Source organism: Panicum virgatum, chromosome 5N, assembly GCF_016808335.1.
Source record: "Panicum virgatum strain AP13 chromosome 5N, P.virgatum_v5, whole genome shotgun sequence".
NCBI lineage: Eukaryota > Viridiplantae > Streptophyta > Magnoliopsida > Poales > Poaceae > Panicum > Panicum virgatum.
The window spans coordinates 54,191,235-54,262,235 of NC_053149.1; the positions used below are offsets into that span (position 1 = coordinate 54,191,235).

The following is a 71,001-nucleotide window of genomic DNA, read 5'->3' on the forward strand; positions in this document are numbered from 1 at the left end:
CAACTCCACGTGTTTGTCCTACCGAAGCCATATGTTGACCTTCATGACACAAATCTTACACATATGTGTCTTGTTGTTGCATTGAGCTTTTTCAAACTTTGTGACCCAAGTGAGATGTCTTTCATACTTGCTTGATCAAGATCATGTGCACTCCACAAGCTAAACTTCTACATGGGAAGTTAGCTACCACATTCCATCCATCCACAAAATAAAACTCCATGTTTAATGATCTCTCTCTCTCTCTCTCTCTCTCTCTCTCTCTCTCTCGTATCTTTCAATTGAGGCATAGGCTATAGAAAATAAAAAGAGAGAAAAGATGGCATGCCCAAGAAGCATGACCAAAAAAAACTTTGGATACATAAGGTCCAAGAAAAAAAAATATATAGTCATATTGCCATGTCCTCATGTTATCCAAATAAAATGGAGAGAGATTCATAAAAAGAAGTATTCCATTTCCACCATCCACCTTCCACACATGTGCACAATCTTGATCAAAATGTTTGATTTGTCATCTCCATGGATCCATTGTTTGATTTTGTGATATATGTGACACAAGTGCATGCTTCCATTTCCCTACCATGAGCTCCACATAAGCCATATTTGGAAGTAGGATGAAAACAAGCAATGCCTTGGTGAGGATATATATACACAGTGAGCGACATGAGAGATCCTATGGAGAAGTAAAAGCTATGGTTGGTCTTTGCAAAAATATTTTCAAAACCCCAGACATATGGCAGGAAAGTGGAGGAGACTAAAGTCAATACTGTTTCGCTCTTCAACTTCCCAAGCAATTCATGGTAGACTCATCAAAATTCACAGGCAAAGGTAAGGCCTAGAATAATCAGTATGCAGGTGTCATATCATGTGAAGTCGGGTCCGCCTTAGTTCTAGCCTTTACTTGAGGATGAGCAAAGAACTAAGTGTGGGGGATCTTGTTGACAGTCTCTATCGATCCATTTTGACCGTCAACTATCGTGCAAAAGTTGAGCATCAGAAGGAATAAATGTTAGCATAGGATGATTATTTGACGAATTCCACAGATGCTGGTCTAAGAATGTGTGCAGGTGAAATTGGGCAAAAACTCCATCTAACAAGCATATTATCCAAGGAACAAATCCCTAGTCAACACAAGCAAGCCCAAGGGCCAAAAAGGCCCCCTTGTCAGCCACACAAGAGAAGGAGACACCGCCCATGAGAATGAGACATCATCAATCCGAGGTGAAACCTTCTCGATTCCCGGGCAAGAGGCTGGTGGTTCCCTCCTATAAATACAAGGGGAGGGGGTGAGAATACAACACAACACACTCACACATCACTCACCACCAAGAGTAGAGCCTCTCTAGCTTGTGTTTAGTGTAGGAGAGAGGAGTAGAGGTACTCAGGAGGGGCGCCGGTAACGACGCTCTTCTCCAAATTGTACCTTTACTAGAGTAAGGGAGATAGTCGGGGGATGTGCCAGGCTTGTCGGCGCTCTTCTCCGCTTGTACCTTGACGGATGCTTATTCAGTTGTAAGTGTTCGAGACATTCTTTGTTTATTTAGAATTAGAGTCTAGATTGTAAGTTATCATCTTTGCCTTATATTAGATGATGTGTATGCTAGCGAGTAGCATTTGACTCTAGAGTGGGCTCCGGATAGAAAAGGATAACCCTGTACGCCTCTAGAGTTAGTAGGGAAAGGCGTAGACGTGGTGTCTTGGCTGGACTATACCACTCAATTGTCTGATAGTCCCATGGTTTGTAGAGGTAGCCGGCAGGTGGTGACAGCCCTGTTCGAGCCTTTTAGTAATCCTCCACATTTGGATATTGGATAGAGCACATATTGGAGCTATCGGCTTGTATAAGCCGGTCAATACCTTTAGCTCGAAGTATAACGGCGACGTGATCTCTTCTTCTAAACATAGATTCTAGATCTTAAAAAGTCCTCTCTTTCCTATCCTCCTACACCAGTGTGTGTGTCCTTGGACAGCCTGAACCTGTTGGTAGTGTACTCACGTTCCCTAGTGGAAACGATACCCTGGAATACTCTTGTGTGAAAGTTACAGCGGTATCCGTGCGTTTGCGGATTTTATTCGTGACGTTACAAAATACCAACAGTGACTCCACTATTGTCAGACTTGGGGCCACGGGATACCTGACGTGGCACAGGTCAGTGCCGTGTACGGGATGGACATGTCACATACCCATGTGTTGTGTAACTAGTCATGTAGCCTTAAAACTAGTCGGTATAGAAGGAAACAGCCTAAGTAGTACTTAGGGTAAACTCCTAGGCTCATATTGTAACATCCCGAAAAATTCACCCAAATAAATTACTCGCTAAAAATATTTTTTCAAAATCTTTTCGACGCTGAGCTCAAATCATTCTAAATCATTTCTGTCCGAGATCCTAATTCCCCGAAAATTTTCCCGGCCATCCACCGTCCCGACACCAGTACCAATCGCCATCCTATCCTCTTTCCCTTTCCCTCGATCTGCGTGCTCGTCGCTGACCGGCCGAACGCCGCAGCACGCGCGTGGCCAACCGCCGACGCAAATCGCGCCGACGCCTATCCCTCTTCTCTTTTTCTTTTTCCCCTCCTCCTTTCTTCTTTCTCCCTTCTTTCTCCACGCACTACACGCCTCCCCCGCTTGCGGCCACCCCTGCCTACCCTGCCCCATCCCCGCCTGCACCGCCGTGCCCCCTTGCCTGCCTCGGCGCTCGCGCCCGCTCCGGCGAGCCACACCGGAGCAGAGACGGCCGTGCACACGGTGCCCGCCATTGGCCGCCGCCTCCTCCCACTTGCGCCGCCCCTCGGCCCACCTGTCCTCTCGCCGTCGCCTCCGAGCACCACTGCGCCGCTCCACAACACCGAAGCCGCCCCCACAGCATTAATGGCCGCCGAACCCGTCGTCCGGCCGGCCACTGCGCGCGCCCTTTCCCCTAGCCTCGCCGGCCTATAAATAGGCCCTCCACCGAGCTCCCACCCCTACGACCACCACCGCCGCCGCCGTAGCACCGCCCCAGCCCGGCAGCGCCGCCTCCACGCCTGCCTCTGCCCGCCGCCGCCGGCCCTCGTGGAGGCGCCTCCTCGAGCTGCTTCCGCCCGAGGTGGGCAGGGGAATCGATCCCCCTCGCCCTCCTCTCCATTTTCCCCGTCTCCCCGGCCGCCGCCGTGTCCCCAGGGCCGCCGGCCAGGGCGCCGCCGCCCCTGCACCCCCCTCCTCTGTTTCGGTCACGAGGAAGAGGAAGGGCAATTTGCCTTGAGCCCCCTCCTTCTTTTCCTTTTTATTTAAGAACCCCCCCCCCCCTCTCACTAGTTCTTTTCCAAAGAAGCCCTCCCTGTTTTCCCTATTTAGGAAATAACCCTCCCCCACATAGAATTAATTCTAAATACCTATCCACTTCCAGAATAGCCCGGACATTTTCTAAAATTCCAATCAAGTCCTTTTTCTTTCCAGAAGTACTTGCAAATAGGCCCCTGAACCCCGGATTAACCCCTAAACCTATCTTTAACTCATCATTCCATGCGCCAAAAATCCTCTATCTTTTACTTCTTGTTATTGTCTATCTCGAGTGTCCACCTCCTCGGAGGATTGTATGGTGATGTACCATCTGATTTAATAAATGTGTATCAGCCTCCTGGGACTGATATTTGTATCACATTTAAGTCACCTTTTATGAGGGGACGCTTCAGGTGGTATCAGAGCCGCAGGTTGGCCGTAGGACATGACCCCTAGGATCGAGACCCTTTTTCCAAGCCTTTCCACAGTAGGACTTTTCTTGCTTTACCCGTTGACTCTTGCCCTGTTCCAGATGGCTGAGGAAGGATGGACCCAGGGCATTTGCCAAGCTGCACCTGGCCTTCCCAGCCTTTTGATCAATGCCTTAGAGAGTCTTGGTGTTTCGGAACGCCCCAGGGTACTATAGCAGGGAGTACGAGCACCATGGTACCCTCCGCTGTAGGGTGATCCTGGTCATTGTCAAAAGTGACCGCTACCCCGACATCCAGCCATGGCGAGTGACCACCACGGGGTTTAGGTACCAAGACACCTATCCCTTGGTCGTCAGGAAGGCGATCCGTTATCTGTGCCGGATTTTTGAGGGACACCTCGCCCCCACCCCAATGAGATTCTTTCCTTCGGCCGTCAGAACCCCAATTTGGGAGGCTCGCATGAGAAGCTTGGAATGGCGCCGCCATGAAGAGGACCCCCTGTACCAAGTGGCTACCTACCTAGCCTCCTTGGATCAGCTCTTTGACGAGCAAGCCAGCAATCTAGGTGGCTCAAGCCGAGGCAAGCAGAGCTCGCGGTAAGAATGCATCAGATCCAGGTGGCTCAAGCCGAGGCAAGAGCTGCAGCCGTGGTCAGTAGGGAAGCGGTTGCCTAGGAGAGCCTCAGGCAGGCCCGGAACCGGCGTATGCAAGAATGGGCCAGAAGTGGAACGTCAGTCCCGGCAATTGGGGAAAACCATGTCCTACTGGGGACGCCCACCCGAGAACCCTGAAGGGCCTGCTGCCGCCATTGAAGGAGAAGCTGCTGAGCAACCCCTGGAAGAGGGAAACCTAGAGGACGGTGAGCAAGGACAACTCATTCCCCTGGAAGCGCACTCCGTCCCAGAAGAAGACTCGCCCTGCTAGAAAAAGCCACCCTAGAAAAAGCCCTCCTAGCCCCTTTGACTTAAGTTGTACCCTTAATTGTGGCCTTTGTACCCGGTCGTGTAGTACGCGTTTTGGCCTTGCCCCAGTGTTGTACCCCCCCTGCAGTATTGAAGTTGCTTGTGCTTGTTGTTTGCTAGTCTGTGTGCTTGTGTGTGCTTATCGACAGGAGGTGGATTCTGCCTTTTTAAAAATACGAGCTAAATAACTTAAATATCACTTAATCCTAATCCCAGTCTCATAAAGACTCTACCCAATCAATAGATGTCTTCCCGACATGGTTCAAGAGCCTCCCACAGTCGGACCCCTGCAGCCTCTGGCGCGGGAGTACCGCCTAACGGGAAGGACCCTCTTAGAGAACAGGAAGTGAGTCAGAACGGAGGAGGAAGCAGAGGAGAAGCACCACTTCCCCCACCTCCACCTTTCGGGGACCTGGCACAGGCGATAAACAATCAGACCCTCATGCTGGAAGCCCTGGCTTATGCCCTCATCAATAAGCGGCCACGAGAATGGATCATGAATGACAAGCTGACAGCTTTCCTGAGAACCAAGCCACCCACCTTTGCTGGATCCAGCAACCCCTTGGAGGCAGATGACTGGCTGCGTGTGATCGAAAGGAAGCTCGAGCCATTCGAATGCCAAGACCGAGACAAAGTTCTTCTAGCAGCTCACCAACTCACCGAAACTGCCTTAGCTTGATGGGAGAATTACCGTGCCGCTGCCGAAGATGCCACCACCATCACTTGGAACAAATTTGTGAAAGAGTTCCACCGCTACCATATCCCCGCAGCCACCATGAAGCGCAAGGCGGATGAGTTCCACGCACTGCAGCAAGAGAGGATGTCTATGGAAGAATACACCTACCAGTTCATGGAACTTGCCCGCTATGCACCAGAGGAAGTGGATAAGGATGAAAAGAAGCAGGACATGTTCAAGAAGGGATTAAGCCCAGAACTCCGGACCTTGCTTACCCCTCAGATATATACGAACTTTGATGAACATGACCATTCTCACAGAAAGGGCCAAAGCTGAAGAAAGGAAAGAAAACAAGTGTAAGTTTCTGGAAAGCAAGGCCCGCTAGCAGGACCACTTCTAGAAACAAAGAAGCTCCAGCTACATTACATCAAGATCCCAGGCCCCAATGTAGTATAGGACCCTATCCCAAGTGACAAGTTCCCAGGCTCCTAACACACAGTTCCGGAGCCAGAACACCATGAAAACCCCACAGAATAATGCCAGCCAAGTCACCACCACCAACAACAATGTTTGGTCCTGTTTCAGCGGTCATGAGATAGGGCATTACATTGCCAACTGCCCATATGCCAAAAACAAGCCTGCTGCATTAGCCTTCTCCAATTCGGTGAATGGGCCTAGGCCACAGGTGCCCGGAGCCAACCATGTCCCCGTCGGCAACAACAACCAGGGCAACAACAACAGCCAGCAGCCTTATGGACAAGTCCGCGTCAACCACATCAACGCACAGGAGGTTCAGGGTGCACAAGGGGTAGTACTTGGTGAGTTCCTAGTTAGCTCAACTCTGGCAACAGTGTTATTTGATTTTGGAGCATCACACTCAATCATATCATCAGGTTTCGTGGATAAGCATAAAATACCTATGGTACTACTAAAAACACCCCTATTAACCCGAACGCCTGGAGGTGACATCAAGTATCAACTAGGTTGTTTACGGGTAAGGATCAATTTAAGTGGGGTAGAATTCCTAGCAGACCTAGTAGTACTTAAGTCTAAAAGAATAGACGTGATCCTTGGAATGGATTGGTTAAGCCGACACAATGGCCTCATAGGTTGTGCTGACAAGATAGTACACCTAACCAACTCAGATGGGATGCAAGTGACCTGCCACACTCGGGGAAGTGGACCAGACCCAATGGTTTTCAGCATGGATGCAAAATCCTTAGAAGGAGTTCCAGTTGTGAATGAGTACCCTAATGTTTTTCCAGAAGAACTCCCCGGAATGCCACCTGACAGAAATATAGAGTTTGTCATTGAACTTATCCCCGGAACTTCTCCTATTGCCAAGAGACCCTATAGGATGGCAGCCTCAGAACTAGTAGAGTTGAAGAAACAATTAGAAGAGTTTCAACAAAGTGGTTTTATCAGGCCTAGTTCATCCCCATGGGGAGCCCCAGTCCTATTTGTCAAGAAGAAGGATGGGAGTATGAGGATGTGTGTAGATTACCGTGCCCTGAATGAGGTTACCATCAAGAATAAGTACCCTCTCCCCAGAATTGATGATCTCTTCGATCAGCTAAAAGGAGCCAAGTACTTCTCCAAGATTGATTTGAGATCAGGATATCACCAGCTCAAGATTAAGAAAAGTGACATTCTGAAGACAGCCTTTGTCACCTGTTATGGGCAGTTTGAGTTTACGGTGATGTCTTTTGGACTCACCAATGCACCTGTTTATTTCATGAATCTCATGAACAAGGTGTTTATGAATGAGTTAGATAAGTTGTCGTAGTCTTCATTAACGACATACTCATCTACTCCAAAAGTGCTCAAGAGCATGAACAACACCTTAGAGTGGTTCTGAAAAAGCTAAGAGCACATAAGCTATATGCCAAATTCAGCAAATGTGAATTCTGGCTTGAGAAAGTAGCTTTCCTTGGTCATATTTTGACCGCAGAAGGAGTAACAGTTGACCCCGAGAAAGTTGAGCCAGTTTCCAATTGGCAGCAGCCAACCAATGTTAGCGAAATCAGAAGCTTTCTTGGATTAGCTGGGTATTATCGGAGGTTCATCGAAGGATTTTTCAAGATAGCCTGGCCCATGATAGAACTGCTCAAGAAGGATAAGAACTTCACCTGGACAGAGTCATGTGAAAGAAGTTTTCAAGAATTAAAGAGTAGATTGACGACCGCCCCAGTGCTAACCCTACCGGATATTCATCGGGACTTTGTCATCTATTGTGATGCATCCCAACAAGGATAAGGGTGTGTCCTTATGGAAGATGGGAAAGTAGTTGCGTATGCTTTCCGCCAGCTCAAGCCTCATGAGCAGAATTTCCCAACACATGATTTGGAGTTGGCAGCCGTAGTGCATGCCCTCAAAATTTGGAGACACTACCTGATTGGAAACAATTGTGAGATATACACAGATCATAAGAGCCTGAAGTATATCTTCACCCAACCAGATCTGAACCTCCAGCAGAGAAGATGGTTAGAACTAGTCAAGAATTATAATGTGGAAATTCATTACCACCCCGGTAAAGCTAACGTGGTAGCAGATGCATTAAGTCGGAAACCTTATGGAGGCAAAGATGCCCACCTGCAAGAGGAAATGGCACGATTGAATGTGCACATTGTCCCTCGAGGCTCCAGCCACAAGCTGAGCGTTGAACCTACCTTGGAAGAAGAAATTAGAAAGGTCCAAGGTTCAGACCAGGATTTAATGAAAATCCGTAAGTAAACAGGAGAAAATAAGACCCCAAATTTTAGGGTGGATGACAAAGAAACCTTATGGTATAAGAACAGGATTTGTGTGCCTAAGGAAGGAAAATTCCGGAACATTATCATGGACGAAGCCCATAATTTGGCATATTCCATCCACCCCGGAGCTACCAAGATGTATATGGATTTGAGGCAAAAATATTGGTGGAATGGAATGAAGGCGGACATCGCCCAGTTTGTCGCCCATTGTGATATTTGCCAAAGGTTCAAAGTCGAGCATCAGAAGCCGGCTGGGTTATTTCAACCATTACCCATTCCAGTTTGGAAATGGGATGAGATCGGCCTGGATTTTGTGGTTGGTTTACCCAGGACCCAGAAAGGAAATGACTCTATATGGGTGATAGTGGATCGACTTACCAAGGTCGCACACTACTTATCCGTACAGACCAAATATGGTGGAGAAAAATTGGCCCGACTCTATATAGACCACATAGTAAAATTGCATGGTGTGCCCAGCAAAATCATTTCGGATAGAGGGACCCAATTTACCTCTAAGTTTTGGAAAAGCCTACATAAAGCCATGGGCACAAAGTTGGATTTTAGTTCGGCTTACCACCCCCAGACTGATGGTCAGACAGAAAGAGCAAATCAGATTATGGAGGATATGCTAAGGGCTTGTGTCCTTACCTATGGTAAGGATTGGGAACAGAGTTTGCCCTATGCTGAGTTTTCATACAACAACAGCTATCAAGTAAGCTTAGGCATGTTGCCTTTTGAGGCTCTTTATGGAAGAAAGTGTAGAACCCCTTTGATGTGGTCAGAAGTAGGAGAGCGTACACTAACCAGACCAGCTCTCATAAAAAAGGCAGAAGACCGTATGGCTGAGATTAGAGAGAAGCTAAAAGCAGCCCAATCACGGTAGAAGAGTTATGCAGACAAACGAAGAAGAGAATTATATTTTGAGCTTGGAGATTTCGTATACCTTAAGGTCTCTCCGATTCGGGGGACTCGAAGGTTTCAAGTTCAAGGAAAATTAGCTCCTCAGTATATTGGACCATACCAAGTAGTGAAAAGAGTTGGAGCGGTAGCATACCGTATTCAATTGCCTGAGGAAATGTCGGATATACATACGGTATTTCATGTCTCTCAGCTCAGAAAGTGCTTGAGAGTACCGGAAGAATAAATAGTACTAGTGAAAACAATTGATCTGCAAAAGGATCTTCGGTATCAAGAAGTGCCTGTCAAGATCTTAGACACTATCACTAAGAGTACAAGGAATTCAGTGGTACGGATTTGCAGAGTCCAATGGAGTAGACATGGGGTAGAAGAAGCTACTTGAGAGCGCGAAGATACGTTAAAGAAGGAATTTCCCCATCTGTTTAGAACTTAGTCGAATCTCGAGGACGAGATTCATTTTAAGTGGGGTAAGTTTGTAACATCCCGAAAAATTCACCCAAATAAATTACTCACTAAAAATATTTTTTCAAAATCTTTTCGACGCTAAGCTCAAATCATTCTAAATCCTTTCTGTCCGAGATCCTGATTCCCCGAAAATTTTACAGGCGATCCGCCATCCCGACACCAGTACCAATCGCCGTCCTATCCTCTTTCCCTTTCTCTCGATCTATGTGCTCATCGCTGACCGGCCGAACGCCGCAGCACGCGCGTGGCCGACCGCAGCCGCAAATCGCGCCGATGTCTCTCCCTCTTCTCTTTTTCTTTTTCCCCACCTCCTTTCTTCTTTCTCCCTTCTTCCTCCACGCGCTGCAACCCGAGCTCTCTGCTCGACGCCGTGCGCCCCCACGCCGGCCCCCCCTTTCCCAGAGCCAAGCCTCCCCTGGACGCGCCTCCCCTGCTTGCGGCCGCCCCTGCCTACCCCGCCCCATCCCCGCCTACATCGCTGTGCACCCTTGCCCTGCCTCGGCGCTCGCGCCCGCCCCGGCGAGCCACGGCGGAGCAGAGCCGGCCGCGCACACGGCGCCCCGCCATTGGCCGCCGCCCCCTCCCACTTGCGCCGCCCCTCGGCCCACCTGTCCTCTCGCCGTCGCCTCCGAGCGCCACCGCGCCGCTCCACGACACCGAAGCCACCCCCACAGCATTAATGGCCGCCGAACCCGTCGTCCGGCCGGCCACCGCGCGCGCCATTTCCCCTCGCCTCACCGGCCTATAAATAGGCCCTCCACCGAGCTCCCACCCCCACGACCATCACCACCACCGCCGTAGCTCCGCCCCAGCCCGGCAGCGCCGCCTCCACGCCTGCCTCTACCCGCCGTCGCTGGCCCTCGTGGAGGTGCCTCCTCGAGCTGCCTCCGCCCGAGGTGAGAAGGGGAATTGATCCCCCTCGGCCTCCTCTCCATTTTCCCCCTCTCCCCGGCCGCCGCCGTGTCCCCAGGGCCGTCGGCCAGGGCACCGCCGCCCCTGCACCCCCCTCCTCTGTTTCGGTCACGAGGAAGAAGAACGGCAATTTGCCCTGAGCCCCCTTCTTCTTTTCCTTTTTATTTAAGAACCCCCTCCCCTCTCACTAGTTCTTTTCCAAAGAAGCCCTCTTTGTTTTCCCTATTTAGGAAATAACCCTCCCCCACATAGAATTAATTCTAAATATACCCCTATCCACTTCTAGAATAGCCTAGACATTTTCTGAAATTCCAATCAAGTCCTTTTTCTTTCCAGAAGTACTTGCAAATAGGCCCCTGAACCCTAGATTAGCCCCTAAACCTATCTTTAACTCATCATTCCATGCGCCAAAAATCCTCTGTTTGCCCCGAAACTTTACCATGCCATTTCTAACATGATTTCGGCCGCGCAATTAGAAAATCTCCTGAAAATATTCTTCCCATATCCATATCTTAATTTTCCCTGATTCGAGCTCAACGATAAAACATTTATTTCTTTTTCTTTATTGTGTGCTTTTTTGTGTGCGCCGTAGATCACGGTGTGAACGAGGGAGAACCTGTCGATGAGCAGTACCGTGAGCAAGTGTGTGAGGACCAGTACCTGTTGGTGCTCCTTAATTACCCATTTTACTATATGATTAGGAGTTGTTTTGGTAAATTCTTCGGGATGATTCATGTACTAACCCGCCACTTGGCACCCGAACTTGACCGTTTTCGATTTTGTCCTGGATTTTGGAGTATGCTGGATTTTGATAGGAAATTGGATATTTTTGGAGATGTTTTGACGCATGGTTATAACTGGGCTAAGATGAGGAATAAGAGGAAGAGGCCACATGCGAAAGATGGGACCGAAAGGGGCCAGAAAGGGCCCAGGCCGGCCGGCCTGGAGCCCTAGGGCCGGCCAGCCTAGCCCATTTTGGAGCCCAATTGGTCTCAGTTTTCTTTAGCACGAAGTATGCGTCAACCCTAATCTATGTTTTACCAAAACCACCGACCATATCTGCCTATAAATACCTCGAAGCCGCCGTCAAAGAGGGAGGATCGCAGAAGGGCAGATCTAGAGCATCCAGAGAAGAGCATCCAGAGATACATTCGAGTTAGACATAAGAGAAAGGCGACACCGGAGGCCTCATCATCCCTCGGCGCCGCTGCAAGTTGGAGGACAGCAAGGGATCCATCCCTTGCCAGAGATTTCGTCACCATGATCGACTACGCTTCGCTTAGCTTCATGTGGTAAAGTCCTCGTTTGTTCATGGGGTTGTAAGGAGATCTTGAGTTGTAATTGCCGAATCCTTTATGAGATTGATCTATCACGATTCTTGTTGATGATACTTTGATGCAAAATAGTTCGCGACTTGGCTTTGGGTTTGCTTTGCTCTTGCATGGTTTACTTAGATTACATCAACTATCGTGTTCTTGTTGATTCGTTACCGATTATCCTCGTGTAGTGACAGTATGCGGGAGGGAAAGGTTTTGATCTTGGAACACACCTTTGGTAGATTAGATCCATTCTTCGTTGCTTGGCGATTACATCTCTAGTGATCCTAGACCCTATGGACAAATGCTCTTCATATCTTGTGCACACATCTATCATTGCTCACTAGTCTAGATTAGATTAGATTGGTTAGATTAGATCTATTTCACACTCATACACCCAATATAGATCTTTTACCAATATCATTAGTGCTTAGTTAAGCATAGTAATACACTTGTTCCGTGGATTGATAAATCTTGGGGGAATACTCTAAGAGAAAAGCTACACGATCCGTGCGCTTGCGGTACGTAAATTGGCGCTTTAAGAAGCGTCAACAGTACCGCGACCCCGAACCCGAAGGACAGTACCTTAATCAGGACTTCCCGGAAGGCTTTGTGAATGGCAAGTTCAATCTCATCCTTTGATGCATATTTGGTCCCAGTTTTATAAACACAACCTATTGGCCTGTTTTCAAAACTGCATATTGTTTTGTTGCTAAAACCCAGTTGGATAGCCACTCCTTGATTGCTTTGACCATTCCTTAATAACCTAGGTTTGTCTCTGAATGTGATTTACTCTATTTGGATGACAAACCCTGCTAGAATGCTTAGGACCCGGTTACTCATTGCACTTCAAATATTGATACAAAATGTTTTCAAAACAAAGAAAAGCGTGAGTACCAAAATGGGAAGAATGGGATTTTTGGAAAATAAACGAAAGATATGTTTAGATGAGATGGATGGTGATTCCTGTGTGGGACGCCAAATAGTGTGCTCGTACCTGTGTGGTTGAGCAAGGTTGGGAGATATCCATCTTGTCACAATTAAGGACCGAGTTGATGTGTCATCTTGGCTAACTCAACTATCGTGCAAACCACTCGACCGTTGTATGGGCAACGGCTTAGTATAAACCCCACTAGTTAGTCTGATAGCCATCAGGAGAGCTGAGAGCAACGGGTGATCAAGGAAAAGGGATAAATTCTGTGTGACTTATGCCCCGGTTAAACCTCGGTGATAAGTCAATGGCCCCTTGGTGGATCCCGTGTTGGCTAGTCAGGTCTAGCTAAGGTGGGTAACGGCTTTGTTGGGATCTGCACCGACACTAAGGTGATTGTGCTGTGGTACCCCGCTTCTGGGTAAAGTTTCACACCTCTGCAGAGTTAAAACCTATTTGAATAGCCGTGCCCATGGTACTGGGCGAGTTACGGTTTGGCCACATGACTAGATTTTCTTTGGAGGGATGGTGTTGGTGTGCGTTGTTTTGGAAAGTGTCCGGCAGTTGTGCCGTGTGCTATGGTGGATGAGGAGTCCGGTAGCAACTTAAAACTTGGATCCTGTGTGGATCAACCCCACTCAGTTACAAAAGAATTGTTTTAAGAAAAACTATTTTCAAAAATAAACCCATGCATAAAAATTAGCTTGCGCTTGAGTGCCTGCCTCTCCCGGGACACGTGGCGTCTCTGGACCTTCCCCAGCCGTGGAACGGGTCCGGACCATTGTCGGGAGAACAGGACTTCGGACCGCAGGGGTCCGGCTGTTTGGATGTAGTCAAGGATAACTACAAAGGCCCTTGCCTAGACATAGCAAGAGAGGGTACCCCAGTCCTGGGGTACCGACAGTGGCCCCCGGGCCCACCTCGGGTGAGGTACGAACCCGCTGGTGGGGCCACCACCGTGATGATTTCCTACGCAACTTGATTGCGTCGGTGCGCTCATGCAAAGAACGGGTGCCCCGGACCCCTGGGGCCGGTACACTAGTTGCCAGGTTCAGGCTCTAGAGCGCTCTCCACAGGGCGACGAAGGTGTAGGCTTAGGGTGCGGAACCAAGCTAAGCGGCTACACAGACCTCGGACGCTCAGGGAGTAAACACCACTTCCTGGACCTGGCTCTTGGCGACCGTGGCGAGCGGTCTCCGCCGGAGCGGGCCACCGGAGTGGACTTGAGTCGACCGTGGCGAGCGGTCTCCGTCGGAGCGGGCCACCGGAGTGGACTTGAGTCGACCGTGGCGAGCGGTCTCCGCCGGAGCGGGCCACCGGAGTGGACTTGAGTCGACCGTGGCGAGCGGTCTCCGCCGGAGCGGGCCACCGGAGTGGACTTGAGTCGACCGTGGCAAGCGGTCTCCGCCGGAGCGGGCCACCGGAGTGGACTTGAGTCGACCGTGGCGAGCGGTCTCCGCCGGAGCGGGCCACCGGAGTGGACTTGAGTCGACCGTGGCGAGCGGTCTCCGCCGGAGCGGGCCACCGGAGTGGACCTGAGTCGTTGCTGACGATCCGATGAAGCATGTTACCGGACCTCATAGTAAGGTGCAAAGAATCCAAGCCTTATACTAGAAGGGAGCCCGGGATCTCTAAAGACAGCAGACTCGGATACTAGAGCACTTGTAACAGGGTAGTGAAGTACGTAAACTTAGGGTACATTACCAGGCTAAGCCACGCAGAGCTTCTCTACCCCAGGATACGAGTACCACTTTTCCAGAGCAGATCCTTAGGGGTCCGGACTGCCTTCCAGCTACAAGGGGTGTTCCCACCTGACCATAAGCTAGCAACTTAACTTGGATTGTTAGCAATAAGGAAAACTCCGTTCAAGAGGAAAGAATAGTTAAACCGAGGCGAATAAATGTAATCAGGGTGGAGCCTAGGTAAAACTGAGAAAGAAAATCTCCTTTATTATTGTGGTTGTCACGATATACATCAGAGGTTGGGATTACGAGGTCGGACCTCCACCGCTCCGGACCGCTTTTTACCTGTTTGTGTGATAGGGCCAGAGGTCGGGTTTACAAGGTCGGACCTTAACTGCTCTGGACACACACGTAGGCGCCACGTTATTACAAAGGAGGAACTCTCTTAATCTTTTCTCAGGAGTAACCTACGGCTGCATGCTATACAGCGTGTTCTTCTCCGGTTGGAAGTGGTACGGCCACTCCTGAATTCTTCATAGTCGTCGGAGGCGAAGGCGCCCTAGATGTGCCTGAACTGCATCATCTAGCATCACCTCGGGAGCTCGGGGGGCCACTCCTTGCCTAAGAGCTGTCATATGCTTAGGTAGCATGAGACAAATTCTTTAGCTTTGAATGGAAAAGGCCCCCTGCCGCCACCGTTCGCCACCGGGAGCCAGCCGCCCGCCCCCCGCTGCGGCAGGAGCTAGCTTTCCGCCCTGGCGCAGCGGGAAAATGTGTGCTCGTATGGACGAGCACGGAGTGTGGAGAAGGGCGGTCGTTCGCCGGCTTGTCCTTGGTGCTCGCGCCAGAGGCCCCCGCGCCTAGCGGCGAGGTCCTGTCTGTAGCAGCACCAAGCACCTCGGGTGGCGCCGGAGACGACACGACGACTCGGCCAACTTCCTCCGGGAAGGCCGTCGGCTCTAGGCTCCATGTTGAGAGAAAGCCTTGAGCTGATGCCATGCCGCCGCAGAGGAAGCGTGGCCGTTGCTTGAGAGAAAACCTTGAGCCGATGTAGGGGCGGCAGCGCCCAGCGGCGCCTCCGCTGTGCGTTGCCGCGCCGGCTCTGAGGTGTCGCAGTGGCGACGCACAACAAACGCCGCTGCCGTGCACCGCCGTGCTGCGGGCGTTGGCGCCCCAGTGCCACGGCATGTGGCGTGGGTGACGCCCTGCCTTCCTTCATCTTCTCGTTCACCGTTGCAGAGGATGAACACAGCCCCCAGAAGGCTGAAGATCCAGCCCGCGCCCGATATCCCCACGGACGGCGCCAAATGTCGTGGGATTTCTAGGGTACCCACAGCCGGGTGGCGGAATGCACCCGCCTATTCCCAGTGAGGAAGAACTCGGGGAGGATACTAGGCGATTGGGCTAATCTAGCTCTGAGTCAGGCGCACAAGAACACACGATCTAGAGTGGTTCGGGCCGCCGGAGCGTAATACCCTACATCCACTGGGTGTAGTATTGTTCTTGGTTGGGGATGATCCTATCCTCTGCCGGGTCTTAGCTTTCACCCAGCTTGAGGTTTTCTTCTAGCAGCGCCCCCCTTTTATAGACCAAGGGGGTGCGGATACATTGGATGTTGGGGCCCCGACAAGTGGGCCCAATGTGCTATGCAGCATACTGCGCAGAGTACTCAAATGACTACAGTGGTTACGAATCTTTCCTCTGATATGCTTCCATGCCCTGCTGGCTCTCTGACGAAAGGAGGTCTTCTCTTGTCCCGTCAGCAAGGTGACCGTTGGGGGAACATAGCTTGCAGCGTGAGCTGCTGAGGCTATTATATAGGCGTCATAATGGGTGGAGCCGAGGCGTCGTATCCACCTGTTATGGCAGACTGACAGGCGCGGCGTGGGCGGTGCCAGCGGTTCCATTATGCACCTTGGTAATACGCGATCAATAGTGTCCCCTGGTCAATGAATCGCCTCGGCTTCTGCTACATTAATGTGGACGTCCTCCTATCGCAATGAATGCAGTGGCGGGTAAGGCTTAGTATGGAGACCAAGCGACCTTTTATACGTGTCTGTGCTTGTAAACACGTGTCGGTTCCGGACCCCCTCGAGACGGGGTGTCGATTTCTTCCCTTAGCGAGGGGTCCGGTTACCATACAGGGGGTCCGGGACTCTGCGGGGGTCCGGACTCCTCAGGAGGTCCGGAGCTCCGGCTGCTTGCACTTGAGTGCCTGCCTCTCCCGGGACACGTGGCGTCTCTGGACCTTCCCCAGCCGTGGAACGGGTCCGGACCATTGTCGGGAGAACAGGACTTCGGACCGCAGGGGTCCGGCTGTTTGGATGTAGTCAAGGATAACTACAAAGGCCCTTGCCTAGACATAGCAAGAGAGGGTACCCCAGTCCTGGGGTACCGACAACCGTAGCCTTTTTACTTCTTGTTATTGTCTGTCTCGAGTGTCCACCTCCTCGGAGGATTGTACGGTGATGTACCATCTGATGTAATAAATGTGTATCCGCCTCCTGGGACTGATATTTGTATCACATTTAAGTCTCCTCTTATGAGAGGAAGCTTCACATATTGATCTAGGTTACCAAATAACCTTGCTCCCTCGGCCCATATAAGGGTAGCAGGGACCCCTCCAAACCATCTACGCACACATCTACTCCCAAGGCATTACAAACCATCCAAAAGACGTAGGGTATTACGCAACTCATGGCCCGAACTTGTCTAAACCCTTGTGTTGCTTACACCATCGTGTTCTTGATCTCGACGACTTCCCACGAACATCCATATACCTAAGGGTATCCCTAGATAGACGTGATAGTAAAACACTGACAGTTGATGCCCACCATGGGGCCGATCTCCGATGATCCTCCGATAAACTCGATGGCTTCCTCCAACTTCGACAACGCCCTGGAGAAGGGCACAACCCTCACCTTTGGGTCATGGACCTGCGTCACAGATGGTTCAGGTGGTTTCACTAACCACCTTGCCAATCAAGAGGAGATGGAATCCAGCTCCACCAATCAGATTCCTCTCCCAAACAACTTGGCAGCTCAAGCTGCCACCATAGATAACCCTCCTGAGGATCCCTAGGAGTAAGAAACTTTTGATCTGATCAAATATGTGACAACCTAGGTTTTTAAGTGCTAAACAAAGACTCACAAACATAGCATCATGCATCATTAACCAAGAAAAATTGAAACGGTTGCATGTGTGTATATGCATTTACTTGAGAGTAAATACATCTTTTATAAAGTGTTAGTATATTTTCCTACTCACCATGAAATGACACATGAAATGGATCTATATACATCCTAGGTGATGTTTTATAATTTTGCAAGAAGAATCAAATTCAAACTAAATGAGGTTACATGAAATGATGAATTAATTCAAATATCAATTAACATGCTTTGAAAATAGCTTATAAATCTTTGCTCACATGAACTTTTGCCTAAAATCAAAGTGGTAGAGTTTAAAATAAGGAACAACTTTCATGTTTAAAGTCTATCAAGTTGCTATACAAAAGTTGAAGGAAAAATTGAATTCAAACTTGAATAGGGCAATAATGCACATTCATCAAAAACTTAAATTTAACACTTGATCCGGTCTTCAAATGAGTTTATGCTTGAAACGAAAGTTGTAGTATTTTAAATCTCGAACAACTTTTGTATTCAAAAATTTTAAAGTTTCATTTGAAAATTTTGAGAAAAATTACAGTCAAAGTTGTTGACTCTCTCTTCCTTCCCTCCCTCCCCTGTTCACTGGCAGGACGAGCAGAGCTCGACGGCCACGCGTCTGGTGATGCCTGACACCGCGCCTGTCCAAGGGCAAGCCTTGGCAGGGGGCCGACCAGCCGCTGGCAAACCGCTACCCTCGCTCGTCGACGCGGCTGCATGGGCGCCACACGACCGACGCCGCCTTCCTACACGCCACTGGTGACGACTGAGCGCGCCGAGCCGTCCACCACCCTCGCTCCTCCCTATCCCAGCTCTCTGTTGGCACTCCTTAGCCTAACGAATTACTTCGCAAGTGCACAGAGACCGATTGTAGCTTTCACCAGGGAGTATACCTGGGATATCGAATCCAAAAAATGGTAAAGCTTTGACCAAACTTAGAGATCTTCAACCAGACACAACCAGCGAGAAGAAGATAACGAGAAGAGGGCCTAACTCCAGATAACTTACTACTCTGACTAGTAAATGAGCAAACTACTGACTCGATCTACTTCGGCGGCTGGAAGAGGAAGGACTTCAGAAAGGGATGAGAGGGGAGTCCGACGCAACCTGCACTACTGCTAGGGTTAAAATCGGCCGGGATCGGTCAGGATAACCCCATTACCATTTTCACTTTTACATTTTAATATGAAAACGATATCGAAAACGAACAAGTCGAACATGAATACGAATACGGACTCATGGTATTTCTAAAATGAACCAATTCGAACGGAAATGTGTCAAAAGCGAATGGTCTACGGAAAGGCAAAACGGAAACACCAACCCTGTACGATCGTACCCAATCATCCGACAAACTTGACATGCATACATGGAAATACATTGATAAATAATAATAGCACAAGTAATTGTAAACATGATAAATTAACTTAACAACCTCACAAGTTTACAGCCATACAATAATGTATAGTAATCACAAGTCACAACCACAACTCGCAAGCCCACACTTAAAGATAGAATGTTGAACAAATTCACAGCCACAACGCAGAGACAAATAGTTTAATTAGTTCCACATATATAGAATAAAACAAAAGTCTCAACTGAACAAACATCTTGATTAAAAGGTAGAGTAGGCTTCAGCTCATCTCGGGGAGGGGGCATGCCGTGAACTGCAGCCATGCCCCGTGCGCCTAGCGCCTGGTGGAGGAACCTCTGCTCCGTGAATTTCTGCTTAGATTGGAGGGGCTGGGCGGCAGGCTCAGAGGCAGAGAAGCAACGACTGGGAAGGGAGGCACGAGGGAGGTGGCTGCTCAGATCGGAGGAGGGACTGGGCGGCTGGCGCCTGGCGGTGGCGGGCGAGGACCAGAGCTGAGGCAGAGAAGCGGGCAAGCGGCGGCTGGCAAGGGGAGGGACTAGGGAGGCGGGGGCATGCGGTGACTGGTGAGTGAGAGGGTTGCCCTAGACCTTGTTGATTTGGGCTGGGCCATCAAGAGGGCGTAAGATATGTTTGGGTTTGGGCTGTTAAATCCGGTATATTTCAAATTTGCTAAAACGGGATATCCCGATCAAATACGGGAAATATAGAAACAATCGGGATGGAAGCCAAACCATTTTCGATCCGTTTTCGAATTTGTCATCCCGTATTTTGTATTGTTTCTGAATTTTTCTGAAAATACGAAAATGAGACGGTAAAATGTAGAAATCGGAGCGGAACGGAACGGGATTTATCCCGACCGTTTTCAACCCTAACTACTGCTATGAAAACACCCGAACGTGGTGGACTGCAAAGGACGGATAGGGCTGTCACCATCTACCAACTACCACAATGGTTCCGTGGTGGTGGAACACAACCTGAGATAACTACCAAGCCTAGGCACCACGCCCACAGCTCTCGAGCTACTTGCTCCTACTGTGTACTTAGATCGAAAGTAACCTCAAATAAGCAGAACTTGCAACTTACGCAAACTCAGGATCCCGCAGATCAAAGTAAGTACTTAACAAGTAACTAAAACAGAAAGTAAAGCTAGCGAGAAACTGAAGTTGAGACAAGGAACTTACTCAAATATATTCCTCCGAGGTGGATACAAAAGCGGAGTAAGACAGAAAGAACTCGAGTCCGCTGCGTTTAGCTCGGCTTTCACCAGAGCACTCACCTCACTCACTTCCTACTCAACACAAGAGTGTACAAGAGACTCTCTTCTTTATGGAATGGTGTGTGTTACAAGAGGGTTATGGTGCTCTATTTATACTACTTCTGAGGTCGGTACTGGGCTGAGCGTCAGTTGCACGCAGGTAAGTTTGTTGAGCTTGTCTTCCATGCCAAGGGAGAGCAGCAGAGGCTGCCAGGTGGGCCCGGCTGGCCTCCCGTAGGCCGTCCGGCCTGGGGATGTGGCCAAGTGGTCACCGCCTTTGCAGGGATGCTCTTGATCTTCTCTTAGGGTCGGTGGAGGTTGCGTAGCTCCAACGGTGATAGTTAGAGGTCGGTCGGCCTCTCCTAGGCCGACCGGCCTGGCTCTGGCTTGGCTCAGGCTCCTGTTGCACCGACATGTTGCTCTCTAGGCCCACATTGCTCCTCAAGTTGAATTGGGCTCTGATTCTTCGGGTTATCATTGGATTTGGCCTCAACTCTACTTGGTTCAAGCCTCTCGGCCTTATCTTGTGAAATTTGCCAAACCTACATTGGTATAAATTGATCTTGGGCTCAAGCCACTCTCCATGAAGTTGCACACTGAGATGCTGCTGGGGTAGGCCGACCGGCCTAGGCCAGCTGGCCTGGGCTTTGTTGGTACTTCTTAATGATCACAGAGTAATCCGCAAGCGCACGGAAGATACAGTTGTAGCACTTCACCCAGAGAGTATTCAGGGTATCGAGATTTCACAGGGAACGGATGTGCAACGACCTTCTGGCTAGTTTAACCCAAGAGAAGAAGAGGTAGGTGAGTTTCGGGTAGTGTGGTTTATCTAAGGTTAAAGGTCAAGGCAAGGTAAACTTAGGCTCGTCTCTTGTTTACTTTGGGCACCGGTCTGACCCAGGTACTGTTAGGGACCTCCGGCTTGTGGCTCTACGCCGTACTCGGACAAGGGGGAGTGCACTAACCACGAAGCAGCTTCATAGTGGACCGACAGGGCTGTCACCACCTGCGGTCTACCCCGCAATACTGTGGAGCACGAGGCAAACAATGGTAATCTAGGACCTAAGCACCATGCTTAAGCCTTCGACTACTTACTCTAGCGTTGCGCAGGGTTACCCGTCTTTATCAGGGGCCCTCTACTAGAGCAACCGTTACGAGAACAGACGATGAACCCGTAAACAAATGAATAACTTAAGAATATTAAACCAAGAACTTAACGAAAGATGAACTTCGGATACTTACTCAAATGATTCGTACCCGCCAAGGTACAAGATGAAGAGAGGCCGACACATCCGGCTCTTCTCCGATCCTTCTCCCGCACACTCCCTCTACTCTAATGATACAAGTGGAGACCTACTACTACTTCTCCAACAAGTGAATGGAATGATGAATGTTGATTGGATGCCTTGAGAGGGTGTGTGGGGCTCCTTTTATAGCTCCAAAGGTCAGTTCTCGCCACCAACAAATATGGAAACATGGATAACCGCCTTCTGGAGGATAAGAACAACATTCCCGCCAAAACTCAGCCTGATCCACTGCCATGTGGGGTTGGCCGAACCCCCTTGGCCACCTCTGGCCACCGTCTTTGTCTGGGTCTCTGCTTGGTGGGTCCTGATGTCAGATTGGTCGGTGTCGGGGCTGGATTGGTCAGTTTGGTCTGGTTTGTGGTCCCTCTTTGTTGGTGTGACACAGCGTCGGATATTCTGTGCATTTGTGTTGTGTCTTTCGTCTGTTTTTGCTCTATGCCGGGTATGGGTGCCTGCAATCCAAGAATCACCAAAACTTGTGGAAATTGTTAGCATTAAGCCCTATAACTACTTTTGGTGTTCGAAAGTTATTGAAAAGATGCAGGAGTTGACGGCTTTATTTCTGACTTAAGGACCGTCAACAGGGTTCACCCCTTTTTGGCTCAATTTTGCACATGTTGCTCCTGGATTCAAATAATCACCAAAACTTATGGAACTTGTTAATGTTAGTGAAAATTATAGCAATATGGTTCCAAAAGCATGAAATCCGAAGGAATGTTGGCGGTAAAAATCATCGGAATCGACCGCCAACACTCTCCTCCCCCTCATTTGCCTCCCTCTCCACTCTCCTGGCTCGACAACCAAGCACTAGCTCCTCCCTCTGTGCCTAGAGCGAGCCTCGCCGTGCCACATGGCCGCTGCCCCCACCTAGCACACCTCTAAACCCCCTCCTCCGGTCTCCCTCCGCCCGAACTGACCCACCCACGAGGTTCCTTACCCTCCACTGGTGCTCGCCGGAACCCCACCGCCACCGCCAACCGCCACCACAAGAGCCATTGCTGCGCAGGGGACCTCCTTCCGGCCGCTTCTGACCCCGTCCGAGCCCACCAACGGGTAGAGCTCGACCTCCTCAGGCTTTTCACCAACTCCTCCCTCGCCGCCGGTGATCGAGCTCGCCGAATTTCGGTCGCCCGCCGCCTCCTCAGTTTTCCAACTCCAACAAGGGGCATTTTTGCAATCCCCCAAATCTTACCAGGGTCCCCAGCACAAAATCTAGGGGCCTCTTTGCGATACCTTAGTTTAAGTTTTCCATCCTTTATAGTGAACTTGTAATTTCCTTTAAAAATCTTAGAAAAAATGAAAAATACAACTCAAATGTTTTAGATTCCTTATGACTAGATCTATAACTTTTGTTACATGCACTTTTTCATTTGCCCATTGGTTTTTGCTCTAGATTAAATACAATTTTATTAGACTCTTAATTAGATCTTAAGTTCTATACACTACATGACTACCATTTTTAGTCAGTGATTTATGACTACCATTTTTAGTCAGTGATTTATATACTAGCAGGGTAGTCTTGTGTAAAAGTTTGATGGTCAGTGGACATGCGTAGCTTTAGATTTAACTAAATCTTGATTTATGTCTAAGTTAAATACATTTATTTATTCCAGTTTCGCTGGTGTGTTTCATGAACTGCAAATTTTACAATACCTCTATTTTGATTCCTAGTGTCTCTAGAAAATGTTTGGAAATTTTTGGTTAAGTCAAACTGGTCCAAATAATTTATGGTAGGAAGAAATGTACTACACAAGACAAGTAGTTTCTATGCATGGAAACATCTAATATATTTAATAGAGCTTTTCTTTGAGTACATAATAATTCTGTTAAATTATGAAAGCAAGGTCTCACTTTTAGATGCTTTTTGGCAAAACAAACCCTCAAACCAAAAGCCTTGTATGTCTAGATAATAGGCTAAGTATACTCATAATCGGTTAAGTCTTGCTGAGTATTAGTATACTCAGTCTTGCTTGTGGCTTTGTTTGCAGGTGATACTTTTGAAGACATGGCTGCTAGTCTAATCTGGCCATTCTTCCTTCTGGTTGGTCGGTGGAATGGGATACAACCCCGATCGATGATGATAACAACGAGTGATGTCATGTACGGACTCCATCGTGGTACCGTGTATCATCGTTTAGAACTACCTTTATGAATTTTGAATTTGGTTAGTAAAATTCAATTTAAGACTCTGTGATGTAAGAATTTGTGGACTGTTATAATCTTTGGGCTCGCCTTTATGCGGGTTTTACTTGCTTTGATCAATCCTAGATCAAGTGGTTTCATCGGGATATTACCACACTGAACTGTCAGATTATTTCATTTGAAGTGCGTGATAGTTGGATTGCCTTTAAGGTGGTGATTAGCGTACTTGAGCTGGATTACTTAGACGATTATGCCACAAAAAGATACTGGAGTGATACTGAGGCAACGTCCCATCCCTAAGTAGACAACTTCGATCTACTCGATGGAATTGCCAGTGCATTAACCTTGCGCAAACTATCCAAGACTGACTGACATCAGCTCGAGGAACAGACTTATTCTCACAAGCCTTTCACCGTGGTTCGATCTAACCACGACAAAATAGAGAAGTGTCCGGAGAAAATTATTCCACAACGACGGCACCATCCCCGTCTCAATGACACCATCCGGAAACCTAATTCCCCATGTTGTCGCCCCAAGAAAGTTGCCGACACCGTAGATGTCGTCGCCTGCCCTATCTCTTCATTGTTGCCGGAGAGGAGGAGGAAACAAATATTCCATACCATGAAACGAGGCATGGAAAAACCCTAATCCTAATCTAACTTTGATCTAATAGAGATGGTGATGACTAGAAGAGATGGATCCCCGCTCCCTCCAACCTTTGGCGAGATGCTAGAGATGGGAAGGGAGGGGGGCCAACGATGGAGGAGGTGAGAGCCAGTTGATCGGTAGGAGGGGAGGGGGTGGGGGTGGGGGGGGTGTCAAGCTGCTAACGGTTTGGTGTTAGACTGGTTTTGATGCATTGGTTTCTCATTTGGTCTAGCTAGGTTTGGTGGGAAATAGTATGAATTTTGTGTTGGTGTAGTTTGGTTCAGTTTCACAGTTACAACAGTTTGGATCAGCGTGGTTAAATTTACATTTGGTTTAACTATTCATGTTTATGTATGCAATGCGTGGATGACGCCAGACTCGTGCATCTCACCGTCGCTCATTCAGCTCTCCCAGCACCCGCGCGGCAGCGTGGCGCTCCGCTTTTGGATGGCCTAGTGACGGCAACATGCGGCTGAGTGGATAAGATTGAACCTGTTTGAAACTTTGGATTGGTGTAGTTTGGACCTCGGTTTGCTAATGAATTAATTTGGTTTGGTTTATAGAGCAAAAATGATGGGATGGTCTGGCTCGGGCTCAGGATGCTTACTTAGATTGGTTTGGTGCGGATTCGGTTTTGATTTGGAACCATTAGCAGGCTGGAGTGTGGGCCTAGGGCGACGCGAGAGGCAGAGCGGTTCCGTGAGGAGGGCTCTCCTGGGTTCAATCATCTTGCATTGTGCGTGCGAATCAGAACGCTCCGCTTTATGCCTCCTCCGATATTTAGCAAATTTATAAAGGGAATGGGATCCATGGCCTATCGCAACTTCTCTAATGGCGCGGCATAATTCGGGGAGGGACCATCGATCCGCTGGAATGGAAAAGAGCAGCGGTGCGGAGCGCTGGCCAGTGGCTCTGCCTCTGCCGGCAAGTGGCAGCATGGCTGGTGCCGAGACGGTCGGTCAGAAGATCATCCGTGCTCTGTGTCTGAAATGCGGCTACGGCTACGGCTACAGCTACAGCTATGCGTCAGCATACGTCAGCAGAGAACAAATCCGATCTCTCCTTTTTCACGATGTTTTCAACGAAGGGGATCAGGGGGTGGTTCTCTTTCGGACAAATCAGGCAATCGCTACTACCATCGACACTTCTAGGGTCTACTAGTCGTCTAGAAGGAACAGAGAATGGTTACCTGCACAGTGTGCTCAGTCCAGCTCGGTGCACCGATTCGTGCAATCGTGGTGGTCATGACTGCGTTAGGGCCCCACATTAAGGCCTGTCCCACTAGAAAACACCTCGTTTGCCGCACCGCACCTCCATTGCACGTATCGGTGGCAACACGATCCGCGCGCAAGCACAGTGTACACTCTTGCCTCTTTGGTCCGCGCAGGTACTTATCCACCTGCTCTGCTCACCGGTTCGTTGTCACTAAGGGTGGGAACGTGGAAATGGTATCCGAATTTTTTGCATCTATATCCGTATCAGCACCTAGTATAGATATTCGTATCCGATTATAATGTGGTATTAAAGTGGATATATCTGAATTTGTTTTTCCTCATTTTTCTCTATCCGATTTCACATCCGTATTCGAAAATATCCGCAACATCCGTATCCGAATAAAAATGAGCACATAGAAAACTATTAAAAATTATATATATAACTAATAATTAGTGATATATTAGTTTTAGTATTAATAATAATATATTTAGTGGAACTATTTAAGAGTGATCATGAATAAATGATATGTGCTACTAGGTTTAATATTACTAATGATATATAAAGATTAAGTTTAATTAATTTCAATTTAATTAACTATATTTTGATATGGATAATCATATTGATTTTAATTTACTTTGGTTTATCCACTTATTAATAAAATTATAAATATACTTTATTCAATTTATTCTTTATAACTATTGATATTTCCATTAAAATATTTATTCATTTGCATTTTATATCTTTATATTATTAACTATTTAAATATTTATGGATAAATATGTTTTGATGAGATGTCTTTTTCTTAACTACAAGAGTTACATACTTTAATACTTATTGTATAATGACTTAGCGATACCTTCGAAATATGTTTATAATGAATAAAACAAGCGAATATAACTATGTTCCAAATCAAGTAAATATCCGAATCCGTATCCGAATTCGAGACATCCGTTTCGCATCATATCTGACAACATCCGAATTCGTATCCGTATTCAAGTTAAAATGTGGTAAAAAGTGCTATCCGAATCCAATTCCATGCGTATTCGATCCGTTTCCATCCATAGTCGTCACCTCTTACTTTTTATACCGAGCACCAGCTGCCCGAGCCTGACCAACATTTCGTAGTAGGCTTGTGCCGCGGGCGAGGCACGCTGGCTGGACCTTGGGTGCTTCTGCCTTCTGCTGCCTGTGATCTGGGTTTGGGAAGCACCACCCAGCCCGACGCAGCACAGCTCCACTTCCAGCTGGGTGCAGTGGCGAAGCTAGGAATGGAAGGTAGGTGGGGCTGGTGACCCTTCTTCTTCCTTGCTCACTTCCTTCATCAATGGTCTCCAAAATTTTAAGAGGGCTGTGGGGGGCTCCATGGAGTTTTGGGCAGTAGGGGGGCTGGAGCCCCCTCAGCCCCCCTGTAGATCCGCCCCTGGCTGGGTGCAGCAGAGCGCAGGGAGGTACTATCTTCGTTCTAAAATATAAATATTTATTGACTTCTGCGGATCATGTTTGACCATTCGTCTTATTCGAAAATATAAAAAAATAAAAAAAAATTAAAATATATTTTCAAATATATACGATGATAAAATATGTCATAACAAAATAAATAATATTTTTATAAATTTTTTGAATAATATGAATGGTTAAATATGTTTAGCAGAAATTAACAAATACTTATATTTTAGGACCCAAGTAGTAGCCGGTGAGTTGACTCGGTGGTCCGCGTGGGCGGCGACACGTTGGCCCGATTATTTTGTACATTTTTGTGTCTTTCTATTGTCGAACGAGCACACCGCCACACGGGCCACGGCGATTATTTGTTGTCGCCACTGCAAGGTTTCCGTAGCGTCTACAGCCCACGGAAAGCGACGGCCAGTTTCCTTTTCCTCTCCAGAACTCATCGATGAGGTCAGCTCAGGAAATGGAAGCCTACCGAGGTATTAAATAAAGATAGTTTATAAAATTAATTCTAAAATTTATGTACTATTTTGCGAGACGAATCTAATGAGGTCTTGAAACGCACTATTATAAAATAATTACTATAGCATCACTGTAGACAATCATTAATTAATTACTGTCATTAGATTCATCGCGAAAATTTATAATTATCCGTTAAAAAAGTTTTGTAAATATATTTTATTTAATACTTCATGCATAAGATTGCTTACCAAACAGCGCCGATGATGTGATTATCTACGACGTGACTGGGCATGCTACTCTCTTGGGGTGGGCGGTGCTCTGTCCTCTTCTACGGTCGGGAGTCGTCTCACCGGGCAGCGCGCGGCTGCGCGGGCCATACAAGGGGAGTAGTCTGCGCCTATGCGCAACAGCGCGAATGCAAGGGCATCACATGGGGATGGAGAGCGACTGAGGGAGAGAGCGACCAGCCGCGAAAAATCAAGACCATGTTTATTTCTAAAAAAAAGTTTCCTACAACCATCACATTAAATTTTTGAATATTTGTATGAAACATTAAATACAATTGAAAAACTAATTAATTACACAATTTAACTGTTTATAAAAGATGAATCTTTTAAACTAAATTAATTCATAGTTAGACATTAATTGTTAAATAACAATAAAATATACTAAAGTACTAAAATCTAAACTTTTTTACGAACTAAACACATCCCAAACACATCCCAAACACAGGCCTCACTCCTTGTTTATCATTTAGTACTATGCGCTGCTGCACAGGCGACGCCAAGAGAGTTTTTTTTTTCTTTTTACAAGAGCCAAGACATCGGATCACCATCACCAGAATATAATTATATAATGTATCGGTTATTGCCTTGTTCCCCCTCGACGAACACAAGAAACACGCGCTGCATCGTGTGGATGTAAACAAAGCTTCAGACTTTCAGAGTGTAATCAAGTTGTAAGTAGTATTAGAAGTGGGTAGTGTGCCGGTTGGTCGTGCGGAGTACTAATTAACTCGTGAAGCTCTTTTCGCTGCTCCATCTGCGTAGGAACACCGGGCACGCACTTGCTCTTCGAGTCGTCTGGCTCTGGCAGTAAAAGCCTCCAACAGTATCTTTTGTTATTATTTAATAATTAATGTCCAATCATAGATTAGTTAAACTTAAAAAATTCATCTCGTCCTAATCAATTATACTGTATAATTAGTTATTTTTTCAACTACACTTAATGCTCCATGCATATGTCTAAAAATTCGATGTTATGAATACTGGTGGAAAATTTTTGCGAACAAAATGGGGCTGGTTGGTCGGTAAAGCTCTCTGCGCCCCCGCGGGGGCGTGATCAAAGTGTGCGTGATTATTTTTCTTTTTGGTAAGAAAGTGAAAATGTCGTCTTTGATTAAGTCTTAACGCAGCACCGCCACTAGCCTACTTCGTCATTTGCGGCCCAAAAGTCAACTTTATGTTAAACATTTCATGCTAGCGTAGCGCGCCTGGTCCACATGTGGCCCATACTAAGTCCATAGTCAATGTCGACCATGTGCTCATTATATAGTACAAAATATTTTCATATGGATAAGATCGCCAAATATGATTGTGTTTAGATTCCAAAATTTACACCAAAAACGTCACATCGAATATTTGGATATATGCATGGAATTCAATAAAATATATTACAGAACTTTTTGCACGGATGGATTGTAAATCGCGAGTGAATTTAAAGAGCCTACTTAATCCATGATTTGCAACAACGATGCTACAGTAACCATCCATTAATTATAGATTAATTAGTCTCATTAGATTCGTCTCGCGATTTACAATCCATCAGTGAAAAAAAATTATAGATAGATTTAGTAAAATTCTGTTTCAAAATTTTTACCCCTGAACATCTAAATATTGCCAACTTTCTTTCTTTCTGTTTACTTTCCAGCACACTATTAGCCGTGCTGACCTGGTATTATAAGCATGCTATTTTCCACTGAGAAAATGTGGGATATATGGCCAACCAATGGCGGAGCCACCCATACAGCATGGTGGGGCAGCTGCCCCAGCTATTGCCGGAGTAGATCTCCACTCCCCATGGAGTCTTTAGTCGGCCGGAGGCGAGCAGGAGGTCGGAGAAGCGAGCGGCGGCGGTGTTCTGACGAGCAGGAGGTCGGAGGACGAAGAAGGGAAAAGAAGGCCAACTTAGGCCATCGCTGGTGGAGTGGTGGTCAAGTGAAAAAAAGCCCATGACTCAAATATCCTAGGCCCAGCAGCAAACCAAAACACCCACCGCTACCATTTCCTTCTTCTCGTTGGCTCACTCGCTCTATGTTGCCTCCGACCCCTGTCCCGTACGTGTCCACCCCTAGCCGACAGCCACCGAAACCCTAGCCGCCGCCCCTCTAGTCGCCGGACGCCGGAGCCGCCGCCAGCCAACCCGCGGCCATTGCTGCCGTTGCGTGGCAGTGGAGGATTTCATGGAGGAGGAGGAGGAGGGCCGGGACAGCAGGGGAGCACCCCCAGGAGTGACGCCGTTGGGCGCTTCCGCGGAAGAGGGACAGCGCCGGCACCGCCAGACACTGAGGAGCAGAGCACGGACCTGGCCGGTGTCGGCGTTGGGCGAGGGCGAGGCGCTCCAAATTGCCCCTGTCTTCCAATCGGCAAAAAAAAAATTGGTGACAAGAGGTAAAATCGCCTCTATATTTCAATTGACTTGGCACTTATGTTATGCTCGTCGTGCGAATCTGCCCAAACTAAAATTTTCGACTAGCTCCACCGTTGTGGCCAATCAGACAGCGTACATCTGGAGCTCGTATCAAGCTCGGTTCGAGACGCATGATCGTCGATCTACTCGCGCATCCGCGCGGCCCGGACGAACACCTTCCCCGTTCTCCTTTCGCCGTGTCCGAACCGAAGGCGCTGTTCCTCCGCGCGCTGCCAACGAGAGCTCGCCACGCTGTCGTGGCGGCCCGCGGAACGGACGTGTCCGCGTGACCGCGTGGCTAGCGCGGGCCACAGAGCTGTCGCAGGCCCCACCCCTCCGCACGGGATCTGATACGGCCGACGGTCGCCGTACAGCTGGCCGCTGCTCGTAGGACTGCTCGTCACTCGTCGAGGCTGTCCACAATGGCAAGAGCAAGAGCAAATTTGCTTTTGCCTCGTTTCCCATGCCCTCTCTGTCTACAGTGCCAAACAGTGCATCTACAGTGTCAAACAGTAGATTTACTCCTCCATTTCCTCCTATCGCTGTGGACGGTCTCACCCCGTTCCGTCGTCCGGTTTTGCCAAACGTACCCTCTTCTTCCGAGGAACTAGGAATGTGCCCAAGCTCGGCCAGCTGGCGTCTGTGGATCTTCCCCTTGCTGTCTGAAATGAGAAATATCTGATGTCGCTGTGCGGGTTTTGGCTGATCACATGTATTCTGGGATCCACGAGGGTCCGTCCCTGTATCGGATAACCTGGTATTGAACCAACTAGTGATTTTCAAATTCCAACACAATGAAAATTTTCAGTAAAAAATATTTTTGACGAAACTGAGTATTCATGCTGGCCCCCTCCATCTCTTTAAATTTGAGAATATTCATGCTGACATGCTAGTACACTTATTTGAGTATTTAGAAAGCAAAGATCAGCAACTATCATAAGTGCAATATCAAAGAAAAAAGCGATTCGATAAAAACAATAATTAAATATTGCACACTTACACTATGTAGAAAGCACGTCGTGTTCCATGTATAAGAACCAAACGTTCTGGTGTCGTGAAATATTCAATATCTCTAGGTCATGCTTAAAGGAAAACTTTCTAGAAAATCATACACATGTCCCTTAGGGCAGCCGCAGTGGTATCGCTTCAACTCTCTATAAGAGATCCATGTCATCATCCTATCCTGCGTGGAAGAGATTAAATGAGGAGAGAGAGCACAACTATCTACTAGTCTAGCGAGAGCCGATAGAAAAAATCGAGGCGAGTATCGGCAACCAAACCACGCGCAATCGCCCAAGCTGCCGCTAGATGGGATCGAGTGCGCGCGCCCCCGCACTGATTTTCCCCTCCTGTGCCTGTGTCTTCCGCGCGACGCGCGCTCGTCGTCTCCGGCGCGCCAAATCTCTCCGTCTTCCGCGGCATCCGCGCGCCAAATCTTCCTTTCCTTCCCGCGCTAGTGCGAGCCAAATCCCCCTTAACCTCCTTCTAGTGGCTCACTAGTTAATCCCATCGCCTGCCTCTTTACCCTCCCCAAAACCTAGCATCCGCAATAAAAAATCTCTTTGAGCGATGAGCCATAGGTCCAGGCGGGAGGTTGCTCCAGCCCCTCAAGCTCCGGCAGCTGGTGTGCCTTGTTGGGGTGCTGCAGTAAAGCCCAACGTCTCCTCTCCGGCATCTGGTTAAGCCATGACCCCTCCTCCAGGTAACATGGCTCGATATTTCCCAATCCAAATCCCAACTGCTATTCTTGTCTATAGAGATTCATTTGCTTGCCGATTCATTTGCTTGCCGATTCATTCATTGTGGAGACTATATTGTTTCAAAGCGTTGTGATGTTTGTTGTCTTTACTGTTACTTTGTGTGGCCACATATAGTTACAGGGATGGTGTTCATACTGGATCACTGGCATTCATAAATGCGTGCAAGTGTTGGAAACTGCTAAAGACGTCTCTGTAGACAGCACCATTAAGCTGGTTTGCTATAAGCTTTGTCTATAGGTGAGTTGGACGGACCTTGTAGAGAGCAGCTTGCTACACCTTTGCGGCTGCCCTTATGTGTAACAAAGTCAAGTGTCTACCATGCTCCTAAAAAGAAGGGTTTACCAGTACCATGTTTATGCTTTTTCACAAACATAAAAAAAGTGCTTCCCGCGTTCAAGCTAGCCAGTGCCGATCCATAAAACTGAGCTCATGCCGCATGGACGCATGGTACTATTTTCTTTACGCCACGAACCTTCCCCATGAAGTGATGTTACGGTTCACGCGGTTTGGCCACGCCTTCCGGAATGAAGGGAAGTTGGAGGGGCCATCTGCAAAATCTCGCGCAGCCAACTCTATTTATACGCGCCCCCGTCCTTGATCTGGGAAGCAGATAGCCACAGCACAAAACTTGCTTTGAAATCTGACTTCACTGCGAACGCTGCGGCGGAGGAAGAAAAAGGAGGGGGGAAAACAATTCGTAGAAAAATCAGCAATCAAAGAAGAAAATAATTTCCATAGGAAATCGCCCAATCCCCTTTCCTCTTCTCTCTCGAGGCTTCGGAACGTGCGGGGAACTTAGCCAGGATGGTGGGCCTGGTGGCGATCGAGAACCAGAGCCAGGTCGCGCGGGCGGTGGTGGCGGAGGCGGTGCTGGCGGCGGGGCCGCGGATCCCCAAGGAGGCGCGGCTGCTGCTGCACGAGCTGGCGGCAGCGTGGGCGGACGTGGCGGACTGCCGCGCGCTCCAGGTCGTGCCGCTCAAGGGCGCCATGACCAACGAGGTCTACCAGGTGCGCTGGCTCACCGGCGTCCCCTCCGCGGGCGGCGAGGCGGAGGAGCCCCGGGGGGAGAGGGAGGTGAGGAAGGTGCTCGTGAGGATATACGGTGACGGGGTCGACCTCTTCTTCGACCGCGAGGACGAGGTGCGCACCTTCGAGTGCATGTCCCGCCACGGCCAGGGTCCCCGCCTCCTCGGCCGATTCCCCAACGGCCGCGTCGAGGAGTTCATCCACGCAAGGGTACCTACTACCTACACGATACCGTCTCTTTATCAAACTACCTGCTGTTGTTAATATGACTAGTAAAGTAGAAATTCATGCTTGGTTTTCCCTCCTCTGCTCCTCTGCATCCTCATGGAACTCGTAGCTTTCCCCCAGTTTTTAGGAATTATCTTGCGCTTTTACTTTTTTGGGATGACCGATTCTTCTCTTACTTCTTCCGCGGGTTCTAGTTGAAATTGATGCTAAAATTTGGACGGAGGTGGCATTAGGACGGAGTATGCAATTCAATTATTCATTGATATCATCTGGTTTAGTTTAGACATGATAGAACTGTTTTTCTTGATACTTTCCGAGATTCTATCGGTATGGGGCCTACTTATTTAATGCAGCGTAGTTCTCGTTCTTTGAATTTTCTGCCGTGAGAATCTTGCATTCTCTGTATTCTGGCCTTTCTGAAGCTTCAGGCCTTTATCAGTCAATTTAAAACTGCCTACTTGAGTCACTAGTCAATGGACTGGCCCATTTTACAATTAACAGGCGTTTATTTCCCACGCAAATCAGTATCTCTGTTGCTTATCATCTCCGGTCCTTGCAACAAACTTGTGTTGCAAAGTCGGCAGTTGATGGTGCCGTATATTGAATAGAGTCAAACCGGTTGTCCATATGACAAGAGGAAACGTCTCTCTCAGAGAAGCTAAAAATTCAAAGCAACTGATTGTACTTAGGACAGATGACAAAGTAAGTTCAGGAAGAATTAGCTTTAGGCCTTATGCATAGTCTAACTCCCTCTTTGGAGTCTGTTTAGAGTAAATTATGCTCTAGCTCATTATCTACAAAAAAAATTATGCTCTAGCTAGAAACTGCACGTCACTGTAGCACTTTTGAGATTCTTCGTTTGCCTTTTTATTTGTGTCACTCTCATGAAAAGGTGAGTTTCTGCTGTTTTCTTGGTTTGGTGAAAAATGCAATACTAATAAGTTTTCTGCTTAAGTTTCGGTGGCAAGATATGTTATGGGGCTGTCCAATCTGTTACGTCACTTTATAAGCTAATACGAATGTTTCTTTCAGACACTATCAGCTACCGACCTTCGCGATCCTGATATTTCAGCTCTCGTTGCTTCCAAACTGAGGGAATTCCACAACCTTGACATGCCTGGTCCCAAATCTGTGCTCATTTGGGACAGACTAAGGTGAGGTCTTTGTGGCTATATAATTAAGCGTCACTTATAATTTTTTAAGTGTGGAACCAATGTCTGAACCTGCTGGCATGAATCTAGGAACTGGCTCAAAACTGCTATGAACTTATGCTCATCTGATGAAGCCAAAGAATTTGGGTTGGACAGCCTGGAGAATGAGATTACTGCATTGCAGAATGATGTTTCAGGTGATTACCACTGGATTGGTTTTTGTCACAATGATCTTCAGTACGGCAACATCATGATTGATGAAGAGACCAACATGCTGACCATCATTGTAAGTTTTATGCATCCACACCCTTCCAATCTTAATTATTCTTTGCTGTACTAGCAATATTCGTTTTGGCGTAACTCAATTATCAGTTGTGTGCCTGTAATGTGAATACAGCTGTGAAATGAGAATATCTTGAACATGGGTAGGTAGGAAGAGTTCTGTTCTATTGAATACACATCTTGCCTTTTGCAAAACAGGGATACTTGGAGTTGGTGTATTGTTTTGGTATACTGTATAGGACTGCCCTTCTCCCCTCCCTTTCACATTCGTTGGCGTGTGTTTGTTGTGTTCCCTCCAATCTGGACATGCTAAGTTGTCACGCCTGTGGCCTCTGCTAAAGACAGTTTTAGTTTTGGAGGCTACTACTATGTGAAAGATGCATGCTTGCTGTCCTTATTTTTCTTTTTTTTTCTTCGTACAAACCTTTCATGACAGTCCCCTTCTCCTTCTGTTGTTACAGGATTATGAGTATGCAAGCTTTAACCCAGTTGCATACGACATTGCTAACCATTTCTGTGAGATGGCGGCTGACTATCATTCAGCAAATCCTCATATCCTGGACTACAGCAAATATCCAGGTATTGCATCACTGGGAGAGCTGCTGATGCATGGACTTCTATTCTTTAAATCAGTTTGGTCAATCTTGGTTCAGTTTCAGTCTTCCTCATGTGCTATTCTCTTTTACATAACAGATATTGATGAGCAGAAACGTTTCCTCAAGACATACCTGAGCATTTCTGGTAAGGATGAGTTCAATGTTTGGATTGATTGTCTGAATTTATTTGCACGATTTTAGTTGACCATGTCATCGTGTGCAAATTTGCACATCTGATTCAGTCTTATCTCCAGTCACTGAATAAAAGTTTTCATCAGAGTCAAAAACACAATAAGTTATTTGTTTGGCCATTTCAGCATATATGAAACAGGACCACAAGAGTTTCTTGCAATTATAGAACACCCAGGGTAAACAAAACGAATCATTCGATTTTATAAGGAAGATGGCAACCCGCAAATGCTGACCAATTCACCAGCTTTCCAGATTCCATATACTCTGATGAAACGTAATTCACCATTCTTTAGATTCAAAGTAGAGATTTCCTTATTCACCATGAATGTTCTCTGCCTAGCCGATTGTGTCTTGTAGACCATATCTTCTAAATTCTAATTGCGTGTAACTACCTAGCAGGTGAGGAACCTGATGCGGAAGAGGTGGAGAACCTGCTCCAAAGCATTGAGAAGTACACGCTCGCCAGTCATCTAGTATGGGGGCTCTGGGGTATAATCTCAGTGAGTTCATGCGTCAGAACTTCTTTCAGTAACTGTAAAACTAAAACATCTGTGTCGTTTTCTAACTTTTATCTTGTGCAGGATCATGTCAACGACATTGACTTCGACTACAAGGAGTATGCAAGGCAGAGATTCGAGCAGTACTGGCAGAAGAAGTCTGCAAATCTGCAATCTTGACTTCTTGAACCGTGTGAATAAAACACCCGTGGCCTCAGGGGCTCCTTGAGGACCTGTGTTGCAATTTGCGAACACGAGGTGTCCGATGTCACTGACAAAGCGAGAAGCTGTTGAAATGATACTGACAACGATGATGACGAAGAACCCCGTCTTGGGATCAGGGAGCGCATGTTTCGGAACTTGATTGGCTTCGGCTTCGGCTTCATGAAGGAAGAAGCTATGGGGCTTCGGTGGCTCGTTTAATTTGTACAGTAAGAAGGCAAGGCTCGGGGTTGCGTGCTGTATGCTCAATTTGGCTAGCATTGCCGTGGGCTTTGGTGCAGTTGCTGTTGTGTTTCCCAGTTTCTGTATGCTTGATACTAATATAGTGGAGATATTGGCTATGTACTTTGAGACAATGTATACTTTGTATAGTGTGTACCAATGTTCAAAAAGGCGGTTTTAGGCGGTCGCCTAGGCGCGATTTAGCGCTAGGTGGAGGGGTACCGCCTTGCCTAGGGGGGTAGGCGGTACCTTAGGCGGCGCATGCACGTCGATGATGAGAAGAGGGTGCTGCGCCTGCTAGACAGGCCGTCACGGCCGTTGGAGAAGGGGAGAGCGCGAGCCGCGGCCGCCGGAGAGGGAGAGCCCCCGCGGCTGTTGGGATTTACCGCCGGAGAGGGAGAGCCCGAGTCGCCACCTGACGCGGGCGGAGAGAGAGACAGAGAGAGAAAAAGAGCGGGAGAGATGGGAGGGAGACGAGCAGCAGCTGGATGCCTGGAAGGGATAAGGTTTGGTACTTTTCTGTTTTGCCCCTTTACTTTTTAAAAAATTATAGATGGAAGGGGAGGGGTGTGCATAAGATGGGCTGGGCTCTTTTGATAGGCCTTTCTTCCAAGTTTATGTTCACAGGACCCCTATTTCTTCCTTTATTCAAGATAATCTAAGGTAATATATGTATATGTATTGAAATATTAAAACGCCTAGAAAAACGCCTTAAAACGCCTAGGCTCGCCTAGGCTCTAGGCGGTGGGTCACCGCCTAGATACCGCCTAGCGCTTTTTTTAACATTGGTGTGTACATAGCTTAAGGTAGAATACTTGTTGCTATAACAGCTATATATATTGCGGGTATCGATGATAAGTATTTTCAAAGTAACTCGTGAGTTGGATAATTGCACTATTTCCTACATAAAAAAAACTTCAGAATTGTTACGGTGAAGAGTGGCTATCACTGGATGAGCTATAGCCACAATAACCCCAGGGATCATGATTTGAGCAGTTTAAACATTCTACTGATACAGTGTGTTTACCACTTTAGAAACCTCGTACGAATTGAGGAGGAAGGGAAGGGATTTCCGTCCACTCAAACCTGCGCGCGGATCACGGCAAAACAGCCACACTGGGCAGGCAGCGCGTCATTGCCGTTTCCTGGATTTTGTAGCCCGAATCAACCTTCAGCCCAACAGGCCGACGAAACGGGACACAGACTGCGCTTCTCGAGTGCCTCTTCCAATTCCGGCCCACCCACCGGAGCGGCGGCCGCGAGTTGCCGCTTCGTCGTCGTCACAGGCAGGGCACCGTGCGGGACGCGAGGAATCGAGAGCGTCTCATATTCCGCCGGCGTCGACTCGTCGCCCGGACTCGCGCCTGTCACTTCGAACTGACCTTTCTCGAACCTCTGCCCCCCTACTAGTTGTTTGTTATTACTGCATAAATTTTGACCAATAATTAGAAATATTAAATAAAAGTAATTTGCAAAACTAACTTCACAAATCCTTAGAGGATAGTTACTGTAGCCAATAATTAGAATGTAATAATTAGAATCTAATAAGATCTTTGATCGCACAATTAGAGGATAGTTATTGTAGTATCACTGTAACCAATCATCAATTAATTACCGTCATTAGATTCGTCACAAAAAGTTATACCCATCTCTGAAAAAATTTTGCAAATAAATTTCATTTAGTCTCCATGCATGAGAATTTTTTTTCGGAGAACGTGCTAGGACAATCCAAACAAGGCCATTATCAGAAAACAATCCCTGACAGACTGTTGTTTGTTTTGTCATTCGATACTTCTGTTTTCCGAACAGCAGCCAGCAGGATCCTCAACACCTTGGTAACAGTTCAGACTTCAGATCTCATCCTTCCGTGAAATGTAAGACAATTTAGCTTTATCGCAAGTGAGCTTCTCCAAACTCAACGAAATTTATAGAAGAATATATTAGCATCTACAATATCAGGATATAAGATAAGTTCATCTTCAAGACATATTTCATGGTAAAATTTATTAAACTATAATTGGAATGGAGGGACTAGTTTATATGTTCCAGCCCACAGCTTGTAGTTGCAAGCATAAGTAGCAATTCAGTGCCAATGCAGACTAGAGGTCTCCATCTACTCCAGTCCAAATGATTCCAAATTTAATCAACTCCAAAATAGTTTGACCAAACAGGGATCAGTTAAGTTAAAAGGAACATTTGCTGCACCGCAAGGATTTTTTAAAAAAAACTGCACAATGCCTCAATCAGTCGGCAGGAAATTTACACTGTCCAACATTTGACCGTTACAGAGGAAATTATTTTTCCACATTTGAGGCACAACACTAAGAGGGGGAAGGAAAAGAAAATGGCAAAATGCATGACAACTGATTTTGAAATATGGTCAGATCATGGGGGAAACGTACATGGAAGTGGAACTACCTATTTCAAAGTTCCAACTGCTGGTCTCTGAAAAATAGAGAGGCACTGGTTGGACAGATCAAGAGGCAACGTGGGCCAATCTTTTCTCGTATACTTGAGAAAAACATCAATTTTATTGTGCGTGTGTGCAAGATTACTTTGGACCTCAATATAGTCCAAGGTTGTATATTCCAGAAGTGCTATCTTCCTCGAAGGAGAGCTGTTCCTCAACCTCTGCATCGGTGAAGGTAAGAGCTCTCTGCAGCTTTTTTGAAGAGAAAACCTCAACATCTACCATGTACACAGCAGTCACAGGGCGGTGATCCGATAGCCGGAGATCAACTGTCTTATATGACAGTAACCTCATACCCTTACCATGGGAAAGAATTCGGTCACACCTACGAAAGTAGAACAAAATTGCTATTAGTATCTGCCACCGCTAACTTGAGATTTTGTAAAAAAATAACCTCAATTCTGATTTTTTTTCATCAATGAAAGAAGAACATGAGACCAGGCACGTGTCATGCAAAACCAACGATTTGAATCGTCATTAAAAAAAGAAACAGAAAACGGAGGAACTTATGCAATTGCACTTATCAGACTGGCATACCATGCAGGTGTCCTCCTTCCAGATTTGTGATCATCACTTATGTACTTTCCTGAGTTAACCTTGTATTTGTATGTCGGAGGAAAGTTGATGGCCCCTTCGGTCCACTCTTCAAATGGATGTCCCTTCTTCAGCTCTACTTTCAGCTATCATAAAAAGAATGCAATGGTGAGCTGCAACTAATGAGAACAGGGGCATTTCGCAATATGCTGGGAGAAGCTAACCTGATCGAAAGCAAATAATTTATTCCAGTCCTGCCAGGAGATGAGTTCATGGGTCTTCTCATATGATAAGTTGATCCTATAGTTGAAATCACCAAGCCACACAATCCTTCTGAAGTATTCAAGAAATACCAAATCTCAGATTAGATGTACATAAATGTAATAAACTAGACTCCTGCTACGTTTAAGATTTCACCAAATCAAACTAGCATGTTTGTGTGTTGGGGGGGTGGGGGGGGGGGACTAGCATGAACTAGACTAGTGGACAGAAAGTATTTTCTTTTTGTACACAACCCTAGACCACATGCTCTTGTTTTTCCACACTATAACGATTACCCCTTCAATGAAACCGAAAGTTCCAAAAGCTTCCAATATTCAAGAATGACTGAATACAATGGTTGTTTCACTCGAACTAACAATAAAATAAGTAGGTGATGAACTGCCAAATGTAGAGGTAATCAGGTAAACCATAAATCACAACATAAACATAGAATCTATTACTTACTCGTGGTCATATATTGTCTTAGGCATGTTGACTCTGGAAACTGGATTAAATACTGTCCTTCGGTGGATTTCTTGAACATCAGCATTCCTTTTTAGTTCATCTCCCTCTTTTTCTCCAGAGGTCAGATGACAACATATAAAGCAAAAGTGTGTTTGATATATGGACATGCTTACTGATATTGATCCCTGAAGCACGCCAAAGTAAGAGGTCAGCTCTTTATAAATATAACATTGGCGTACTGATAGAAAGTAAATGTGAGTGATACGAGACTGGCAAGATTAGAAGACAATGGTTTCTAAAACAAAGTTATTCTACAAAAGAACGACAACTACATTAGGATATCCTAATATTTACATTTTTCTCAAAAAAGCATGCATTTCAAAATCAGTTTTGCGCCAGCAGAGTTTCGTTATATGAATAAAAGAAGGATTTGAGAGTGATGTGGCTTATAGAAACATGCCTTATTACCAATGTAGCCCATGGCACCAACTCCTACAGTTGATACTTTCAGACTCTGAATGTGCTTCCGAAGGCTTCTTCGTACCCAGATTGATAGATACACTCCAACCATCTGCTTGCTTATTATCCTTACAAAATATGGTTTTTTCCTTTTAACTGCTTCATAGTTAATGTTTAAATCTGGAACTAAACTGTCCTCTGGAAATGGACCAGAGTCTCCATTTACTGACTTGAAAGACAAATATGTTCGTAATGCCCTCCCTGAAGCTAATGATTTTGTGCTGTCGGGAAGACACTGTGCCAACATATCCAATGGTGGTTCAGGCCAAACCATTCCAAGCCTCTCTGAGTGACTGAGTGTTTTAGTTAATAGCTTCTGACAGATCTGCTCTTCCAAATTAGATTCTTTAAAACTTAAGTTATGGGATCTATCAGAAGTCTCCATTGAAGGCAGCTTGCTGAACTTATCATCTTGTAAAATTGTTTCAGGTGCATCTGTGGGGTGTTCAGATTTGTTACCATGAATGCCATCAACAGAAGCAATCAAATCTTGGTCATTTAACGGATGCACCTCCCCATCACTTTCGCTATCAGACTCACCAATAAGTTCATCTTCCATAACGAAAGCATCATCAGCTGGCTTGAACCTTGATGGAGAAGGAGGATCACTGTGGCATTTATATTTTGGTTTATCTGGGCTGATCTTATTCAAAGTTTCACGAATAATGTTCTCCCACATTGCAATAGGACGGTTATCTTCAGCACCAAATATATTCCCAGCATTTAATGGAACAATTTCTTGAAAACTGAAAGAAAATCGAATCCTCTTATTAAATTAAATAAAGCAGTTATATTATTAGAGAACAGCATATAAAAATAGTAGCACTTTTTTTTATCATATGGCACAAACCGTTTGCAGATGAAAGAAGACATGACAGCTAAATGGTTGGTGGATTTGTAATCAACAAGATAAGCAGAGAGGGTTGGTTGTTTACCCAAGAACATATATATCAGCTGGTTCCTCCATATCTAACCATTCTTGAATATCCAAGTCATCAGGTGGAAGTCTGCCTGCAACATTCCATGTTCCCGCACATATCCTGAACATCAGGGCACAAGGAACAGTTGATCAAAGTAATGTTTTTTTTAATCTTCAATAGATGATATTATGGTTTATGATTGTGAATTGTGATCGGCAAGATCAATATCTAAGGAACGACTACTAGCCATTCAAGTAATTGAAAACTATCAAGAAGCAGTTGGGTACAAAAATATTTAAGGAATCCATGCCTTAGTTCCCTGACATCAATATACTGCGCGCGGAGGGTCTCTGACTTGCGCCTTCTATGGAGCCCATATGGAACCGGCCCTAGTTGATTTCCTGCAATATGTTAAATATAGTGTCATTGAACATGAGAGGTATATGTGCCTTTTCAGACAATTATACCTTTTTTATTTTTTAAGCACCAACACGTACGTTTCAAAGGAGCTTTGGAGGTATTTATAGAGTTAGTGATGGAAGAAACTAGCCATGTATCTTAGTTTGCCAGCTGCATTACTCTGTTTGTGCATCATGCATCAGCAATCTAACATACTATGATGTGACAGTAAGGGGAGAAGAAAACTAAGGAAGACCTTTTAAAAAAGAAAATGGAAATCTTATTAATATGGTCATTATTTGATAGAACTCCTGTGCATGAACCAAAGATTATATCTCTAATAGCCAAACTATTAGTCAGCACCAGGAATGTTACCAATAGTTTCAGCACCAAGTCCACGGTTGCTCCTCTCTTCATGTAACTTGCGTTCCCAGGCACACATCTCTGCTCAAGTTCCACATGTGCAACTATTAGACAATGATCCTTCACCAAACCTCAACTAAAAAGAGAGGAAATCTAACACAATGCAGGTTTAGCTAAAAGCGATCAATAATAACTTTAAAAGATTGAAACCATCGGCAAAAGGAGTAGAGAGAAGTATCATACTCCAGTTTTCCCTTTCCAAAAGTTACCTGTTTTTTGCAATCAAGCATGTGCTGCAACTCTATTTCGTGCCACCAGATTCAGACCACCATTTCCTTTATTATTATTTTTTACAATTTATTGAAAAAGCCGGAATATGCTGTCTTAGGAACAGGGTGGGAGATCTAATCGTTTTGAAAAACACAAGGAATAACATTTTATTCCACTAGTTCATTGATCTCGACGTCCTTTTTTGTTTCATTTCTAAGGAAGGAAGGAATATACCAAAGCAAAATGAAAGCTTAGGAACACAGCCCGAGGAACGAAACAACCGTAGAATTGCTACGAGTAAATAGTTGAGTCGTTTTCCAATTCCTTGGAGTCGACTTCCAACTTTGACGTCCCCCACTAAAAACCAAACTAGTAAACCGGATCGTTGCGGTGGAAGCGATCATGCACGGACAAGTAAGCACCAGGAGAAGAGCCATCCTGATTGACCGGAAGCAAAAGTAGCTTTCACCAATTAGCCCAGGTCAGTTCTTTTCCAAACATATCATGCGAACTTGCGAAGCAAGATGTAATTACACCAGGTAAACTGTAACACCACGTGTGAACAGTGGGAAACAGAATCAAACACGAAGCATTGTTCAATTCATTCATACGACGGCACAGGGAATTTCGATTTGGCTTCTCCATGATGGGACTATGGGAGCACGCCAATTTAGCAAACCGAACTAAGCAAGTAAGCAGTTCATGCGCAAGCGAGAGAAATGGAGGATCAAGGAAGGGAAAGGGGAGGCCTGGAGCTGGGGATGAGCGGATCGCTGACCTTCGTACTCGACCTCGCTGTCGGCGTCGTCGGTGGTGTCGCCCTCGTCGGCGCTGAAGTCGGACTCCGGCGACCTGATGTTGAGCCACTTCCGCAGCACCGTCTTGGGCCAGAGCTGCAGCGCCGCCGCGCGATCAGCACATGAGCACCGCGAGGGCACGAGCAGAAACAACGAAGAGAAACCGAACCAGACAGCGTTTCGATGTGCTAGGGAATCAAGAGGCTTCTCTCTCTCACCTGCTTCTGCTTCCTCCCCCTGCGCCGCACCCGGTGTGCGCCGGGGTGGGCGGCGGCCGCCACGGCTTCCCCCTCCTCCAGGCCGGCGAGGGGATGCAATGGGCGAGCCGCCGACGCCGCCGGCAGCGGCGCGCGCGCCCGCGCGGACGATGAGGGTTGCGCCGCGGCCATCTGCGACGCGATGCAGCCCACACAGTGCTAGCTTGGCGGTTGCAGATTCGCTTCGCCTAGCGGCGGCGGTTGCAGGCAGCAGCGGGCTGTGGTCCCCTGGTGCGCCCCCCTCTTCGGATAAAAACGGGAGGCGCGGCGCCGGGCTCGGCCGACGGGCTGAGCTCCTGTCCTGGAGTCGCCAGACCGTGACTGACGGACGACGCCGACCCGGTCGCGCACTGCTCAGAGCAAGGGTAATGATTTTGCCTGTTGTTGGACGCCGACCGGTCGCACACTGCTCAGAGCAAGGGTAATGATTTTGACTGTGGTTGGGTGTAAGAATCTTTGCAACTTATTTTTTAGTCTAATAGTGATTTAGCTCTCCACTATTAATATATGACCCACTTATTTATATCACTTTTTTTTGATTTTTGTGTCCAAACTTTTTTTTAAAGAAATAGCAGGAGCACTGCTCTGTCATATAAGAAGGAAAAGCAAGTTTGTGATTACATAGTTCGATATTGCAAGATAACTAATGATTTCAAACTCAAGCAATAAAACTATCATTGAGAAACAGGTGGTGGCGCAGCCACGACGCAAGCAATACTCCTTATTTTCATTTCTTCCTCGATTAGCGCGATGACTCGTTGCGGCGGCGCAGAGCATCCCTCGAAGACTCTCCTGTTTTGAGCATCCCTCGAAGACTCTCCTGTTTCGCTCCTTCCATATGTTCCATGCGGTGTAGATCAGTATTAATGTCTTTTTCCCGCTTGATGCTCTTTGATATTCCTGTTAGTGATCCATTCCACCAGTGCTCCATTCCACCAGTGCTCCATTTTTGCTTCACGATCAGGGACCGCAACCGGTCCTTATGTCCATTGAGCCACCAGGACCCAAACCTCTTGCGCATACACACAGTTCAGGCATAGATGTTGTGCCGTTTTCTGGAGCTTGATCACACAGGGGACAAGTTGGATTACATTGCCAATTCCGTTTAATGAGTTTATCAACCGTCATCAACTTGTTTTGCACCAAAAGCCAAGCAAAAAAACGGTGCTTCCCTTCTGTTTTTGCTCTCCAGATCGCCTTTGCGTCAAAAGTACAGTAAGCGCCAGAGAACTGGATGTTATATGCTGACTTCGCCGTGTAGTTGCCATCCGCCATCCACTTCCACCTAATTTCATCCTTTGAATCTGTAAGTTGGACATTCTGTACCAGGAACCAAAGAGACACGAATTCAGCTATTTCCTCAGCCGTTGACATTCTCCATAATCCTCTAGTCCATTTGTCATCTTCCAGGTCATCTCGGACAGTCATATTCTTCCTCCACGCAAGCTTATACAAGTTAGGGGTCAGGTCTCTTGGTGCACGGCCACTAATCCATGCTGATTCCCAAAACTTTGCTAGTTTCCCATTGCCCACCGTTACATATATACTTGCCCGGAACAGTTGTTTGTCTTGCTCATTTCAGGGTACCTCGGTGCCAACCCAAGGTCGATCAGGCTCCCTCCATTGGTACCAAAGCCAACGCAGCCTCAATGCCCTACTGAAGAATTCAATATCAATCACTCCAATACCTCCTAGTCGCTTAGGTCTCTTGACTTTAGCCCATCGTACCAGGCAATGACCTCCATTTATGTTTTCATAGCCCTTCCAGAGAAAACCCCTCCGTATCTTATCCATCTTCTTCACCATCCACTTTTTTTGTTCAAACACAGTGAGGAAATAAGTAGGGATGGCAGTGAGCACAGAATTTAGCAGCTTAAGTCACCCAGCCCTGTTCAGGAATCGCCCCTTCCATGTTGGTAATATGTTGGCCATCTTGTCTATAATCAGCTGGATGTCCACTCTATTTAGCTTCCTGTAGTGCAAGGGGAGGCTGAGATAGTTGCAGGGGAAGGATTTAATCGGACAGGTGAATCCCTCCAGTATATCATTCAAGTCAAACCCATCGCATCTTATAGGATAAGCTGCACACTTTGCATGATTAGTGATCAAGCCCGATGCTTTACCAAAAATTTCCAATATATAGGCAACAGCACAAACTTCTTCTTTGATTGGGTTGAGAAAAATGGCCGCATCATCAGCATATAAACTGGTTCTGAGAGGTGCAGCTCTATTATTGATGGGTGACAACACCTCCTCTTGGGTAGACAAATCTAGCAATCTTTGCAATGGTTCCATAGCCAGTATGAATAGCATAGGCGAAAGGGGATCGCCCTGCCTAAGCCATGTGTAGTGCTTGAACCAAGCCCCTCGCGATCCATTTAGTAGCGCAGAGGTCAAGGCTGTTGCCAACAAGGCAGATACCCATCCACGCCAATGACTTCCAAAACCGAAGTGCTCCAAAACCTCCATTAGATAGTCCCATCTTACAGTGTCGAAAGCTTTTGCAATGTCAAGTTTGAGGAATAAACCCGGCTGTTTAGATCGATGAAGTGCCTTGATCAAATTTTGAGTGTACAAGAAGTTGTCATAGATGCTTCTCTTCTTAATAAAAGCACTCTGTGCCCGTGAGACCATTGCATTCAGTTCTGGGCCACGACGGCTTGCAAGAAGCTTGGAAAAAATCTTGGCAATGGAGTGAGTTAGGCTAATCGGTCTGAAATCCGTGACTGTTGTTGCATTAGCCTTTTTAGGAATGAGAATGATATGAGCTGAATTGAGATGCGACAGGTGCTGCCCATGTTGGTCATAGAAGTACTCCACAGCCTACATGAAATCGGATTTAATTATGTGCCAACTCTGCTTGAAAAAAGTCCCAATGAAGCCATCCGGTCCAGGAGCTTTGTCGCTTGCAATATCTTGAATTGCGGCAAACACTTCATCTTCGGTGAAATCATCTTCCAAATGCAGCAAATTCCTATGGCCTAGTGAAATCTCCTCCCAATTTAGAGTAATCTCCCTCGGGGGTGGCCTCCCATAATGCGTGCTAAAGTGACTGAACACCTCTTGTGCCTTGCTTTCATGTGAATAGCATGTTCCTGTAGCAGTCTGTAGAGAGTGGATAGTGTTTTTCCTTCGTCTCCCATTAGCTTGTAGGTAAAAAAGTTTTGAGCTGGCCTCCTCAGCCCGTATATAGCTCAACCTTGAGTTCTGTTTGGCTCTTAGTTTCTCAACAGCAGTCATCCCTAAAAAGCGAGCCTTCAAATCCCTTTTAAATCTGATTTCCTGCTCACTAAGTTGTCGATACTCTTGCACCACATCCAAAATTGCAATTAATTAGCTGGTTGCCCGAAGTAATAATTTGTTTTGACCAATGAAGCTTCGAGCCCATGAGCGCAATGTTTTACTAGTTCTCCTCAGTTTGATGTGAAGTCTCATGAATGGGTTTGTCACCTGTATGGACCTTGTCCATGCTGATTCAACAGTCTGGTGATATCCAGGCAACCTTGGCCAAAAGGATTCAAAACGAAAGTCTCTGTATCGATTTACTATAGCACATCCGGAAATAAGTAAAGGGCAATGATCTGATACTCGTGATGATAGCGCTTGCAATGACACATTGGGCATCATGAGATCCAGGAAGAGAAACAAAAAGCTCTATCTATTCTTGTTTGTGTCCTGTCATTTGACCAGGTAAATTTTCTCCCTCTCAAATTTAGCTCTTTAAGATCAAGGTCACGGATTACATCTCTAAATGCTCCCATCAATCTCCTATTCAGGTTAGCATTACTCTTGTCACATGCATTCAAAATCATATTAAAGTCACCGATTAACAGCCAATTGTCGATTACACTTTGTTGGATCCATCTTAATTCACCCAGAAATTGGATTTTCTCATTGTCTTCCGGAGGCCCATAAACTGTTGTGAGGCACCATTCCACAGGTCCAGCATATGATGCAAGTTTAACTGTCACGCTGTGCACCCCCAACTCACTGTTTGTAATTTTGAAGTGATCCCCATCAACTGCTAACAGAATCCCGCCTCTAGTACCCAAAGCTGGCAAGTAAACAAAATTATCAGCAAATTTGTCACCAAGAGTTTCCAGGACCACTTGTCTGTCAATCATGTGGAGTTTAGTTTCCTGTAAAGTGACAATGGTTGCCCAGTGTTCTCCCACCATATCCTTTACCACTTTCCTTCTGGCAGCGTTATTCAAACCTCTGACATTCCAGTTGAAAATTACACATTGCTGCTCAATCATTGATGGATGAGGCACTCAAAATGGGACCAGCCAATAACAACAACACACCACCTCTTTCCATCAAGTCCCAAAACCACCACGAACCAGCCAGCCCCCAAAACAGCAATACTTATCATCATATAGCAGATTCACCAGTATCAGTACACAGCTCCCACACAACTTAGACCCAACACCCAGACTCACGGAGCTGTCACCACCACCACACAGGCTACGAAGCCTAAAGCAAGGAAATAACATAATTAAACTAAAGGTACACCGGCTCTGACCAGAGCCACCCCCAACAGCCAGAGTGTAGTTGTAAACTAACAGCCCACTTCTCCTCTCTCTTCCACGTCAGCATTCAACTATATTCGCTCTCACCGCGAGAGAGATAATTAAAGGCGAGCAGGAGCAGAGCAGCTGGTGGTAGATCACGGTCGCCACCCACGGTCCCTGACGTGGCGCCACGTGGCGGGAGTGGCGGGGCCTGGGCACCGCACGCCCGCCACCCCGGCCAACCATCTGCCCCGCGCCGCCCTCCGTGTCCCGACTCCCGCTGCGCGTGCGGGCGAGCGGCAGCCTGCCGGGCCGCCGATAGGCCTCTCGCGCGTTCTCTTCTCTCTGCGCCGCGCGCCTGTGCCGACCGGCGAGCCCACTTGCCCTGCCCGGAGTCGCCCTCGCACGGGTCGCTGGTCGCGCACCTTGCCCGCGTCATGTAGCCCTCGTCGCGGTACGATCGAGTACAGTTCGCGCGCCGCTGGCGGCTGGCTACGGTGTGGTGTAGCAGACGGGACGAAGCTGCTCTGCTCGCGTCGCGGCGGCGGCCGCGGAGGAGCCGGTAGCCGTAGCTCTCCGCGTTGCCCTCCCTTGCGCGATCCAAATCCACCATGGACGATTGGCTGGCTCCGACTCGACGGGCGCCGGATGCGTTCGTTTGCCGACAAGACCCCCGTGTACTTTTCGGGTCGTTCGTTTCTTGACCGCGGATCGGTCGGTCCTCACCTCGCCTCCGGCGGTTGCTCGCTGCCAAGCCGTTCCAATCCGGAGAGGTCGTGGCCGTGGACGCACGAATGGTCCAGGACGCCCCGCTCAACAAGTGGGCGGCGCGACTTTTTCTGTGGGGGGAGTAACTAGCGGTGAATGACAGTTTGCAACGGCGGCGGCGGCGGTGGAAGCAGAGCATGGGCGAGCTGGAGCAGAGCATGCACGCGAGTTCGCCTCGGTTTCTTCCTGTCTCGTTCCCTCCCCTGCAAGTAAGCCTCAATTTGACAATTTCTCTTTTCCAAAACCAAAAAAAAAACAGAGAAGAAAAAGCAAGCCCGGATGGCTGGATTGAGCGAGACAAGCTGCAGGAGAATGCGGGTAGTAGGCTGTAAGCTGTAGAATGCTGTAGGGTGTAGGCTGTAGGAAATTATCATTGTGACAGTTAATTATGGTGTCAAACTAAATCAGTTTACAAAATCAATTTTAGAATCCCTGCGCTAGGAACTTTGAAAAATCTAATGAGGCATTTGACGTATAATTAGAGAATGATTACTGTAACATCACTGTAACCAATCATCAATTAATTACTATAATTATATTCGTCACGAAAAATTACACCCATCCCTAAATTTTTTTTACAAATAGACTTTATTCTGTATTTTATGCATGCGAGATTTTTTTCTCGACTTGCGAGCACTAGTATTTTGGAAGAAAACCAAACAAGGCCACTAGTAGACCCACATTGTTGCTTGTTCGGACTTCGGACACGTCAAGCTGCAGTGTGTCGACATGGGTAGTTGAGCGAGCGGTGCCATCAGAGCCACTAGCTACTGTTAGTAGTGGCAAACTTTTCCTCTTTTGCCCTTTTCCTTGCTCAACCTCCATGTCATTTTTCAGCTCACGGCGGCACATTTCTTGAGCGCTGACGCGGTGCTGCCGCTTGTGGCCTCACGGCTTTACGTGCGATCTCAGCAAGCACACAAAAGGGTCTGGGGCCTCGGCAGATAATAATACTCCGTCACGCTGAACTTGTGATCTATAGCTTATAGTTACTTATCTTTTTGCCACGACCTGATTACTCATCGTGTGTAAAAAGGCTTTGTTCTCCGTTATCTGCTCCGCGTAAAGCTGAAAAATCCTCTCGAAGGTCGTAAACAACAGCTAGCCAACCAACTAGAAGGGCAAATCTACCAAGATTAACCTGTAAATGGATCGAGAGATATAGTTCGAACCATCTTAATTAGTTGAACTGCGATGTTTTTGGAGAGAGAGAGAGAGAGAGAGAGAGAGAGAGAGAGAGAGAGAGAGAGAGAGAGAGAGAGAGAGTACTTTGTTTTTCAACAGCGAGTCGCTATAGCTGTTGCTATGATTGACATTGTACTAATAAGGCGGCTGATTGCAATGGTTTCTAGATTCTTCCGTTGGCTGCTGCTATTTTATGCTAGACATTCTTTTATCTTCCTTGTTGGCATTAGGTGTACTTTAGTACAGTTCGGTGGGAGTTGGGAAGCTTTATGGACGGCACTGAGATGTGTGGATACTTTTTTTAAAGCTAATCTGGCATTCTTTTGTCCTCCTAGATACACTCCAAGTCAAATGTGACAATCTGATTCCACCGAAGGGGGAGCAAAATTCATTAAAATGCACCGAAGAGCACAATAGTTTTTTTGCTTACGAAATTGTTGCTACAATGTGGTGGCCGGCAGTGGTCTTGTTTCTTGATTTCTTCTAGCACAATGGACCATGTGGTCATCATTTTTATATTAATTATGTCAGGAACATATCTGGGGAAACCACAATATTTGTGAAACCCGTGCAAATAACGACAAAAATAGTCGTCTAAATTCACCAAAAAAATCTCACATGTAGATGATATAATGATACACAATTTTATAAAATATCTTGTCCAAACTCGATTTCATTTGTGAGATATAAAAATAACAAATTTCTAACAAATTTCAAACCAGAAAGCTGTCCAGATGATTTGTTAGAAATTTGTTATTTTTATATCTCACAGACGAAGTTGAGTTTGGACAAGATATTTTATAAAATTGTGTATCATTATATCATCTACATGTGTGATTTTTTGATGAATTTAGACGACTTTTTTGCCATAGTTTGCACGAATTTTCACGGAGGTTGTAGTTGCACTAGATATGTTCCCAATTATGTCACCCATTTTTCTTTGTTTTATTTCAGTTTTTGTTGTATCTGGCGTGAGGAGAATATTGTGTTCGGTCTCTGGTCTGACGTGCATTGTTTTCCGATAAAACACAGCGGTCAAGAGTGCGCGGTGTCGTTTGGTTTGCAGCATGCATGTGAATAGTGATAGTTTGACCGTTAATTACGGTGTCAAATAAAGTCAGTTTACAAAATCAACTTCAGAACCTCCACGCTAGTGACCCTCGAAGAATCTAATGAGGCCTTTGACCGCGCGATTAGAGGAGCATCACTGTAGCATCAATGTAGCAAATCATCAATTAATTACCGTCATTAGATTCATCGCGAAAAGTTACACTCATCCTAAAATTTTTTTTCAAATAGATTTCATTCAATTTTTCATGCGAGAAAGATTCTCTTCTAGGCTGTCATTCTAGCGCCGACCCAAAACAAGGCTAATGGATCCTACCAAATCTGCTGACAGGCGAAGGGACCTGTCAACGTGGCACCTCTCGAGCTCTCCTCCTTTTTTCTGAAACGGAACAATCGGACAGGCCATGTTCGCTTGTACTATTTTTAGAAGGATATTATATTAATCTTAGCGCATTATATTGGTTCTTTTACAAATAGAATCTCAAATAAAAGAAAAATTACAAAGAAGTCCAAAACTCCTATTCATCTTCCTCGAAGCCTTCAGAGATCCGTTCGTCACCGCCGCCGAAGCCGCTTCCCAATCGTCATCGGACACCAGAGCCAAACTCCACAATGTGGAAGCCACAGAGGAGGGCTTACTTCTAGGCGAATCAGCCGAGTACACTGCCTCCTAGGTGCATCGGTCAACTCCCGTACCCACGACGCATCCTTCGATCCTACCGCCGGCAAACCGAGCAAAGCTCAGATTTTCACCAGAGATCATCTTCCTCGAGATTAACAGAGTCAACAACATCATCACCTGAAGAAGACGACGATGCGCCGGCCCTCGACTCCTGGACAGGTCTCCCCAGCCTCTCCGTTGACGTCGGAGTAGATCGCCATCGAAGAACGGAAGAGGATGGGAGAAATTATTCCGCTGCGCCGCCGTCGCTTCCGCATCGCCGGCGTCGCCAGAAAAAGCAAGCCGCAGAGGAGCCACACTCCTCCGGCAAAACCTAACTCCACCGCCGAACATCGACGGCGAGCAAACCCTAGACCTAAATAGACTCGACTAAAACCCTATGAAAACAGGCGATCTGTTGAAGAGACGGACCCCGCTCCTCGTCACCACCGGCAGCGAGGCCGGAGGCGAGGGAACAGAGGCCGCAGGCGGCGGCGCCGCCGCCGCCACTCGGCTTCTTTCTTTCGCGAGAGGTCAAGGGCAAGCGGTAAAACGCGTGGCCTACCTAGGCTGGCATATTCACCGTATGTTCTCCTGTACTAGACGCCCCTAAAAATGATTCCGTGCGGTTCATGCAGCCAAATCTGCCCCCCTTTTGTTTCCAAATGCCGAAACACGGCCGCTCATCTCCTGATGCCCCACGGTGCGTGCACATGAAAGCAGAGGAGGAACAGGTCAGGTCATGCTGGTCGCTTGGGAATGTCTCATGCGTTCGATCGCTGCATGATTGAGGATGAACCTGACATCACTTCGCTCACTCTGTTCGTTTAGTTTGTCAGCTAATCAGCCAACAATGATTTCCTCTCACACTAAATTAGCACCAACCACTAATCAATCAGTAGTATTTTTCTTTCATAACAAATCAGCATCTGCTACTCGTGCCGTGCTGCAGGCACATTGCCTAATCGATGAACGAAACTTCAGGCTCCTCACAGCCATCAAGGCGAAAGCTAAAATTTATGCAGGGCAAGGCAATAATGCAACAGTGACATCAACCCAACCGGAATTGGGAAGCTCGGATCAAATCAGACGCTGGTGCGTGTTAGCCGCGAGTAGGCTGCCGCCTGCCTGCCTGCCTGCCTGGGAGGAGGAGCTCGTTGGCAGTGGACGCGACGCGAGCGCGGGAGAGGACACGCGCATGTGCCTCTTTCGCCTCGCGGACTCGCGTCGTTTCACCACTTTTTATCCGGCCCCTGGCACATGGTGGATGGATGTATGGGTGGGCATTCGGGTAGCCCGAAAATTTCGGGTCGAGTTTTTCGGGTTTTTGAAATTTCGGGTTTTGAAAACTGTTACCCGAAATTTGTCCGAAATAATGAAAACCCGATATTTCGGGTACCCGAAAATTCGGGCTCGGGTTCGGGTAAACCCCGAACTACCCGATTTTAAAATGCCATCAGATCCAAACCAACAAACAAGTAGCAGGGCGTGGGAGCCGAGGGAGCCAAGCTGGCGGCGGCGGCGGCGAGATGGCGCACCAGATAGCGGAGGCGAGATGGCGCACCAGATCACGGAGGCCGACGAGCAGAACCCCTTCGGCCGCCTCACCCCGGCGGCGGCGGCGGCCCACACGAGCACTGGACGCCCTGTGCTGCCTCCAGCGCCGACGCCCGCCCGTCCTCGGCGCCATCGCCTAGCGCAGGACGCCCCGCGCCACCTCCCGTCCGCGGCGCCGTCGCTCGAGGAGGCTGGAGGCCGTCGCCGCCTCTGGATGTTCCTGCGTGGGGCTTGCGTGGGGGTGCTGGAGATGGGCTTGCGTGGGGGCTTGCGTGAGGGGGGGCGCTGGTGATGGGCTTGCGTGGGGGCTGCAGGTGCGGGTACTCAAATTTGGGGACTAGGTGCTGGAAGTTTTGAGGCTTGGTGTATTAGTGGGCTGGGCTGAATGGAAGTACATGGGTTGGGAGGATTTTCGGGTTATTCGGGTAGTTCGGGTACCGTGACCTGCTACCCGATTTACCCATAATAATTTCGGGTACCGTGGTCTGAAACCCGAAGTAGGGATCGGATTTTTCGGGCTCGGGTTCTTCGGGTTCGGGCTCGGGTTTTTCGGGTTCGGGGTTCGGGTTTCGGGTAATATGCCCAGCCATAGATGGATGCCTGGATGGCGGTTTCGGCCGGCCGCCCGGAGCGCGGCGTCCATCCGCTGCCGCGCCGGATGCCGATGACGTCCGCTCCCTGCTGCGTTTGACGACCACGCGGCAGCCGGCCGGGCTCTGGCGTCACCGTAGCCGTGTGTCGCGTATCCGTTCCGGGACATACGGTGCACGGTCGGTACATACGCATGCGCCGCGGGAACCTGTGGCCGGGGGCGTGGCCACGAGGCCGCGCCGTGAACGACGGCGACCACCGCACCCATCACCTGATGCGGCCGGCTTGTCTGTTCCGGCGTTCCATGACGTACGCGTGAGGGGGTACAGGTACAGCGAGGTTAGATTATGTTATCTCGAGATGGGGGTGACGGTACATGTACAAGTCGTTGCAGTCGTAGCAGGAGGTGGCCGATGTGGATGGGAGCCACGGCCAGTCATATTACGTTACATGCGTGGACCCAGCGCGCATCTGGTATGCTCGTTTGACCTCAAGTTACCATGCAAGCTCACCTATTTATTGCATCATATCTTTTAGGTTTTGAGCTAGCATGCATGGGCATGGCACAAGGCTCTCAGGCCACAAAACACACACAAAGCGATCTGTGGCTGAGTGCGACACGACGATGACGGCGACTCGGCGACTGACGCCTGACGGGGATCTGCTGGTAGCCGGGAGTCCGTTCTTCTTCTATGAGCTGAAAGCTTCGCACAGCCCCACTCTACAGCTGTGCGGCCGGGGGCCTCCCTTCCCCTTTTGGCGCCTGCACTTGTACCTTTACATGTGCAGAGCATCTCGGGGGCGTTCCTTCTAGAAAGATCTGCGAAATGTGGCTCCACCGGCCGCCCGCGCCGGAGACCATCCACTATTCACTGGTGTTTTTAGAGTAAAACCATACTAGAAGTGAGTGACCGATCCATAACCTCTCCTTCCCTTTCTTCTTCCTACTCTTCTTTCTCTTTCTTTCTTCTCAAAAATAGAGAGGATTTCAAAGGGGATCCATTATTTTTTCGGGTCTAGGATCCTCCATTCTTCTTCCGGTGCTGGATCCGCAAGTAGAAAAAAAGGGGACAGCCCGCTTCTCTTTGCGTCGCCAGTGGCGGCGGCGGCGGCCCATGGATGGCGCTGCGAGACCAGCGTGGCGTCGTCGATCTGTGCGGCGCAGTTAGAGGTCGCGGCGCACGGCCGAGAGCGTCGACCTCACGCAGGGTGCTCTTCAGTTTTCACTTAACAGGGGGTGGGGACGAAATGAAGAATATGTGCTGGTGCTGCACGGGGGGTGTAGCCGTGTAGGGTTCCGTGATCTTGGAAAAAGAAAATATCTGGGCGAGCGTTGGTTCGGTCGAGTATGCGGCTCCCGATGCCGTCGGTTGAGAGAAACGTGATTCGCTTGCAGTGTCCACGCCTCCACGGATGGATTGGGTTGCCACCACATACGGCTAGTACATTTTTTTTTGTAGGTAGTACACTTAGAGCAAGGCCAATAAGGCTTGGCTATAAGCCAAGCCATCAATAAAGTCTGATACGTACAATAATTAGACTCTTTCTCTACTTCAAATACTATTTTTTATTCAGATGGGAATGGAAGAAAAAAGATGGCAAGAGCAAAGCAGGGGCGGAGCCTGAATTTATTTTTTCATTATAGGGGCCAATCATATTAATTTATATAAAAATTTAATCAAATTTCAAATTTATAATACAAAATTGGGAACCATAGGGGCCGCCCCCTAGCTACGCCCCTGGAGCAAAGCTAGTAGTTTCGCTCGGGCGGTGTCTTGCGCGGGTGACATGGCGCACAGTGATGGTGGACTCCACTGCTATTTAATGCACCACAGTGAGCTCGTCCCATCCCAACCACACCAACGTCTCGGTCAGATTTCGCCGGTTGCATGAGTTGGGAGATGCTCGTCTCGGTCTCTCTCCATTTCTCTTCCTTCTATGTCAGCTTCCATCAGCTGCTCGCCGATTATAATACCTACTCTAACTCAATACCTGTAAAGTAGTCTCGGCCTCCGTGTTGCGCCGATCGACGGAAGCAGCAACAAGTTTGGCTCTCTCTCCTCTGTAAAGTAGTCTCGGCCTCCGTGTTGCGCCGATCGACGGAAGCAGCGACAAGCTTGGCTCTCTCTCTTCTAGCTCGGTCAGACAGCTGACGTGTTGGGCGAAACGCCCATTGCTGTACTTGCCCTTAGAGCAAGTATTATAGCAGGCTGTAAGCATAGCTGACATGTTGGGCGAAACACCCATTGTTGTACCTGTCCTTAGAACAAGTATTATAGCAGGCTGTAAGCAGACTGAATGATGAAGTGAAGGAAAGTGGCACTGCTAGTACCGGGTGTCCCAACCGGTACAGTCTCTTCGGTACTAAATGAGTGCCATGTTAGTACCGGTTGAATCATAGCAGGCTGTAAGCACAGCTGACGTGTTGGGCGAAACGCCTATTGTTGTACCTACCCTTAGAGCAAGTATTATAGCAGACTGTAAGCAAACTGAATGATGAGGTGGAGGAAAGTGGCACTGCTAGTACCGGGTGTCCCAACCGGTACAGCCTCTTCGGTACTAAATGAGTGCCATGTTAGTACCGGTTGAATCAACCGGTATTAAATGCGCCACCAGAAAAGAAAAAATGCATGTGGTTGTGAGGATTCGAACCCACAAGCTCCAACCTCGCGAGTAGCTTTCTTACCATCCTACCTGTGCACCACGTGTGCCTAGGTACGAGATGCTTTCTTTTTGAAGTAACCATAGAGGCCTATTTAGTACCGGGCCAAAGACGCCGACCGGTACTATATGTCACCCTTTAGTACCGGTCGGTGCCATTGACCGGTACTAAATGGCTGCGCCGTTTTAGTACCGGGCCGAAACACCAAACGGTACTAAAATGTAACTTTTAGTATTGGGTGGTGTTATGAGCCGGTACTAAAATGGCTCTGGTGGCTTACAAATTTAGACTCGGTACTAAAATGGCTCTATGCCAACTTTAGTACCGGACCAAATGACGACCGGTGCTAATATGCAGAGACGAAAGGCCATTTTTCTTGTAGTGTGGAGAGGAGAGAGAAGGGAAGTACAACAGTTAGCGTGAGTTGCTCTCGGTAGAATGTGCCAACTCAACTTGTAGATAGCATAGACGATTGTCGGTGTCCCGACCCGGGGGTTCGGATCCCAACTAGTAAAATGCTGCGTGTTTCCTCGTCCCAGATGTTGATGCAAGAGGCAACACAGTAACGCACGGGTTTATCCTGGTTCCGGCCGCGGGGCCGTACGTCCAGCAAGAGGGTGTGCGAGGGCACTGTATTATCTTGCACCCGGAGTGCTTGTAATAGGGGGTACAAGCGTGGCGAGGGAGGGAGGGAGGCTCCCAAGTCTCTGCTAGAAGAAGAGTCGGTTGAGGTGAGTGCTCAGTGGAGCTGAGAGCGTGATGATGATCGCGAGCGTAGGTGATGATAGCTAACGTCCAGAACCTCGTCCTTTTAAGGAAGCCCGTCTCCTCCTTTTATAGTCACAAGGAGGGGCGGAGTACATGAGTGGGGGAACGTGGAAGTCGTCGTCCTCCCCCGAATCGCGGGGGTGCAGTGGTCGAACACTGTAGAAAGTACACTGTGGGGCATGGCGTCGGGCGTGGCAGTCGTCCTTGGTCTTGCGGAGATCGCGCCGGCGTCCTGCCAGCTTCAGCAGGTGGCGTGGTCGTCGCTGTAGAGCGTGCAGTTCTACAGATGTGGCGTTCCGTGGGCCCTGCAGGTCAGGGTCCCGCACGCTCCAGCGGTGGCGGGGCACGCGGCGGTCCCGGACCCCTCGAGGGGGGAGGTCCGGGACTCCGGCTGCGTGCGCTGTGCGTCCCTCTTGGAGGAGCACGCGGCGTCGCCGGACCCTTTCCCAAGTAGGAGGTGGGTCCGGGGCCATACGTGTGATGAGGTGGAGTCCGGACGGCCGGAGTTGGCAGAATAGTGATGGGGACTGTGCCGAGCGCGCTTCGTCCCTCGTCGCAGGTCCCACAGTGCTGCCACAGCGCCCGGGATGGCGGAGCAGTGACAGGAGTTGTCGGATGGGACTCCGGTCACAACCATACTGTGGGGAATGGCGGCCTGACGCCGTCTGTCCTGAGCACTGTGGAGGAGTTATTGGCATTCAGTGCCTCCGTACGATGGGCGGTTGAGCGGCGGGGCCGTTTGTCCCTTATGCCGAGGGGTGGCCTCGAGCGAGGCGGAGACGAGTTACCTGCTCGAGGGAGGTTCGCTGCCCTCGAGCGAGGCAGAGATGATCTGCCTGCTCGAGGGTAGATTCGCTACCCTCGAGCGAGGCGGAGATGTGGGGCGCAGTCGAGGGTCCCGATGGGAGCTCTCGAGCGAGGCGGAGATCGCCCCGCGGGCCCGAGAGGGATGCGAATGGGCCGTATGCTGGGCTTCTTTGAGTCCTTTGCTTTCTTCCAGATTGGAAGGAGGCCGTGGGCCTTCGTGGGCCCGGCGGCCTGACATGTGTTCGCGTTTGTCAGGGTGATCTTAGTACCCCGATTAGGGTGTCCCTAATCGTAGTACCCGACAGTAGCCCCCGAGGCTTTGGTCGAGTCAAGGGATTCGGCCAAAGGGTAATTCAGCAATTTTCCCCTTGACGTGATCGGTCAATGCCATGCATCTGCCAGGCGTGCCTGAGCGCCAGCCCGGCGGATGTGACAACTCGTCGGTCGGGGTACGACGCCTGAGGGGGGAGTACTTCGAGGCGCGCGCCTTTTTTGTTTGGTTATTCTGGGGACAAGACGTGTCCGCGCGTTGAGGGGGCCAGGGCGACGATGGCGCCTGCTGCTCAGCAGCTGGCGCTTTCGTCGCGCTGTCCCGCACTCAAGGCCTTGGCCCGGCTTTCCCTAGTTGCCTTGCGTCGCGCCGTTCGAGGGCGGTCGGCCTGAGCCGATGCTGTGCCGCTTAGCATCCAGGGGCTCAGCTTCGCTTTATTTCATTCGGTCGCGTCTCGGCGCGGTAACTGAGGGCGTCCTTTGCTCGTGGAGTGCCGCGCCATCACGGGCGGTCCAAGCCTTCGCCCTTCGACAGGCTTGAAGCTTGCCGCCTGACGCAGCTATAAATAGGGGTTGTGGGGTTCTCTTTCCTCTCCAACTTCCCTGCTCTTTCTTCCAGCATTGCCTAAGTCTTGTAATGTTTTCTTTTGTCTTTCGTGACCGGCCCCCAGATGGGGTGGCCTGGCCCTTTTCGGCTTTGGTGCTAGAAGAATGCTTGGGAGCGGCGGGGGAAGACCGGAGAGGGCGTGCACACCATCCCTCAGCTTTAGTGGGATCAGCAGAAGAGCATTGGGCCCGTGGGGTCCTGCTCCTGCGATATCCCCTAGCCTGAAGGGGGATGGAGTTGCCTGACCATGGCGTTAGTGCCAGGTTTGGTGGCTATTCTTCGCATCGTCCCCCCCGGCAACAAGGTTGCTCTCGGGGAGACGGTGCGGAGGGTGCTGTCCGCCAGCTCGACCCCCCGCATAGTCTTCGGTGGAGGAGATGCTAGAAGAAAGCTTGCGAGGAGAGCATCCCGCTGGACCCGTGAGGTCTGGGGGCTGTTCCTCGCATCCCTAGCAGCCTGGCCGTTGCGCCAGCCAGGGTTCGGTGCCTTTCTTCGTCGCTCGCTCCTCCCCAAGACAGGGAAAATTGCCACGCAGGTGGCAATGTGTTTGTACTTTTCGACGGCTTCGCGCCGGTAATCCTTTGTAATCTCTATTTGCATGGAGCAATAAAGTCCCTTTCTCCTTCACGGGGAGGATGACCGAGGGTATAGGGATGTACAGAGGGTTACAGGCCTCGAATATGTGTGAAGTTTCCTTCGTGGGGGCGCGTCAGCGCACCCGCGGGTGTAGCCCCCGAGACCTTGGAGGAGTGTTTGTACTCGTCCAAGGGCTATAAACATTGCCCCGCTGGGTTGCTTCACTGGGGTGGCCGTCTAGCGTCTTTTTCAGCCAGCAACGTCACTCTTTCAGGCGCCCTCGGCATTATCAGTGCTAGTACAGCGACCCAGCGTTCAGCTTAACCATTAGGCGAGCGCGCGTTAATAGTGGGGGATTTGGCTAGACACGCGGAACTTCACAATCGACGATTGTCGACTCATTCGAGGGTGCGACCTGAGCCGCGGTGTGCGAGGAGCCCCCGAGCCTAGGCCCATGTGAAGGCGTTCAAGGGAACCCTCGTCTTTGATTACGACCCTCGTCGCCCTTCCGCAGGGAGGAGGGGTGAAGTGCACCATGCTACCCATGCCCGGGCCGCGAGCTATGGCTGCTTCAGTGAGCTGTTAGCGGGTAGTTCAAGCGGACGTCCGTGCCCCGTTCGATAAGGGTTGGCTCGTGGTCCTTGGAGACGTCACATAAAGCACTTGCGAAGGTTCGCTAGGTGGGACTCGGACCCGTTCGATAGGGTCCGAGGGCTCGATGCTCTCCCTCGATGGGATCCCCCTTCTAGGCACCCTTGACTGCCCTTGAACACTGTGTAGCTTGTACGGCACATCCATGCAGTCCCTGACTCTGGCAATCTGGGGCACCTATCAAACCCCGACGGGCCAGGCTTCGAACCCCTGATTAGTAGGGCCTCGGAATGCGATTTCTTCGAGGGTAAAGAGACCCCGGAAGGAATATTCTGTCATGATTCGAGAACGGCGCGGAGTCGCCGGTCACGCGCGCGGGTCTTCCACTGGTTGTGGGCGACGTGGCCCGATTTGTGCGGTGCGGGCGCGCCTTTTCAGGCGGCAGCCTCGGGTAGACGAAGCGGCGTGGGCAGCGGCTGACGGATGGGACAGTGCAACAGCCGCGCAGTTATTGTTGTGTGCGCGCATGGGAAACTCCGCGGTCGTGGGGCCCCAGCCGTCAGCGACAGCAAAATCTACCGCATTCAATGCGGTAGATTCAGGCTGTGGCTGCAGACCCGCCCGTCGCGGTGAATAAAAACGAAGAGAAAGGGGTTGTTTGGGCTCACCTGGCAATTTGCCTTCGTCTCACTTTGCCTTCTCTGCCTCTCCTGCATCCTGAGCCCGCAACCAAGAGCGAAAGGAGGAAGAGGAAGGAGAGTGAGAGCGCACCTTAGCCATCCTGGAGCCTTCATTCCCACACCCCCCTCGACTCGCGGAGATGTCGGATATCCAGGAGCCCTTGCCGTGGGGGAGGTCCTCTGCCACCGTGACGGTTCTAGAGCAGTTGGACGCCGACCGGCTGCTGCCAGTGAACACCAATTCGGGGGTGCCGGCGTGGATCTCCCCGCTGCCAGAGGAGACCGAGCCGAAGCCTCCCCAGGGCTATGTTGTGAGTTTCGTGCGTCTTCATGAGCGAGGCTTAGGCGTCCCTGTCTGCAGGTTCATGCGGGCGTTATGCGAGTACTACGGATCGGAGCTGCACAACTTCAGCCCCAACTCCATCTCACAAGCGGCAGTCTTCGTCGCCGTCTGCGAGGGGTACCTCGGCATCGAAGCCCATTGGGATATATGGATCCATCTGTTCCGCGGCGAACTCTTCGTCGAGAATGCGCGGGGCCAACCGAAGCGGTTCGCGCGCGCCGGAAGAATCTGTATATCCCGAGCAAGATGACGACGAACAACGCCGGGTGGAGTCGAGGGTGGTTCTACCTTCGGAACTACAGCAGCGCGCTCCCGGCGTTCACCAACAGGGTACTCTGGGAGTGACCACCGAAGTGGGACTGGGGTGTGTCGCCCCCAGCCCAACAAGCCAAGCTCGGAGTCGTCACCAACGCACTGGCGTATCTGGCGAAGAAGGGGTTGACGGCGGCGGCCGTCATCGCAAATTTTCATCGGCAGAGGGTGATCCCTCTCGTGGAGACGCCCGCGCCCCAGGTGCTGATCGGCGACGAGTCCGCTGCGGGTGCGGAGATGCCCGTGCCGACAGCCCCGAGGCTCCAGGTCGACCCGAGGGCGGCGCCCTCGGGGCAGTCTTCGAGGGGTGGCATGGTGCCGCGGGCCCGAAGAAGCGGTACGAGAAAGTGGAGCATGAGTGCTCGGTCCGGGTAAGTGGACTTGGACTTTACTTCTGTCGTCTGTTTGGTCGATTTCTCGATCCCGTTGTCCTCAGCTTTTGTTCCTCGATTTCCAGCCCCGGGGCCGTTGCCAAGGATGCGGTCCAGCTCACCCCAACTAAGGCCCTCAAGACCGGGGCACGCAGTACGCCGCACACGGTGCCGCAGCCCCTGCCTGCCGTGGACCTCGTGGCGGAGGCCGCAAAGCTACGGCAGGCGATGGCTCGAGGGGTCCAGGCGGTGCAGCAGGCTCGGGCACAGGAGGAGGGCGACGTCGGCCAAAGCGGTGCCAAAGCAGCCGCTCAGGCTGACGACGTCGAGGAGACCGGCTGGGGCAGTGCGGACGGCGCCGCCCGGCCGGACATCGAAGTTGAGGCCGGTCAGGGTGACGCGGCTAGTACCGCCCGGCCGGTTCCAAGAGAGGAAACTGGTGGGGGTGCGCAGGAGCGCCCCTCCAGCCATGCGGAGGTGGAGACCCTCGTCCTCGAGCCCCCGAGGGCTGAGGTCGAGAGCGTCACAGAGGAGGAGACGCCGCTAGATGCGCCGGGGGTGGAAGGAGCCCCCATGTCGGAGCCCACCGAGGCCCGGGACGAGGGTATCGTCGCGGTGGTGCCGGTGCCAACGGCGCAATGGAGCATGGTGCCGGTGGTGTAGCTACTGCGGGGATTCGATGGACATCGACCCTGCTGCTGCGGCATGCGCCGCCGCGCACGTTGCCAAGTTCGCATCGGCCAGCGCGGATGTGCTCGAGGCGGGGACGTCCGAGGGGCCCCATCACGGGGCGATCATCCCATCTGGGCTCCCCTCGAAGTTTCTCTGCAAGGAGCAAGAGAAGGAGGAGGCCTGGAATGCGCAGCTCAACGTCGATCGCGCCTTCCATCTCCATCAGAATACGGATTACTAGGTCAGCCAGGTAAATACTTTCCCCTGAAAATTGCTCGGATTCGGTTTGACTTTAATGTGTCTTTACCCACGCCTTTCCACTTGCAGCGGCTGAGGGAAATCTCACGCGAAAAGAGTGCCGAGATGACCCGGATGTACTCCCAGATGAGCCAGCTTGGGCAGCACAACGCCGAGCTAGTGCTCAAGAATATCGAAGCCAACACTAAAATGACGGATCTGGAAGCCCGTCAGCAGGCGCTTGAGGAGGATTTGGCACGGGTTGCCAGTGAGCGGGACATTCAGAGGACCGCAGCAGAGCAGAAGGCTCGGGAGTCCGAGGCGCAGGCTGCTGAGCTGCAACGCCTCCGAACAGCGCTCGAGCAGAAGGTTCGGGAGGCCGAGGCGCAGAACGCCGAGCTGCGGGGCCTCAGAGCAGCGCTCGAGCAGCAGGAGACCGAGCTCCTCCACAAGGAGGTAACCGTTGTCACGCTCACCGGGACCCTCCGGGAAAAGGGTGAGGCCCTCAAGGAGAACGAGGTGGCCCTCCAGAACGTGGGGACCGCCCTTAAGGAGAAGGAAAACTCCTTGTCCTCGCTCGAAGAGGCCGCCCGAGTCCAGAGGGAAGAGGCGCAGAAGAGTTTCACGGGTAAGTACCTTCGAGTTTTCGTTGGTTTGTTTATTTTCGTAGCTTACGTTGATTTCCTTTGCTCAGAGCTGAGGCAGAAGGTGGCGGATGAGTCCGCGGCGAAGGAAGCAATCCACACCGCACTCACGGCGGCGCAGGTGGAGTTCGCCGAGCTGGAGCAAACCGCCGTGAGCATGTGCCAAGAGCTCGAGGGGGAGGGTGCCGTCTCGGGCAGTTCGGTGATCAGCCGCTTGCGAGCGCTAGGCGGTCGGATTGCCGAACACGCCAAGAGCACCTTCCGCCTCGGTGTCTTGCGGGCCCTCACCGTGGCCTCGACGCACTACCACATGGATCTCCAGAGGGTGTTGTCGGGGTATGTCGTCCCCGATGACGCTGATGCGGACGCCGCGTCGGCCATTATGGACGATGCTGACACAGCCGCGGAGGAGTTCGCTACAATCCTTGCCTGGAAGCTCGAAGCAGACATCCCTCCCATCGCCGAATTTGACGCCACTGATGACCCACAAGGGGGGATGGTAGCCTGTAGGAAATCTGGGCCTCGAAGCCCATGTAATATCTTAGTGTTTGTTGTAATCGTACTTTGCAATCGTGCCTATGAATATAGGAAATTCGTTTTCGTTGAATCGACTGTGTGGCCCATCGAGGCCTTGTGCGTTCGAGCCTTCATTTTCTTTACTTTATTTCCATGTTCTCGTATGCAACTTAGATAAACTTCTGCGTGGAATTTCACATTCATAAGCAACGTAGGCGTGGGGTGGTGAGGGGGGTGCCGTATCACGGAGGCGTAGGAGGCCCCGCGACTCGACCGGCCCCGTACCATAGTTGCTTACGCCTCGCGTCCATTTTTTCCAAGGATACGAGAAGCTTAGGGACGAGACGGAAATATTTCAAAAAAAACGTTGGCAATTTTTGGGGACGTTCGGGGGTTCCCCCCGTAATAGCCCCCGAGGGAGGCTTGGCTTTGCCGAGGGTAAAGCCAAGCGTACCTCAGTGTTCGTGTGCATCCGAGCCCTCGAGGGTCGGGAAGGTTCCTAAAAATAAACAAGTAAAGCATACTTCTTTATTATTTCGGGAAATCGAAAGTGCGAGTACAAACGATGTACAAATAGCTCGAAATTCTAAGGATAGAAGCGACGTAGATGTTGTATGTTCCAAGCGTTGGTGAAGACTTCGCCTTTGTTGTTCGCCAACTTGTACGTGCCGGGTTTGAGCACCTCGGCGATTATGTACGGGCCTTCCCAAGGCGGTGAGAGCTTGTGGCGGCCCCTGTTGTCCTGTCGGAGCCTCAGCACCAAGTCCCCGTTGTCGAGGTCTCGGCGCCGGACCCTCTGCGCCTGATACCTTCGCAAAGACTGCTGGTAGCGCGCAGAGTGTAGGAGTGCCACATCTCGAGCCTCGTCCACTTGATCCAGCGAGTCTTCGTGAGCTCGCTGGTTTTGCTGCTCTTGGTATGCCTTGAGCCTTGGCGACCCGTACTCCAAGTCTATGGGGAGTATGGCCTCGGCGCCATAAACGAGGAAGAACGGGGTAAAGCCCATGGCTCTGCTTGGGGTCGTCCTCAGGCTCCAAATGACCGAGGGTAGCTCCGTGAGCCACCTCCGGCCGAATTTGTTCAACTTGTTGAAGATTCTTGGCTTCAGTCCTTGGAGGATCATGCCATTGGCACGCTCCACTTGCCCGTTCGTCCGTGGATGCGCCACAGCCGACCAGTTCACACGTATGTGGAAATCGTCGCAGAACGTCAAGGACTTCTTGCCTGTGAACTGGGTGCCGTTGTCGGTGATGATCGAATTCGGGACCCCGAACCTGAAGACGATGTCGGTGAAGAATAGAACCGCTTGCTCGGATTTGATCTTGCCGATGTGTCGAGCCTCGATCCACTTGGAGAACTTATCGACTGCCACCAGCAAGTGGGTGAAGCCCCCGGGCGCCTTGTGCAGCGGACCAACGAGATCCAGTCCCCACACAGTGAAAGGCCATGTGATGGGCAAGGTCTGCAAAGCGTGCGCGGGGAGGTGCGTTTTTCGGGCGTAAAATTGGCAACCCTCGCAGGTCCGCACGACATCGGTGGCGTCGGCGACTGCGGTGGGCTAGTAGAAACCTTGCCGGAACACGTTACCCACGAGGGTACGTGGTGCAGCATGGTGGCCACAGACGCCAGCGGAAATGTCGCGGATCAGCTCCTTGCCCTCGGGGATGGGGATGCATCGCTGCAAGACTCCCGAGGGACTGTGCTTGTATAGCTCGCTGTCGATCAGAACGAAGGACTTGGCCCGCCTCGTGAGGTGCCGCGCCTGAGCGCGGTTCGAGGGTAGGACCCCTCGAATCATCCAGTCAAGGTACTGGGCGCGCCAATCTTGTGGAGTGGGGGCCTCGTCAATCTGCATTGCTTCGGCCTCATCCGCGGAGGTGGCCTCGAAGTCAATGTCCATGGGCTCGGCCTCGGCCGCCGGGGGGTTCCTATCGGAGGTCCCGGCGGTCGAAGGGCCCGGCTCCGTTGGACCCTTGAATGCAACGGAGGGCTTGGCGATATCATGAGCGAAGACGTTCGGGGGGACGGTTGTCCGCCCCGATGCGATCTTGGCTAGTTCATCGGCGTCCTCGGTGTACTTGCGCGGGACATGATTGAGTTCTAGGCCGTCGAACTTGTCTTCGAGGCGGCACACTGCATTGCAGTATGCCTCTATCTTTGGGTCGTGGCAGCTAGACTCCTTCATCACTTGGTCGATGACGAGTTGAGAGTTACCGCGCACGTCGAGGCGCTTGACGCCGAGCTCGATGGCGATGCGGAGGCCACTGAGGAGGGCCTCGTATTCCGCCATGTTGTTAGACGCAGGGAAGTGCAGGCGTATCACGTATCGCATGTGGTCTCCGAGGGGTGAGATGAAAAGGAGACCGGCACTGGCGCCGGTTTTCATCACCGACCCGTCGAAGTACATAGTCTAGCATTCGGCCTGGATTTGCGGTGGGGGTAGCTGAGTGTCCGTCCACTCAGCCACGAAGTCAGCCAAGATTTGGGACTTGATCGCTTTGCGGGGGGCGTAGGTGAGAGTTTCTCCCATCAGCTCCACAGACCATTTGGCAATTCTACCCTCGGCTTCCCGGTTGCGGACTATCTCTCCCAAAGGGAAAGACGAGACCACAGTGACGGGATGGGCCTCGAAGTAGTGGCGCAGCTTGCGCCGAGCCAAAACCACTGCGTAGAGCAGCTTCTGAATCTGCGGATAGCGCATCTTAGTTTCAGACAACACCTCGCTGATGTAGTACACCGGCCGTTGGACGGGCGAAGCAAGGCCCTCATCTTGTCTTTCGACAATGACCACCGCGCTGACCACTTGGGTCGTCACAGCTACGTACAGAAAGAGGGGCTCGCCGTCCATGGGTGGTGTGAGAATGGGGGCATAAGTGAGCGATGCCTTCAGCCTGTCGAGGGCTTCTTGGGCTTCGGGGGTCCACGTGAAGCGCTTGGTTTTCCTCAAGAGTCGGTACAGGGGTAAGCCTTTCTCTCCGAGGCGCGAGATGAATCGGCTGAGGGATGCTAGGCATCCCATGACCCTCTGTACCCCCTTTAGGTCTCGGATCGGTCCCATCCGAGTGATGGCCGAGACTTTGTCAGGGTTTGGTTCGATGCCCCGCTGGGAGACAATGAAGTCCAAGAGCATGCCTCGAGGAACCCCGAACACGCATTTCTCGGGATTGAGTTTTACCCCTTTGGCCCATAGGCAATCGAATGCGATCCTGAGATCGGCAACCAGGTCGTCCGCCTTCCTGGATTTTACAACGATATCGTCGACATACGCCTCTACGTTACGCCCGAGATGGTCTCCGAAAACGTGGAGCATACACCGCTCATATGTAGCTCCAGCGTTTCTGAGGCAAAAGGGCATCGTAATGTAGTAGTACATGCCGAATGGTGTGATAAAAGAAGTCGCGAGCTGGTCGGACTCTTTCATCTTGATTTGGTGGTAACCGGAGTAAGCGTCAAGGAAGGATAAAAGTTCACACCCCGCAGTAGAATCTACAATTTGATCAATTCGTGGCAATGGAAAGGGAACATTCGGACATGTTTTGTTTAAACTAGTGTAGTCTACACACATCCTCCAGTTTCCGTTCTTTTTCTTCACTAATATAGGATTAGCTAGCCACTCGGGATGGAATACCTCCTTGATGAACCCGGCCACCAGAAGTTTCTGCAACTCCTCGCCGATCGCCCGGCGCTTAAGCTCGTCGAAGCATCGCAGGCGTTGCTTCACCGGCTTGGAGTTGGGTCAGATATCAAGGGTGTGCTTGGCGACCTCCCTCGGTATGCCAGGCATGTCCGAGGGGCTCCATGCAAAGATGTCTGCGTTGGCGCGGAGAAAGTCAACGAGCACCACTTCCTATTTGCCATCGTTGGGGTGGCTCAGGTCGAGGGGCACCTTCTTGATACCCTCGGCGGGTTCGAAGCTTCCCGCGTGTCGGTGCGTGGAGTCCAAGGCCTCGCCTGCCATTCTGTCGAGGGTGGCAGCGAGGGCCTCGTCCTCCGCTTGAGCCTCCGCGTGCTCAACGCACTCGATGTCACACTCGTAGGCGTGCTCGAACGAAGAGCCGACGGTAATGACGCCCTTCGGACCCTGCATCTTCAGCTTGAGGTAGGTGTAGTTGGGGATGGCCATGAACTTGGCGTAGCAGGGACGACCAAGAATGACATGATAGGATCCCCGAAACCCCACCACCTCAAAGGTGAGTACTTCCTTGCGGAAGTTGGCTGCCGTGCCGAAGCAGACAGGCAGATCGATCTGGCCGAGGGGTTGGATGCGCTTCCCCGGCGCAACGCCATGAAATGGCGACTTGCTGGGGCAAAGCTTGCCCAGTCCAATCCCCATGAGCTCCAAGGTGTGGGCGTACATGATGTTCAGGCTGCTGCCTCCGTCCATGAGCACCTTGGAGAAGCAGGTGTTGCCGACGATGGGGTCGACAACGAGCGGATACCGTCCCGGATGCGGGACGTAGTCGGGGTGATCCTCGCGGCCAAAGGAAATGGTATCCTTCGACCCGTCGAGGTAGGATGGCGTGGCCTTGGTGATGGAGAAGACTTCCCGGCGCTCACGCTTGCGCTGCCGAGAGGTCATGTTCATCGTTGGTCCTCCGAAGATGAAGAAGGCGTTCTCCACCGGGGGGAACTGGTCATCTCCACCTTTGCTGCCAGCATCCTTCTTGTCCTCGTCACGATGCGCGATGCGGTTGTAGTACTTCTTGAGCATCTCGCACCGCTCGAGGGTATGGTTGACCGAGCCCTTGTGGTAAGGACACAGCTTCTTGAGCTTGTCGTCGAATAGGCCACCACCGCCTCGACGGGGGCCTCGAGGTCCTTTGCGGTCCGGGGCGGCAGCGAAGGCCTCCTCGGAGTAATCTGCCTACCCCGAACCACGCTAGTTCGGTGGGACCGGCTTCTTTCCCTTCCTCTCCCACTTCTGTTTCTTGGCGGGGGCATTGGGCTTGACGTTGCTGCCCTCCGCGGGCGCATCGTCCTTGCGCTTGCTCGGCTTGTCGTCGAATATGGCACCAACAGCCTCCTCGCCGGCGGCGTAGTTGTTGGCAGCGTCGAACAACTCATTGGTGTTGGCGGGTCGGCTTCTCGCAAGCTTGTGCACCAGGTTCCGACACGTCGTACCCTCGAGGAAGGCGTTGATGACCTCGACGTGGGTGACACTGGGGAGCTCGGTGCATTGCTTGGAGAAGCGCCGCACATAGTCGCGCAGGGACTCATTGGGCCTCTGGCGACACCCTTTGAGGTCCCAGGAGTTCACAGGGCGCACATATGTGCCCTGGAAGTTGCCCACGAAGATCTTGACTGAGTCGGCCCAGTTGTGAATCTGGTCCGCGGGCAAGTGCTCGAGCCACATTCGTGTGGCATCAACAAGATGAAGAGGAAGGTTGCGGATGATGACCGCATCTTCCGTTGCACCGCCTAGCTGGCATGCTAGGCGGTAATCATTGAGCCAGACTGCAGGATCTGTCTCGCCCGAGTACTTGACGAGGGTGGTAGGTTGTCGAAAGCGTGGGGGAAAAGAAGCAGTTCGAATCTCCCAGCTGAACACCCGGGTGCCCGGAGGCTCCGGTGACTCACCCCTGTCGTGCTCGGGGTCGAAGCGTCCACCTCGTCGAGGGGTGTACTTTCTGCCGTCGATGATATAGCGGGCGTCGCCGTCACCGGCGTGCCCACGCGTGTCGTGGAGTCGCTCCCTCGCGGGAGGCTTTCCGAGGTGGTCGTGCACCGAGGGTGCCTTCGCACCAGGCGCTACGGCTGCCTTGCCCTTCTCAGCCGGTGGAGTGTGCACCGAAGCCTCGCGGTCCTGGCATGCAGTCCCACCGGGCTGCTCCAGGGCTTTCGAGCGCATTCAAGACGCAGAGCTCTCGGCTTGCTGCATGGCAGCTTGCTCGATGAGTACCTGTGCCTCGCGGCGCAAGTTGCGGCCCGAAAGCGTCGATGGCTCGGGCATGGCTTGTAGTAGGTAGGCCACAGCGACGAGTTTTTCGCCGGCCGTCTTCAGTTTCGGAGGTTTGTCGACGTTGTCGTCGGCCAGGATCCGCTGTCGGGCAACGCGCGCCGCCGCCTGTGCTGCTCGAGTGCGGTGCGCAGATCCTGGGTCTGCCGACGCTGCTCGTCGAGCTTGGCTTGAAGCTCCTTGAGCTGCGCCAGCTGTGCTTGCCGCGCCGCCGAGCTTGACGAAGAAGAAGGGGCCGCAGGCGGCACCACCGGTTGGTTCGCCTGCGTGTCTGCCCCGCCATCCCCGTCGTCGCTCGGGGCATTGTCGTCTCGCCTGTCCGCGAGCTGGACCATGAAGCACTCCCGGGCGGGATCGTAATCCCCCTCGCTGGAGTCCTCAGAGCAGGTGAGGCAGTAAGCCATCGCCAGCTGGAATGAGCGGAAAGCGCCGGGGTTGCGGACCCCGGAGTAGTCCTCGGCCTCCTCGACTGTGAAGTTGTTCATGAAGAAGTTGATGTCGTCGGCGATCGAACTTGCCATTTCGGGGTAAGATTCGTCAGGAGACAACGCGATGAGGCTGCGGATCGACAGGAGATGATGACCCGGCAGATCCTCATACTCGGTGAAGTTAGTGCTGATTGAAGAGGCGTAGGATGTAGCGTTGCGCATCCCAAAGGGGAGAGGCGACGCCGAAGTCGCCCCCCTGGGAGGCACTGGCACTGCGATCGATGATGGTGCTGGCGTAGCTGATGCCGAAGCACGTGATGACGAAACGACAGTCCCGTCAGTCGTGACGCTGAGCCGTGTCATGGCAAGCTCAATCCGCGTAGGGTGGGTGAGCCGTGCCGCCCGACGCCGCTCTGCGCGCGCTTGTCGCGAATGCTGGCCCGAACGCCTGTTGCGCCGGGCTGGTGAAGTCGGAGCGATGGGTTCGCGTCTGGGCGAGAGGAGCTGCATGAGGTAACCATTGCCGGTTGCTCTGAACTCGAGACTCCCGAACTAGATCACGTATCCTGCTGGGAGCGGATCCGAAACACCCATGGGGTACGGGTTGGATCTGCCCGCCATACCTGGAGATCAAATGGGAACAAGAGAGAAAATGTCACGCAGCGAGTCCCCTACCTGGCGCGCCAACTGTCGGTGTCCCGACCCGGGGGTCCGGATCCCAACTAGTAAAATGCTGCGTGCTTCCTCGTCCCAGATGTTGATGTTAGAGGCAACACAGT

The 71,001-nt window shown here is 50.0% G+C and overlaps 2 protein-coding genes across 7 annotated transcripts; one reads left to right on the forward strand and one right to left on the reverse strand.

The window, feature by feature from the left end:
* Positions 1-32,370: 32,370 nt before the first annotated feature.
* On the forward strand, positions 32,371-36,332 carry LOC120675477 (probable choline kinase 2). 6 transcript variants are annotated; one of them, XM_039956677.1, is made up of 7 exons: positions 32,371-33,003; positions 34,054-34,175; positions 34,263-34,458; positions 34,916-35,033; positions 35,148-35,195; positions 35,639-35,731; positions 35,824-36,332. In XM_039956677.1, exons 1-7 carry the CDS (start codon positions 32,572-32,574, stop codon positions 35,841-35,843), a joined length of 1,029 nt encoding a protein of 342 aa, XP_039812611.1. In that variant the 5' UTR covers positions 32,371-32,571; the 3' UTR covers positions 35,844-36,332. The 6 variants fall into 6 exon arrangements, with proteins under 6 accessions (XP_039812611.1, XP_039812607.1, XP_039812608.1 ...); XM_039956675.1 differs by having other exon boundaries at positions 32,372-33,003; positions 35,639-35,742; XM_039956676.1 differs by having other exon boundaries at positions 32,372-33,003; positions 35,642-35,742.
* Positions 36,333-38,518: 2,186 nt separating this feature from the next.
* On the reverse strand, positions 38,519-43,797 carry LOC120675478 (type IV inositol polyphosphate 5-phosphatase 3-like). Its single transcript, XM_039956680.1, has 10 exons — positions 43,400-43,797; positions 43,163-43,277; positions 42,127-42,195; positions 41,663-41,753; positions 41,368-41,472; positions 40,374-41,178; positions 39,914-40,098; positions 39,412-39,520; positions 39,191-39,333; positions 38,519-38,978 (listed from the first exon to the last, which is right to left on the reverse strand). Exons 1-10 carry the CDS (start codon positions 43,568-43,570, stop codon positions 38,747-38,749), a joined length of 2,025 nt encoding a protein of 674 aa, XP_039812614.1. The 5' UTR covers positions 43,571-43,797; the 3' UTR covers positions 38,519-38,746.
* Between the last annotated feature and the right edge of the window lie 27,204 nt (positions 43,798-71,001).

Bases quoted from the DNA above. Each gene is read 5' to 3' on its own strand.
- LOC120675477 (XM_039956673.1), top strand. From the start codon at position 32,572: ATGGTGGGCCTGGTGGCGATCGAGAACCAGAGCCAGGTCGCGCGGGCG. The intron at 34,459-34,915 runs GTAAGTTTTATG...CTGTTGTTACAG, and splicing joins CCAACATGCTGACCATCATT to GATTATGAGTATGCAAGCTT. The intron at 35,196-35,641 runs GTAAGGATGAGT...ACTACCTAGCAG, and splicing joins GACATACCTGAGCATTTCTG to GTGAGGAACCTGATGCGGAA.
- LOC120675478 (XM_039956680.1), bottom strand. From the start codon at position 43,570: ATGGCCGCGGCGCAACCCTCATCGTCCGCGCGGGCGCGCGCGCCGCTG. The intron at 41,754-42,126 runs GTAACATTCCTG...AACATATTGCAG, and splicing joins ACTTGGTGCTGAAACTATTG to GAAATCAACTAGGGCCGGTT. The intron at 40,099-40,373 runs GCATGTTTCTAT...GGCGTGCTTCAG, and splicing joins TGGGCTACATTGGTAATAAG to GGATCAATATCAGTAAGCAT.